This window comes from Adelges cooleyi, unplaced genomic scaffold (genome assembly GCF_023614345.1).
Source record: "Adelges cooleyi isolate 19-005CV unplaced genomic scaffold, UGA_ACOO_1.1 ACOO_flye_CR_arks_rails_tigmint_CR_PRNA_447, whole genome shotgun sequence".
NCBI lineage: Eukaryota > Metazoa > Arthropoda > Insecta > Hemiptera > Adelgidae > Adelges > Adelges cooleyi.
In genome coordinates this window covers 142,403-214,491 of record NW_026096130.1, presented here as the reverse complement: position 1 = coordinate 214,491, position 72,089 = coordinate 142,403, and the positions used below count along the sequence as shown (strand labels likewise).

The window sequence follows — 72,089 nt, the reverse complement described above, 5'->3', positions numbered from 1 at the left end:
AGGAAGGCCAAGGCAAAAATGGCTGAATACAGTACTGAAGGATCTACGAACCATAGATGACACGAAACGAGTGGAAGTTGAAAGAGACAGGGAACGATGGAGAGGTGTGTTAAAGTTTCAAGTTTAGAGCAGGAGGAAAGGTGCAGTGTAGTATTATTTTTATCTGCGCGCATTTCCCAACCGCACTTCTTCTCCCGTCCTAACTTTTAAACTCTTAAAACTTTAAAAATAATTATCCAAAAATGGTTATCAACCAGTCAACATTATTAGTGAAATATCCTTAATTTAAAAAGTGTAAAAATATATACGTTACCATTTAAGTTTCAAAAGTTGCTGTCAAAAAAACTAGTTTGGGAGGGGGAAAGAAACGTAATAATTTGTGGAAAATATCTCAATTTTCCACATTATATAAAAACACTATGAAAATAAATAATTCAATAATTATAAAAACTCAAGTGAAATATTGACTGGCTCATGTTAAAAAAAACACCCTGTATAAGGTCTCTTTGCATAGCCCGTGAAATGTTATTTAAACTAGCGCTTAAGTACATAAAAAATAGAACGTCGTAAGTAAACTCTACTACGGCAAACGAAAATATCGAGAAAAATATGTTATTGTGCGTTGGTTTTTCCGTAGAGAAATAAAATACAGAACATAACTCAGTACTGCAAAAACCATGACTGCCTAGTGATATCCCTGTAACTAGTTTTGCGATATAATACCGGTAATACAAAATTATATTTCAAGTTTAAACGAGGTCATGTCTTTTTCTGGGCCATTAGTATTGCTAATTGTAGTAACAGCGGGATTTTGGCAATACGGCAATTCGTGTAAACGTCAAAAATATGCCGAGACATACACGGACGGGCACTATAGAAAATTACTCAAAGTAGAAACGGGATACTATCACGAACTCTTAGTACAAGGATATGAAGAACTGAAGAAAACGTCAACACAGGCGGCGATTGATGAGATTTATAAACATCTCCTGTGCAGCTATGTGCACAATTGTAGACATTACATGAATTTGATCAGACCTCTATGGACCGACATCGGTGTAAATGCATTAAGAGGTGTTTTGATCAACTATGATGAATCCGTGTGGATTTTCGAAGACCATGTGGTCGACATGTTAAACGTCCTGTATAATTTCGGTAAAATCGATTTAGTTGATCATTTATGGCTCGTATACATGTACGCGAGCAATTTGAAGTCACTGTACAAATCCAGTATACTAAACAATGAAGAAAAACGATACCGTTTGTTGCGCGACCATGATACCGTTTACGGCAGACTTGGAACATTCATTCAGGGACATTGCATTATTCCAAATAATGATAACGTGTATGACGATCGTTACGTTGAATCTTGTTATCGTAGATCTCCGGACATCAAAGACACCGTGGCCAAACTCAATGGCATAATCCACGACAGAATCTCTAAGATAACTGAAACTATGACCATCGACGATTGTAAATTGCACTTTGCGTTTTATCGTTTGTTTTTGAAACCGGCAATTTACGATCTTCGTAAATTGAATCAATTATTGAAAGACTTTGCAGAAATCACTGACGACTCGGAACGACAAAGTACAACCCGTCTAATAGATGATACCTGCTCCAGAACTTTTTACGTCGAATCTGTTGAATCACTGACCAATGACATTGCTAAATGTCACGATATTTTCACGAACGTTATAAAATACGTTATGTTCTATATCTCGTGAAATACGTACGTGAAGTTGGTTATTACTTACCGGAATCTGTAAGCCAATTGAATGTGGAAGGCGAAAAATGGGACAAGCCAGAAACTGCCATCCGTTGGATAAAGAGGAACAACTCCAAGATATTAGGCTATTTCAATGAAATTATAGGGTTTTTTAATTTGAAACAAGACCAGGAGCTAGAATTTATTGCTAGACTCTTTGATACATCATCAGAACCCATGTTAGCCGATGTAGGAAAAAACAAAGAGCTTGAAAATACCGTTTTGGAACATCTAAACAAAATAAATTCGAGTAATTTTAAATTTGACCAAAATAATTTGTCTACTGGTAAGTTCAACAACACTTATTTTTCAAAGAGGTTTTCTGTGTTAGAACATAAAATTTCCTTTTGGGAAAAAGATTATTTTAGATTAAAACAGTCTCAGGAGCTTGAGAGTCAACTTAGTTTTGCTGTATTTATAAAAATGGTAAAACAGTCATTTAACGATTTTGATTTTCAAGTCATAGCTTCATTTAAACGTTTTTCTCAAGACCAACGTTTTATTTCAAGATAAAGTTATTAAATTTAAATTTATCTTAACTATATCAAAATTTTAAATTGTTTTTCAAATAGTGTAAGCGTTTTATACGGTTTATAATGCTATGTAATTTTGGTTTACATTTTTCAAAACAGTTTTCTTTTATCATAATGATGTAATTATTTTAATTTGTGACCTTGCATGTTTTATAGTCCCTTCTTTATTTTTGTGAAAAATGATCATAGTTTACCTAGTAACTTAACAATATTATGATAATCTTATCAAAACAATAAATGATGTCAAATAAATAAAGTGCTACAATTTCAACTGGTTATCGTTTCTAATACCTATTTATTCATCCTACCATTTTTACTAGTCACCTCTTAATATTATCAAGAAATTGTCCTCGATCAAATGAAAAAAAGAAAAACACAAATCGCATCAAAGCATGTGATTGTGATTTTGGATACTTTATGATACTTTGTATAAAAAAAACTTTGTGGTAATGTATAGTAAAAAATAAATTAACAGTATAATTTATTTTTAATAAAAAAACCTTAACCACAAAAAAAAATTGGTTTAACAACTACTTTTTACCAACAATTTTTATTTACTCCGTTTCTTTCTCTCGATTGTAATTTTACAATATAGGTAACTTGTTTTTCGTTGAGACATTGAGGAAATAAAATCTCAATTTTAAAAGATACTTTAAATATTAAATCCTGGTAAGACGTACTTTATCGATAAAAGTGTCATCACAATCAAAAAATATTTTGGTTCGCATTCGTTTCTCCGTAAAATTAGTAGAAGTTTATTTAAATTGTTCCTAACGAATTTAGAACAATATATTGTTTTTAGCTCCAATGCGGAGGTGAGAAGATACTGTATTCGTTGTAATCCATATGACGTAGTTAACAACACAAAGACAATATTTTCATTACCTGTTGAGACTGGAATCACATGTTAAATTGAAATAAAAAAGTACCTTAAAACTCAACGCGATATAAAACTTACAGATTTTCTTATTACTTTTGGCTCTTTTTAAAACAATCTCAAAACTGACAAGTACCACATTTATATATAATTATAATAATATAATTTAATATTTAATTACGTTTATATACTTTTGACATGATTGTTTTTTACCTAAATTCAAATTTTTTGGATTAAAATATATAAAATACAAGTACCTAATTATGAGGGCGTCGCGTCGCACAGGTGATTTTCAGTGGTAAAACATGTTTACGCCAACTGAAAATAACTCGCTTAATTTTGATTATAGAGAAAAGCGCCCATTATAAAATTAAAAGAAAACAATAATTCAGACAAGACGGTGCGTTTTTTTCATTATTCTAAGTATAACGCTCAATATGTAGTCTTGAAATAACGACTATTTTAACATTTTTAAATGACTGTAACTTTTCAAAAATTATTTTTTTTAAAAAACTCACCGTATCCCCCGGAATATTGCTTTCTTTTAATTTTATAACGGGTGCTTTTACTCTAAAATCAAAATTTCACAAAAGCTCAAAAATTCTAATTTTACAGTTATATTAGCACATTCAGTAAAACATTGGATGATGAATAAATAGGTGTTAGAAATGACAACTAGTTAAAATTGTAGGTAAATGCATATTATTTATTTGACATGATTTATTGTTTTGATAATATTATAATAAGAATGTTAGGCGTTTGGGAAAACTATAATGATTTTTCACAATTATTAAAAAGGTAGGTATTAACATGTTAGATCACAAAATAAAAATAATGGTATCGTTATGATAAAAAAATTTGGATTGAAAAATGTGAAACAGAATTTACTTAGCATGGTAACCCGTATTTATCGATTACATTATAATACAATTTAACATTTTAATATAATAAACGGAAATTAAATATTTAGACCTTGGTTTTTAGAATAACGATGGAATGAATCTATTACTTGAAAATCAATATCCTTAAAAAACCGTCTTACAAATCTCCTGAATGTAAAAAAACTTAATTGACTTTCAAATATCTCAACTGACATAACTAAACTAATATTATCTGTATCCCAATAGGTACCCTTATATTTTAACATACCAAACCTTTCTTTAAAATACTTTTCGGGGAACTTGCTAATAGAAAAGTTATCATTGCCGAGTTTTAAATAATTCGAATTTATTTTTAACAATTGTTCCAAAATGATATTTTCAAAAACTTTGTTTTTTTCTACATAGGCTAATTTGCGTGCTGACGATGAACTAAACAGTTCAGAAATCACTTTTAATTCATCATCTTTCTTCAAATTTAAAAACCATATAGTTTCAATAAAATAGCTATATATTATCCTATTGTACATCTTTATCCAAAAGATGGCGGAACCTTGCGTCGACCATTTTTGGTAGTTTTTAGCTTTCAGTATCGGCGGTTTATCTGTACTTGCAGATGGTAAGTAAATAGCAATTTGAAGTACGTGTTTCCATGAGTTGTATAACAAAACATATTTGATAACGTTTATGACAATATCGTAACATTTAGTAATGTCATTGGTCAGTGTCAAAAAAGATTCGACGTTATGACTTTTGGAGCAGGTATCTTTTATTAGACGGATTATACGTTTTTGTTCCAATTTGTTGGTGATTTCCGCAAAGTCTGTTAATAATTCATTCAATGCCGAGTCACGCGTTGCAGATTTCAAATACAGGTGATCAAATGAGAAATACGATATACAATCGTCGATTTTCATGCAATAAGTTAGTCGAGAGATTCTATTTTTAATTGTGGTCTTGAGTTTGCCCACAAAGTCTTTGATTACATTGTGGGATATTATTGGAATAGCACGAATTACTTCCATAGACTGAAAAAAATCAGAATCAATACATCGGTCGTTATACTTGTTATTATTACGACTGCAATTTAGTTCAGTGAATTGTACAAGTCTGGTGAAAACTGTTTCGTGATCGCGCAACAAACGGTTTCGTGTATCTTCGTTGTTTAATATACTACGCTCTATGTCTAATGATTTCAAATTGCTTGAATACATGTACACAAGCCACAATTGATCCACGGAATCGATCTTCCCGAAATTGTATAAAACGTTTAACATATCTACCACTTTATCTTCGAATGAAAACACGGAATCATTGTTGTCGTTAATAAGTTCGGTTAATGCATGCTTACCTTCTTCTGTCAACAGTGGTTCGATCAAATTCATATAATGAATACAATTGAACACATAACTGCACAGGAGATTCTTATAAACATCATCAATCGCTACCGCCACTGACCATGTTGAACTTTTCTTCATTATATGATAGCTGTTTCTCAATTGTTCGTGAGAGTATCCCGTGTCTATCAGGAGCAACTTTTTATAGTGACCATCCGTTTTTTTCTTTGCATACTTTTGACGTACACACGAATCGCCGTGTTTCAAAAAACCCACGATCAATACAAACAGCAACACCAAAAGCCAATACAACGACATGGCCTCGTTTAATCTGCGAAAAATTCAGTATTACCGGTATAATGTGTCAAAACTAATTAAGTGGAAGACACACAGCATTAGTGGTTTTTGCAGTATTAAATTCTATACGTTCGGCAAAAATTTTATTTTATTTTTTTAGCTCTACGAAAAAAACATACTCACAAAAATATACTGTTTTTCAATATTTGTTTGTTGTTGTTGAGTTTTCTTACAGTATAATGCTTTAATGTGGTTCAGATAAAATATTTTATAGGCTGTGCAAAGAAACTAATGTACAACAGTCAACAACATGTTTTTCCGATGATCGTTTCGCTTTTAGCAACACAGGATTTAATAATACCTTCTTTAATTTGAATTGAGAACATTTTAGCCTACAATATCATGCACAAAATATATTTTACTAAACATATGTCTTATGGTGTTCATTTTTTACAATAGGAACAATAATTGAACCCAGTATTATTTATATTGAAAGATAAGAGCAGATCAGCAGAACGATCTATAAAAAAAGTTTTCCAGCCGAGTCTGCAACCACGAAAGAGCATTTTCATGTCTCGTTGAAGTACCAAATAAATTTAGAGTAGTGGTGGAATTATAGATGATGATATAGTATATTATATTAAGAAACAGTAACGAGCTAGTATATTAAAACAGCTGCACTTTTCTTAGACACTTGCTTATACATTCAACACTATTAAACACAAAAAAATCTATAGTAGGTCTTTATTCATAGTTGGTAATTTATTAGTTAACCATTTTAGAAAAATACAATCAATAAACTGTGCAGGTTATTTTAAACCTTATTTACACGTAAAATCACGTATTAGGTTTCAACTTTAAAATCAATAACAACTTTTATTATTAACAATCACAACCATTTAATGAGCTACAATTAGAGAAAATGTTAAAAAAAAACGATCACAGTATGTAAGCATGGATATACTCGACGACTTCTTCTTCCATGGCTTAATAAATACAATTTAGGCCCTTTGACGCAACTACGGCGCCTCACTAAGCTTCTCTGTCGTTAGCTAGTTCTTCGCCGTTTATTATTCCTATAATTTGCAGGTTCTTTATTACTATATCCACCCTTCTTTGTCTTGGACGTCCTAGTGGCCTCTTTCTATTCAGGATCCATTTTATTTTAGCTCTCCAAATAATATGCCCTACCATGCTAATACGCTTAAGTTTCCAAAAGCTCCAGATTGGTTCGTCGTTCTGAAGAGCAAGTTGATGGTTTCTTTTTGGTTGGCCAAATATCTTTCGAAAAACATTCCTCACAAATATAGCTATTATTTTGTAATCTGCTTTTGTGGTTTCACTATATATGTTTTGTTTTTAGCGATATTAATATTGAATAGAAATCAGGTTTTAGGGCGAAGTAATATCGGTTGGCTGTATTATTTTTATTGAACTTATATAAAACTCTATAGAACTTTCTTTACTCGCTTTCTTAACCTCTTAACAGCCTTAACACTTTCAAGTTAAATATTAAATCTTATAATAATATCCGATGTTGTCATCAGACTTAACGAAACAGAACTAAACGAAACTATAAAATGTTTTTTTTTTATATTATTTGTTTTGATTTTCGGGAAAAACAATGTGATATCAGCTTTAACAACACAACGTATAGGTCAGTTTCCAAATAATAATGGAAAATTGTTTTTTTTTCATATATAGCGCCGGTTTACAACAATTCATAAGAACACCATACCGAAATGTATACTCTCAAGGGTATTCTTAAAAAGTGTTCAAAATAGTCCACCATTGGGACCAGACTGTAATTAATTTATAAATGGTCAAAGGATTAAAAATCCAACCGTTTTTGTATAAATTGTTTTTCCATACCTAATTTCAGTTGGACGACCCACCACCGCCATCATCGAATACCAAAAAAGCTAAATAACGACACTGCTACATCTTTCGAAATGGCTTTATCACAAAAAAAAATTCGGCTTATCGTTTCACAAGAACGAGAAAAAAGACGAACAAAAGGATAAAAAAATAGACAAGCAAGAAGATAACCAGGCAGACGCCTAAGATGACCAACCAAGATGATCCGAAAATACCACAGGTACTAACAAAATAATTACAGACTACTGTCTAGACACACGTATTTTATTTAAAAATATAATGAAACATGCACGTATTTAGAAATATATCTAGGAAAAAACTCGAATCCTAATATATGTATATATTTATCACGGACGACTACGCCAAGAGTATATATATTTTTTTTCAAACGGTATTAAATCGTACTGATAAAAATCTCTCAAAAACGTAACGAAAATGTGTTATATTATGCTATAGGGGGGGTTCGTAAGTCTCATATAACAATATGATCAATTTGTATAAATATAAATTTGTTATTATCCAGTTTGTGTATATAAAGAAATGTCATATATTTGATGGTATCAGAGATCTTCTCTGCTAGCATAAATTTTAAGTGACAGAATGCTAATTATAGTTGATAAACTTAAATCATAATGTTACCGACAATATAAATTAACTATACAGTTTTTTTTATAAAATATGTAAAATTATGATAAATTAACTAGAATGTATATATTTTTTTGATATTATGTTTATTATTGGCACAAATGGTCATTAGCAAAAACCGTAATCGTAGAGACCGGTTAAGGACTAAATAAAAAAAATTACTTCTTGATTTTATAGTTTAGTTTTGTTATGAAAAAAAAAATAGAATACAAAGAATATATTATAATCAAATATTGTGAGAAAAAATCTTAAATATATAATTATCATAAAAAAAATTACATTATACATATTTACTAACATAATTAAGGTTTTAGGGGTCAGCATCAATGGAGGGGGCGAGTGGTTTAGATTGAGAGTTTGGTTAGGTATTTTTAAAACTATTAGGTATTTTGGTTACAAATACAATTTAAATGTTTTGCCTTGTAAGAATATGATTTTTTCCGCTGGACCCGTTTTTCCCGTGTATTTATTTTGGTTTTCGTGGCTGATTCTTTGCCAATAATAATTTTGTCTTAGTTGGCTTAATCCTATTATTGCCATTAGTATAAAATGGTTCAAAAATCGGTTATAACACGCCATTTTTCAGTTAAAATAAATAAATAACTTTATAATTTTTATAGAAAAATGAAATAAATAAATTTTTTATTTTTTTGAAGGATTAAATAATGTTGCAAAAATATTAGGTTAAGTAGGCACTTCAGATAATTACTTCGCCGTTTATTTTTTTTTTGGGGGGGGCGTTAGTGCTTTCCGTGTCCTATAAGCACTATTAGAAAGATTTGTAATTTGTTAAATCATTATATTAGCAGCGTGCGACAAATAATACATAAAAATGGCCGATCATAATATTCGAGTTCCAAGGACGCTGTAAAATTCGATGGTTAGTTCGTTTCCAGGGAGATACTGTTTGGTTGGTCGGATGTCAGCATGTTCTATGGATTTTAATAATACATTCTTACAAAAGTTGTATTTTGTTCGATTCCTAAAATTAATGATGTTTAGTTTTAATTTTGTAAAAAAAAAAAAAACAGCTACGAAGCAAATCTGTCACCGACCAATACATTTCTTACTAAGTGAAAGATATGGAAGCCATCGAGGTAATCATACACTCTTTGACTAATAGACTCAAATTATTTACTTTTTAAATACTTAGCGAAAATTAGTTTGGTTTCGTTCTTTTGTTACTGAAATATATGTTTTATGTTGAATACATGTCGAAAATTATTACTTTTTTGCTTTAAATACCGTAATTTAAAAACTTTCGATACGACCAAAGTCAAGAATTATCGAGTTCTCAAAATATACGAAATGATACTGGACCAGTTTTATGTAGCAAGTCTACATATTTGAAATGACGCGGACAAAAGTTATTGTAGTATTGTTGTTCTTTTGAAAAAATTCACACCACCCTTACACTTTATAATGTTAAAAAAATGTATCCTAAAATAATCATGTCTCTACTACAAAAAACCGGACAACGTAGTTTTCCAAATAATAGTCTCAACAATTTCAAATAGTTTGTCTAAGATGTTGTTAGGTAATATACTTATACAACAATTATTGTTTTTTTGTAATTATAATTTCTTGTTGCTATGTTTTTGCTCAATACATATAGTTTGTTACCTAAGTACATATTCGTTATAAAAGCGAATTGTTTATTTAGTTTGCTTCCTTACTTATATTAATGTTGTGTTTGATATTTTAGGAAAATTGTTATTTTTATTTCTCCGTTATTTTAGACATGCTATTTGCTTAAAAACGCGATCAATGTTATGCACTGGACTCTTGAAATAAACTAATTGAAACGGGATGTATTTGTTGAGCTAGCAATCTACCTCTACGAAGTGCAGATACAACCTGGGTTAAAACGATTGTGAGGTCAGATTTTTGATTTACTTTATATTGGGTTGTAGTTTAATGAAATCCTGATAGAGTGAATATAAAATAAATGACCGTATTATATCGTTATTAAATGACTTTAATGTACAAGTCCCCATTGGTAACATCCAGTTACTAAATACTAACGAACATAGTTTACACGCATATGTAACTCAACAGCATAACTCTAAAAACAATACCCAAAAATCACGTGATGACCAACACAGACACTAATGACCTCACTAAACAAATCTCCTTATTCCTAACAGATCTTAAATCCGTAATCAATCCTTTAATATCACTATTAACAACTGTAATAACAAAAATAAAACACACACTGATGTGCAATTTGTGAAAAGGGGTCGCAACAAGTCATGGTGACACCATCGGTCAGGCCAATTGGGGAGTCACTCACTCACTGTGTCCAAATTTCTTGCATTTCTTGCAAGAATATTGACTTTCCTGAAAATTAACAAACATTTTTTTCTTATCAACTTTCCAAGGTGTAATCAACTCTTGAAACTTAGGTGGTAACTTAAAAATATTTTATAAACTTTTGCTCAAAAGCTTGTTTGTTAAATACTTATTAAATTATAAATACAAAATAAAACAGCAAATAAACGCTGGCAGTACTTGGTCAGGCACGTTTAAAAGACATACCATCTGATGCGCGCTTATTAATTTACTTGAATTATGTTTTCACCTAAAAAAACAAGCGTTGTACACATCGGGTCGTTGCATGTGGCAAAACATGCGACCGTTGTACGCAAAAAAGCTAAAAATTCAACGTTAAGCACAATTGACTTTGACTCCTATTTCATATAGAAGTCAATGTGGATTTGAAGCTTCGCCACCCGATGCTATACTTACAACTATGGTCTACGGTCGTAAGTACCAGAAAAGCGTCAAGTTAGTCAATAGACATTGTATTATTATTATTAGATTGTTACAATTAGATAAATATAAAATAAAAAATATAGTGTTTTTTCAAACAACAGCTAAAAATTGTTTGAACAAGTACGTTATTGTCTAATTTACTTTAAAAGTTGAATTCATATTACTTTAAATAAACGAAAATAATAATTTAACTTTTAACAATTATTTTTTTGCTGTATTTATTTTCGATTACTTCAAACTTATCTCTAAACATTAAGATTATTCATATTGTATGCACGTCATTTATACATTTCCTTTTAAATATGTTTTTGATAGCACAGACAACTGGAACGTTTGGTTGAACATTTATTTTAAATTTAGTGTCAAACCCAATTGGAGTATTTAAGTTAATAGGTTAGTAGTAATAGGTTTTTACAATGCTCTTAAAAAGTTCTACTAATTCTTCGACATCTCGCGATTGTATAGTTTCAAAAGTCAAGATATGTTCATAGGCGGACTGCGTTTCCACAGTTGGTTCTATATCTGAATTTTCACATTTGTTCATTATATAATTATCTATAACTTGAGACACAAATGAACCATACATAGATATGATCCTCTCTTGTTTTCTGCATCCCATTTATAACCTTGAAGATTTTTTTTGGCACAATATGAATACCTACAAATTATTTTAGATTAATGTTGAAATATCAATAAATAATTTATATTTATTATATTTTTCTTAAACTGTAAGTATACATTAATATTGTTTAGATAAACTTGTTTTCTTAATAAGCAAAATATTATGGCGTAATTATGAATTTACCCAATCAGTTGTTTTTTAAATAATGCGCGTGTTAATTGACGTCAATAACAATATTACAATGTATATAGTTTTTGTTTTAGAATATTCTTTTGGTCTTACATAAAAGAGATATCGGAGGATATCTTACTCACTCACTTTTTCACATAATGTTCGTGTAAGCTAACTGTGTTTAACAAGTCTTTATTTATTACTGTACTGTATAGTCGTAGTGTAATACTACTTTATTATTATTACTATGGAACTTGTGTTAATTCTTATTTTGTCTAAATCCACTCAACACTCCAACAATTAATAAATAAAAAATATTAAAACAAATAACTTAAGCATAATAAAAAAGTAAATAATATTATAATGTAACATCCTTTGAGATATCTATTTTGCTTACCTGAAGGCAATACGATCGTACTAGATGGTATTGAAGTGAAATATAGTCCAAATATAACTACAAAGAATACTACAAAGAGTAAAATGATACATTGTGAATTCCTTGTATAACTATTTCCTTGAGGCCTTTGATGAGTTGTCTGAAAATTGTTCAGATCTAGGTTTCGCTAGATAGAAGATAAGCACACTGGAGTTCTCTGGAATAAAAAAAGTATTTGTGGTTAAATTTCAATTTTGTCTATTTAAAATTTTTTTATCTTTTTAAATACATAGTACATACCATATTGATCATATGGTATCCTAGAATGATTGTGCCTTCAATCGCGATCATATTGTTACATATCGTTAACGTTATTGTTTCAACAGAATGTAAAATTCAAAACTGAAACTATTAGAAGTTCGTTAAATACATTATCCAAGGTTATATTAGACGACATTGCAATAATTTTAATAACATTATACTCAATACTCTCCTCAGACATAGTTACAATTAAAGTAAAGATCTTAGGTAGAGAAGGTGAAAGATTTGGGAACCGAATAGTAAAAATACGAAAAACCTAACGTATTATAATATTTTGTCAATTTATTAATAAATTTAAAATGCATTATAAAACCGCAAAAAAAGCTGGTAGAACTTGGACAGGTATGTTGAAAGACATACCGTCCGTTGTGCGCTTACTAATTTGCTTGATTTATGTTTTCAACTATAAAAAACAAGCGTTGTACACCTCCGGTCGTTTATGTTGAAAAACATACAACCGTTGTAAAAACGCAACAAAAGCTACCAAACCGACATTAAGTAAAATTTTAAGAAAAAAGGTCGGATCAAGTTGAAATTTGTAAGAAATAATTTGTTGGTGTATTCTTATATGGCAATAGTCTCAATTTTAAACTATAGGTACCTATCCTATAATATCCTATAATATGCTGGCAGTAAAAATATTTTGACAATAGCGTTTCCTATAGTTATAATGTTAATTGCTACTGTTATTATTTTTTGTCTCGCCACGTCTTTCGCGAGTTTCATCTATTGGTTTCTCGAGTTTCTCTCGATCTGTACGACCGATTCTAGAAAGTGAATTGTGATGTTCGGCTGTTTAAGTTTTTGGTTGAGATTTTCCATGTGGTTTTAAAGTTGACAAATTTTCTCTTCCACTCTCTGATTTTTACTTTATAGTTCTTTAAGGCGGTTTTTCATATCAACCGCCTATAAATTTCCCATGACTAAATACAAAATCAAAGACACTTCATTTAAAATATGTATTCGATTATTATTATTATTATATCGACAATTATTGATTCCGTATAGTGCCAAAAACGTTTTGGATTTTTAATGGGTGCGGACGATATAAGAACTATAACACAATCTACATAAAATACATCGAATTAGTAATATTGGGAAAAATACTGCATAATAATATTATAACGTGTAAGAAAATAACAACTATACGCCGTTGTCTTCTGTACATCAAGTGGATTTTAACAAAAACTAAAAATACAAGTCGTGTATATACTTAAAAATATGCGAAAAACGCAAATTGCATGTAATTATGCCATCTTCTTAGGGGTGAAATTACAAAAATAAAAAATCATTCTAAACACTTCAACGATAGTAAAATACGAATTTAAAAAATAGGTATTTGTTGTAACTCAATATGTAAAATCTACAGAACTACTATGCAAGAAAAATAGGTCGAACATATAAAGACACAAACAACCAAACGAAATACGTTAAACAAAATCTGTTTTTCTTTACTAGTAAAAAAAGTGTACACCTACTCGTTTGTAAAGTGACGGTGCGCCGAAAAATACAAAAAAAAATTTTTTATATATGATTCGTAGATTATTTTAAAAACATGCCACCGACTTAAAAAAAAAAGTTGTTATCCGACCGCGAATGTTTATTATCGACTATGACCAAATCAAAACGTTTATAATATATGTAAGCAATCAAATACTTAAGGGGAACGGAAAATGGCTATTTATTAAGGGTCAGATGATAGGTGATTTTTGACAAAAATTGATCTAGTTGCTGTTTTAAATATGCCAACTAATTTTATGGAGAAAAAAAATTAAGTTTTTCTTACAAGTATATCTTATTTTTGCTTAATGAATCACCTACACACAGAAAAAAAATTAAGTTTTTCTTACAAGTATATATTATTGTACCTGTTTTATTTTATCAATAGTAGTTATCAATATCCATTAAGATTGGAATAAAATAAATAAAATAAAAAATCGAGATATAGTGAGTACCTTATGATTGTATTGGTGGGTTTACTATTTTATTGCATATTTATAGTCATAGGTAAAATATATTTGATAGCTAAATACATTTTTTGGAATATTTTATTAGACAAATTCGTTTGTTAAATCACAACGATAGACAAAGATAAACATTTTATTAAGTGTAATAATTAGTAAGTCTATTTATTTTCAGAATGTGACACGGATCTGGGATATTTCAGCTTTATCGGGCCGTGTAAAACCAATTAACTATTACATTATTGTGAACAATCTATCGCTTATTTAAAATTAGTTTACACATCAATATCCTAATTGACCCCCCCCCCCCCGCGGGGGATGCAAGAATTTTGGTTTTTTGTGTTTTTAGCTATGTGAAGATTACAGTCTTACGATTTTTGTATAATACATTATGTTTATATTTGTTTGTCGGTGTAGTTGAGTGGTTTATTTTACTGTATACTACTATGAAGTGTAACCAATGCCTTAAAAATATGTTATCGATTGTACGAATAAACAAACGTACAGCAGCATATTTTTCGATCATGAGGCCGCTTTTAACGATACAGGGTATCCCATCAGTATTTACTAACTGAAATATCATATTTACATGTTTACTATAATTTTATGATTACTATTATTCATTTTGTATATCGTCCAGCAAAGCAGTAGTATCAATACGAACAGAACACAAATCTGTTTGATTATGTAAAAAGGTCATTTGTGTAGAAGTTTAGATGACTTAGCCGTTCCATATTTCTAGACGAAATTTTGGGACTAAACAAATGTTAATAATAATTTAAAGTCCGGCATTATCTTTTCATCGAGAAAAATCAATATCATTAAAGTACAATTGAAATAATAATAAGCGAAATAATCGATTAACACTTTTTTATTGTTTTTCTTTAAGATTTTAACAGATAAAAAACCAATTATGAATATTTATCTTTAAATTGTTTTTAAAAGACTGAAACGTGTAGGCTAGAATTCAGGAAAAGTGCAGCAAGTGTTTTCATTTGTCGATTCGATCTGCTGATCCGCTCTTGACATTCAATATAAATAATATTAAGTTTTTTTCTGTGTGTAGGCGATTCATTAAGCAGAAATTATGTTAAAATACAAGAAATTGGTAAAATTATTGTAACCGAGGTAATTCATGCAATTAATGATATACAAATACATTTTTAAAATAATAGAGAAAATTAATTCAAGAAAAAAACTGAAGATGATGAAGTACTAAAACAAATAATGGAATATTGTAAAAAAGGGTGGCCAAAACTTAAGTGTGAGGAAGAGCTTAAGTACTACTGGAAATGAAGAAACGATTTGTACTTGAAAATGGCTTGATTTATTTTGGTACGATACTAGTTATGCCTAAGGTTATGAGGCAGTATGTAATTAAAAAGTTTCACAAACCTCATTTTGGCATCAGTAAAACAAAAGCCCGAGCAAAACAACTATTTTATTTTCCTGGTATTGATAGTGAAATTGAAAATTGTATTGGTTCATGTCCTGTTTCCTAAAATTTTAGATCTAGTAAAATAAAACAACCATTTGCAATTTAAAATCGCACCTTATACCAGATGTACCATTTTTTTAATTGCACTTGATATTGCTGAATTCAATAAAATAAAGTATAAACTATTTAGTTATTAAAGGTTATTATTCTAGATGGTTAGAGGTTTTAAAATTAAATTCTAAGACAAGTGAGTTAGTAATAATAATATTAAAAGAAGTTTTCAGTAGGTTTGGCATACCTAAAGAAGTTGTTGCTGATAACATGCCATTTGGAAGTTACACTTTATAAAAGTTTGCTAGTGAGTGGAATTTTGTAATTACTAAGGTCCGTTTCACACATACACGGTTCCTGTGACGGTTTACTTATGTAATGTATGTGTTATCAGTGACGTTTTTACACTAAGGGCACGTGGGGCACAAGCCCAGCCTGATGGGGGCTCCGAAATATAATTTACATCTTTACATTACAACGTATTGACGCGAGATTTTTCAACTAAATATTTGACAGTCAGCCTTAAATGTTAAGTTATAATTTTTAAATATAGTACATTATAGTTCCGTTTACTCAAAATTTAAATGTTTCAAAAACGGCGATCAGTCCTTATACAAGCAATGAACACGTTGATCGCTGTACAGACTACAGCAGCATCACTTTTTTGGAAGAGCTATCAGAAACTGTACATTTGAATCGCAAACAAAAATTTGTTATAGAAACATTACTTCCCACAATACATTGGATGCTCATATAAAGCAACGATCGAAATCATACAAAGAAGTTAACAAACGTTTTAGTTTTCTTTCTCAATTAAAAACAATCATGATCAGTTGAAAAAAAAAATGCAAAGAATTTTCAGAATTTTATCAGTGTAAATTTGGAATACTTAAAACAATATCTTATCTATGCCGGCGTCCGAACTGGACTTTGCACCCTAGGTAGAGAGTGGTGGTCAGCCGGTCAGTGCGCGGCGTCCTATTAGTCACATGTATCACGGGCCGTGTCAGAACAAATACACAACAACATATGTTTTGATTATGATGGCTCTTTTATCGATATAGGGTATCCCATAAGGTTTAATGACCGAAATGTAATATTCACAAACTCACTTTTTTATTATAATTTTAGGCTCGCTTATTCATCTTGTTATAAGACCAGTAACTCAGTTACTTGAATACAGACAGAACAGACATTTGATTAAGATTGGGTTAAACGTCATTCATTTAAAGGAGTTTACATGCATTCGTTGTATGTTTTGACACAATTTTGGGACGCAACATAACAAAACAAAAGTACATAATTTGAAGCCCAATATGCCCCATTTGATAATAAAATCATCAAATGTATTTTATCATTAAATTGATATAATACATTTTCTATACAATATTGTAGGCTTAAAGGTTTTCGGTCTAAATTCAAGAAATGTTATTAAATTCTGGCGGTACACCTGTATCGAAATAAGTGGAACAATCTTCGAAAAAAATATTGTTGTACATTTGTCACCACACTAACAGTAAAATATGTTTTAAACTAGTGCTAAAATACATTAAATAGCAGTATACTGTATTAAAACTCAACAGATACAAACAAGTATCGAAAATCGATATGTTGTGTTGTGGGTTCATTTTTTCGTACAACTAGAAACAAATTTTTCCTAAAAACAACAATTTTGAGCTGCAAACACCATAACTGCTACGTGATAGCCATTTTTGAGAGTTTTGTCATATTGCACGTGCAATGATAATTGTTTTGAAGCAATAAAGAGGTTATGTCGCTTTTTAAGCCATTGGTATTGCTGATTGTATTAACAGCGGATTTATGGCAATACGGCGACTTAAAGTGTGTCCGTCAAAAATATGCAAAAGAAAAAACGGATGTTTAATATAAAAAACTGCTCAAGATAGACACGGGATACTCTCAAAAATAATTATTAATAAAACGGTATGATGAACTGAAGAGAATTTCAACACGGATAGCGATTGATGAGGTTTGCGGACATCTCATGTGTAGTTATGTGTTCAATTGTAGTCATTACATGAACCTGATCAGACCGTTATTGACCGCAGAAGGTAATGACGGATTAAAGGAACTTATGAACGACAAAAAAGTGTTTCGTTTCGAACACCAAGTGGTCAGTATGTTAAACGTTATATAGTTTCGGTAAGATCGATTCTGTAGATCACTTTTGGCTTGTGTACATGTATTCGAGTAATTTATATTCAGTAACTAAAAACCATAATAATATACCAAATTAAGAAGATAAACGAATCCGTTTATTGCTCGAACACGATACCGTTTACGTCCGTCTGACACAATTCACTGAACGAAATTGCATTAAAGATAGTAATAACGTTTATAACGACCAATACAGTAACTCTGATTTTTCAAAATCTCTGAAAGAAATCGGTGACAATCCAATAATATCACAGGAGGCAATCGCATAGTCTATGGTCATGCTCAACACCACAATCTACAGTAGAATCTCTAAATTAACTCAAGATATGACCATCGACGATTGTAGATCGCACTTCACATTTGATCATCTGCGTTGGAAACCTGCAATGGACGACCTTGTTTTGAATACATTATTAATAGACTTTGCAGAAATCACCGACAAATCGGAACAAACTAGTACGCGCCGTCTCATAAAAGATACCTGCTCTAGAAGTCTTAACGTCGAATCGTTTGTGACACTGACCAATGACATTGCTGAGTGTCACGGTGTTTTCATGAACGTTATCAAATATGTTTTGTTATACAACTCGTGGAAACACGTACTTGAAGTTGCTATACATTTACCATCTGCGAGTACAGACAAACAACCGATACTGAAAGCTAAAGTACACGAAAAATGACGCCCGTGTCTCACAAACGAATTAAGAAGTATAACATGAAGATGTATAACTATTTTAATCAAATTATACGGTTTTTTGGTTTGAAAGAAGACGATGATTTAAAATGTATTGCTAAACTTTTTCATCCATCATTCGCCCACAAGTTAGCCGATGTAGATAAAAACAGAGAACTTGAAGATACCGTTATGGCACCACTAATAAAGCTAAATTCGAATTATTTTAAACTCGACAAAAATAACTATTCTATTAGCAAGTTCACCGAAAAGTATTTTGACGAAAAGTCTAGTATGCTGCATCAGATAAAATACAAGCGTTTCTTATGGGATAAAAATTATATTAGTTTAATTACGTCTGTTGCGGTATTAGGGAGTCAGTTAGGTTTTTTTTCATTTATTAGATTTGTAGAATGGTCATTAAAAGATATTGATTTTCAAGTATTAGGTTCGTTTAATAAATTTGCATGAAAAAAGGTCTATATTTAATTGCATAGTATATTTTTAGCTTTAAAATCTACGTTAAGTAGATCAAAATGTTTAATTGTGTTGCAAATAATTTAAGCGATACCTATCTACAGTTTATCATTATATTTTAATTCTAGTTAACATTTTACTATAAAGCGGTTTTAACATAATGATGTAATTGTTTTGGTATTGTTCTAAATTATTGTAAAAAATCATCGAAGTTTACCAATTAACTGTCTTATCTTAATACTATCACAAAAATAAATTATTTCAAATAAATAATGTGCTGTTTGCTATTATTTTACTTGGTTTTTATTTCTAACGACTATTGATACTAGAAAATAACAACTCTACCACTTTTACTTGGCTATGATTTTACAATAAAGGTGATTTTTTTTTCATAAATGTTTATATGTTATTAAATAAAAAATCTTAATTTTAAAAGATTTAAAATGTTAAATCCTGATGGAACCAATACCTTCTATCCATAAAATCGTCATCAAAATCGAAAAATATGTTGTTTTGCAATCGTTTCTTTATACACTCAGTAAAACATTATTTGAGTTATTTCTAACAATTGTATAAAAACATATTTTTTTTATGGTGCTAAGTGTTTTTACAGTCTAGGTACTACTGTTTCTTTTGCCATCTATTAAAATATTCATAAATAGATTCGTACGATTCAATGACTATTAGCTATTCACTGTAGAAAAAGAACACAGACTATTAAGATAATATTTTTATAATGAAGTCGCATCTGGTATCCTTGCTACTTTTCTAAACATATTCGTGGCAATTGAAACACTGTCAAAGGTCGTGACACTTGTACGTTACTTCAATTTTTACCATAGTGTGTAAGAGTAATGTAATACTAAACATTATTTCTGTGGGTTCTAAATCTACAAAAAAATTAGTTCTAGTCGAACCGACATGACTCACAATTCCTATTTGGATAACCCTTAGGAAAATTACACACAATTCATAATTGAAGTTCAACACTTTGTCACAAAATTTCGTTATTTTTCTAAAAATGTATAAAACAATTAAAAATTGGTTGCTATAAATGACAAAAGTCCAAATAGTAAATAACAATATATTATAATTTTAACAACTTTTATTGATTTGACCTAGTCACATTATTTAGTAACTAAACACACAATTTACAATTTAAATACATGAAGCAAAATTGTAACAGTAAAATGATTAAAGTATTACTATTTTGTAATAATATCCAAATTAAAGAGCCATTTGTGTTCCGCAAAGCGATCAAATGATCTGATTACATCAAAGTCGATACCACTAAAAACATTTTTTACTTCCCTATTAAATAAAAAGAGACTTAATTGACTCTCCAATAAAAAAAAAGTCTTCCAATGGTCGATATCTCCTAATCCACCAAACTTTGATAACTTCCTCCATAGCATTTTAAACCTTTTCTTGAAATATTTTCTGGTCAATTTAGCGGTAGAAAAGTTACTTTCGTCAAATTGAAAATGAATTGCATTAAAATCTTTCAGTGTAGCCAAAGTCTTAGTTTGAACTTCTTGGTTTTTTTCTACATCGGCTAACTTAGATGCAGATGATGACAATAGGAACAGTTCAGCAATGAATTTTAACTCTCTATCTATATTTAAATTAAAAAAACTGGCAATTTGTGTTAAATACTTGTATATCAGTCCGTTATACTTCTTTATCCATCTGATGGCAGAACATCGCGTCAACCATTTTTCGTATACTCTAGCTTTAATTATCGGTGGTATTTTTGGGTTAGTATTTGGTAAGAATATAGCAGTTATAAGTATGTGCTTCCACGAGGTGTATATCATTATATATTTAATAATATTCATTAAAACGCCGTGACATTTAGCAACGGCATTAGTTAGATTCTCAACAGATGCGACGATAGGATTTCTGGAACAGGCATTTTTGATTAGATGATATGTCCGATATTGTTCCGATTCATTGGTGATTCCTCCATAATCACTCATTAATTGACTTACAACACGGCGGTCATAGTAAGCCGGTTTCAAACGCAAATGGTCAAGTCTAAAGTATGATTTACAATCGTCAATGCTCATAAAATTAGTTATTCCAGAGATTCGTTTGTCGATTATGTTCATCAATTTGACCACAGAGTCTTTGATTACTGAATGCGATTTAAATTGGACAGCACGGATTTCTTCCAGAGAAGTAAAATAATAAGAATCAACGTATTGGTCGTTATACAAATTATTATTATCTTTAATATAGCAATTTAGTTCAGTGTGTTGTACAAGTCGTTCAGAAACTGATTTGTGATCCATCAATAAACGTATTCGAATAAACGGATGTATCATGCGTTTTATGCCCAGGGAGCTCAAACTCCTCAAATACATGTACACGAGCCATAAGTGATCCACGTATTTGATCTGACCAAAATTGTATAAAACGTTTAACATATCGACCACTTTTTCTTCGAAAAAAAACACGGTTCCTGCCGGTTTATAGGTAAATATTGTTAGTCTCTCTAATGCATTCTTACCTTTTGCGGTCATCAGCGATTTAATCAAATTCATGTAATGACTACAATTGAATAAATAACTACACAGAAGTTTTCCGTAAACATCATCAATCGCATTCACCACTGACCATGTTGAACCACTCTCTCGTTCAGCAAAGCTTTTTGACAGTTGTTCATGAGAGTATCCCGTATCTATTTCAAGCAATTTTTTAAAGTGATCTTCCGTTTTGTCATTGGCATATTTTTGTCGGGCGCACGAATCGCCGTTTTTCCAAAAACCCGCTGTTAGTATAATAAGCAGCAACAAAGGCCGAAAATTTAACATGGCCTCGATACAAAAGTAAATAATTGAAGTATAGTGTGATAAAACTTACTGGAAGTCACACAGCAGTTGTAGTTTTTGCAGTACTAAACTATGTAAATTAGGAAAAAATTGAATTTTTCTAGTTGTACGACAAAACCAACACACAAAAACATATTTTTTCGATATTTGTTTGCTAATGTTAAGTTTTCATACAGGGAACTGCTTTAATGTGTTTTAGCACTAGTTTTAATAATACTTTATGGGATGTTGTGCAAAGAAACCAATGTACAACACCATGTTTTTATCGAAGATCGTGTCGCTTCAATCGATACAGGGTATCCCGCCAGGATTTAATAATACCTTCTTGAATTTAGATCGAGAACATTTAAGCCTACAATATTATATACAAAATATATTTTATCAAACAAAATTATGGTTTTCAGTTTAAGAATAGGATTAATTAAACTTAATATTATTTATATTGAATGTCAAGAGCGGATCAGCAGATCGAATCGACAAATGAAAACACTTGCTGCACTTTTCCTGAATTCTAGCCTACACGTTTCAGTCTTTTAAAAACAATTTAAAGATAAATATTCATAATTGGTTTTTTATCTGTTAAAATCTTAAAGAAAAACAATAAAAAAGTGTTAATCGATTATTTCGCTTATTATTATTTCAATTGTACTTTAATGATATTGATTTTTCTCAATAAAAAGATAATGCTAGACTTTAAATTATTATCACTATTATTATTTGTTGTGCTTTAAAATTCGGTCTAGAAACATGGAACGGCTACGTCATTTTAACTCTGATACGAATGACCTTTCCTAAACAAACTAATATCTGTTCTGTTTGTATTGAAGTAACTGATTTTCTGGGCTCTATACAAGACGAATAAGTAATCATCAAATTATAATAAATAATATGTTAATAAGATATTTCAGTTATTGAAAACTGATGGGATACCCTGTATCGTTCAAAGCGGCATCATGATCGACAAATATGCTACTGTGCATTTTTTTATTCGTACAATCGATAACATATTATTAAAAGTATTCCAAAAGTATACTGTACAGTGGTATACAGTAAAAAAAACACTTAACTACACCGATAGGCAAATATAAAAAAAAATTATTGCTAATATTTTAGGATTTTTTTATAATTTCCACACAAAAGTTTTTTAAAGTTCAAATAAAAAATAAGATTTGAGTTCAGTAGTAGTAATTTGGGGCTTTACCGCCCATTTTATACAAATTATAGTTTAACCTTATACATTGTTTAGTATAGAAAATTATTTTGCAACGTTGAGTGTTTTACTAAATAAGAAGTGGAAGAAATAAATCATATATAAAAACATGTTTCAAATAAATGATAGTCATTTTAATTCAATTTAAACAGTATAATAATGGATGATTATAATAGTGAATGTGATGTTTTTTGTACATTAGACTATTTAGATTGTAAAACGCGTAACAAGACTTTTGATAAATGTAGTAATACACTACTTATTTCAAAGCGAGAACTTATGAGTGAAGCCGGTTTTATTTATATTGGTGATGGATCAAATGATGATGTCTCATGTTTTTATTGTCGTCAAGGTCTGAGATCTTGGGAGCCGAACGACGAACCTTGGATCGAGCATGCAAGATGGTCTCCAGATTGTGGTTATCTTCGGTTAGTGAAGGGTTCACCTCATTGATTTTAAAACCTATTAAATAAAAAAAAAGATGTTAATTTATTACAACATTCTTACATTTAAATTAACTCTTTAAGTACTAGTAAAACCATGAATTCACATTGTAGACGCAGTGGCGTAGTAGGTTAAGGCGTGACTTTCTAGGATAAATTTAATAGGATGTGGATTGATAGCACTCATGCTAGGCTAGGTAGGTTGAGGTTGAGTCATACTTTAATTCATTCCGTCACTGCGTCTACACTTTTTGCATTTTTTTTTTCCAATTTAAAAAATAAAATATAGCGGTAAGAAGAGGGGGGGGGGGCTAATATAGTTAATCAAATGTTTTTTCCAAGTGTTTAGTACATAGAGTTTCGTATAGTAGTACAGTCGATGTTAAAAGTATTATTCCAAGCACAATGCCTTGTATTAAATGTAGTCTACTAGAAGCTATTTATAATTTTATAATTAAATTAGACAAAATTGAACATTCAAATATAGAAAAATCTACATCTAAAACAAAACTTGAGGAATCTTTTGAAGAAGTTCTACACCAGACAAAAGAATTACAAAATGTAAAGAATCTAAAAATTGCACAACCCATTTGGTCAATTACACTGGAATAAGTAGAAGAGGGGGTATGTTTTATACTCAAGGTTTGTATATATATATACGTCATCTTTATGCTAAAGATATAAGTAGTTAATATAGAGTTAAGTTGTACGGACGTTTATGTGCATGCTAAAATTTTATTTAAACAAAATGGCAAATGTGTTATCTAAATCTACGTTCACCATTGACCCCAAAAGAACTATCTCGGTAGGTATTCTTTTAAATAAAAAATTATCTATTATTGTTTATTTAGATTATAAAAATAGTCAAGACCAGCTAATTCTTGATGAAAAACAGTGGCGTACTCTGATGGAATTTCAAATATTCAACAACATTGTGAACACAATTCAAAACAATGCAAAGCGAATACAATTAGGTTCAGATTTTAGTTGTACTACTAACCCTAAAACAGATTCAGTGATATTACGTAATAAAAATGAACGTATGAAATTGACGCGTATAAATTTGTTAACACTTCAGATGATTTCAAATTGTATTGAAGCACATATAACTGAACGCTTAAATAAGTTGGAGTTGTATCAAAAATCTTTTAACGATATATATTCAGCTATACTTAATGATGTTAATAATTTTTCAAGTGAATGTCGACGTATCGATTTCATAACGGCTTTTGTCGCAAACTATGATTTTCAAATGTTTGCAACGGATACAAATGCGCTATTCATCCATGAATTAAAAATTAATTATGATCAAATTATAAATTTGATTATGCAAGAACTTCTAGTAACTATAGTATAATTTCGAAAAGAAAAAAAAATATATGTATTGAGAGAGGGAAAACGTATACAAGCTAATTATTTAAAAAAATATTTCACTCGTTTTAGTTTAGAAATAACCGTCTTACAAGAAGGTATAATAATGCCTTCACATTTAGAATGCTGCTCCTGTCGAAAGTGTCGTTTGTTAAAATATATAATTATTGAAGCAACCAAAAATAGTGTTAAAATAATTAATCAAAACTTAGAAAATGATATTTCAGTATTAATTGTGAAAACGCCAGATGCTCGTCGATCCAAGCGCTTACAGAATAAAAAATTCAACAAAATCTGAGTGAACGAGGATTATTTTTAAAGTATTATTAATCTTATTAAATAATGTAATTGTATTGTGAATTTAAAAAAGTGTTTAATAAACATTCTATTAACTAATCAATTGTGTTATATATATATATATATTATATAATTACTCACATTTAAGTCTCATAGCGTAGAGTACACATGATAATAATTTCCAACAACTCTATCTGTTAACCTTTAAAAAAAAAAAAAAATATATTGAAATATTTTTTTTATTTTACTAATTTAAAATCAGCTTACAGTGATCTCTAACGTTCATGTTTTCAACAATAATAAATACCTCCCTAAAAAACCCTAAAAAAAAAAACAGTATAATATTAATTCAACAATAATTAAAAAAATTAAACTAACTTACATATTAATCCGAATCAGTTAGCCAAATGGTTTCAATAGCTGGCTGATTAAGACGCAGAAGTGGAGGTAACACGTCTGCATCCGATTCATAAGTAACATCTGTTGATGACCCTTTTTTTTTTTAAAAAAAAAAAAGAAGAAAATATTATTTTATTTCAAATAAAAAAAAAATTAACTTACATGAATCTGCTAGCGAAATTATTGATGGTTCTGATGTAGACCAATTTCCAATTCCATGTTCGTCATCTGTATCCGCTAAATAAAAAAAGTACGTTACTTATTTTGTAAAAAAAAAAAATGTTAATATTCATTTATTAACCCATCGTTGGTAAACCTATATTGAAGAACACGATTGCTAAACTTTTTCCATTATTATTAATTACTAGTTAAACTCAGAACATTGAATCATTCAAAGAAATATGTATCTTTTTACTCACTACTAATTGATAATATGTTTTTTTTTTTGTAATTACTATTATTAGAAAATAAAAAAAAATAAAAAAACTATAAGTTTATTTTTTAAAAAAATTGTATAGTACAAAAAAAACCTTAAAATGTGCTCTGTGTGAAACGATGGGTTAAATAAAAAAAAAAAACTTACATTCCAACCACAGTGTTGATTTACTATGAAAAGACTTCACGTCGCTACTCGAGCTCCAAGGAGAATATGAAGTCGACGAGAGCGACCGTTGACGTAGGGGTGATAATGAAAAAAAACTAGAACTTGAATTAACACTTACCGATCGACTTCGCGATGCGGTAGTATCAGTCTCAAGAGATGTGTAAGAACCTATCCGTCGCCGTTGTGTTCGGATTTTACGCGGTCGCCGCCGTCGTTTGCAACGCCTCACCGTTCTAGCAGACGATGGATAGGAATCGCTGTCCATTTTGAACTAACAGCTCTTACTCATACACTAAGTTTGATAGTAAAAAAAAAAAATCCCACTTACTTTTTAGTGAAACAGTTTCGCCTTGTAATAAATATAATCATTTGAGTCATAGCAACCATTACACAAAAAAATTACTACGATTCATTGAACAAGACACACCGCGTCAATGAAACCCTGTGGTTAGTTGTATTCTATACGCTGCGTGATCTGTGTTTATGCGGTTTATGTGGGTAATGTTTGAGTCTAGTTAACTTTCTTCACACGTGAATAAACATTAATATTATTATTATTATATACCTTTACTATACTACTGAAAAAAAAAACAATGATTTCTAATTTAAAATATTTTATTGTAATACTATATAATCTTATCTTAACAGTATATCGTTACGTTAAAATCATACAATATTATTATTATAATGAAATGTTCTCCACCATTATTATTATTGTTATACTGCTGAAAAAAAAAAAAACAATGATTTCTAATTTATATTATACCTCTGCTATACTACTGAAAAAAACAATGGTATATAAGTAAAAAAATATAACTCGTCTTAACAATATATCATTACGTTAATACCATACAATATTAATATTATTATTATGAAAAGAACCTCCACCATCATGTATTTAAAATAGTTGATATAGCTGTAATAATATCATTCCTTTGTCATTTTTACTGTGCGAGATTCATCTGATAAAAATTTTTCTCCCAATTCATCAAATAGATTTTTCAATAAATTGTTGATTTTAGAATTCGCCTTATTATTTGTAAGACCAATTTTAGCAGATCGGTTCACTTTTCGCCATCTATAAAAAAAATTAATTATGCTACGTTTTGGTACCAAAATAAAAAAAAAAATTCTCACCTCTCACTATAGGATAATCCTAATACATCATTTACTAAATATTCTTGTATAATTATATAAGACGTTGGACTCGGTGTTTTAATATTAATGACACATTTTTGATTATTGTCACGTAAAAGCAGCATCGATTCTTCATAGTTCGCTTCATCTAAAATAACTGCATCCTTTAACGCTTTTTGAAAAATTGTTGACTGAAAATACATAATTTTACTATTTAAAAAAAAAAAACAAAAAAAAGTATACAAATAAATAATACCGTTTTGTTGTTTTTTGACTGTTTTCTTATATTTTTGCTAACTACTTTGGGTTTCTTCACTTGTGGTGGATCAAACGAGCTTGATTCATCATTTCTCTGTGAGGTCTCCTAAAAAACATTTTTTATATCATTCATATTATTATTATTATTTAGTTAACTTACTGCGAAGAAGTCCTCGTCGGATGATTCCAGAATCGACATTTTGTTTGTAAAATAAATTCGAACTGTACTGTCACACAACTAATGTTAATATAACTCTGATGTTTATGTTTTTTCTCGTTTTATACCAATCTTGACAAATAAAAAATATCCCACTATAGTGCTAACGTTCAAATTTGCATGGTAAAAAATAACTTAAGCGAAAATATGTACGGAGTGGGATGATTCTGTTTTTTATAATACTATGTAGAGTGTCTTCGAAATAATAATATGAGAAAGATAATTAACCTTCTTTTATTCATTCCAGTTGTAACATTGTAACAATCATTGTACAATAGCTAAAAAAAAAAAAAAATTTATAAATACGATTCAGTGAACTAACCACAGACCACAGAAACCCTACGACTCGCTGCGTGTTACAATCCTTGAGGAACCTAACTGCTATAGACGTTTAACTATATTCTCCAAGCGAGGTCGATTTAATTTTTTTTTTTAATAACACTATAGAAGTGGTATATGTTGTGAATGTCTTTAAAATTATAATATGAGGAGGAGAATAACCTCCTTTCGACTGCATAAATACTGCCTAGTCGTGTGTTTTAAACATCAGTCTGTGATTGTCTTTTACCAGTGGAAACACCGTCTCCTGCTAGTGAAGTGTTTTCGACAGTACTATATCATTCTTAGCTATGTAAGTGTAATCATTTTTTACTTAAAGACATTTAATTTTGTACTCTTGTTGTGTAGTGCTCTTTAAAAATATATTTTTATTTAAGTCGCCGTCATTTATTTGATAGCAATGCTAATAAAAATATATATTTTAATTATGTCACCAACGGATGCATAAATTAAGCTATCAGTTCTAATTTTGTACTCTTGTTGTGTAGTGCTCTTTAAAAATATATTTTTTATTTAAGTCGCCGTCATTTATTTGATAGCAGTGCTAATAAAAATATATATTTTAATTATGTCACCAACGGATGCATAAATTAAGCTATCAGTTCTAATTTTGTACTCTTGTTGTGTAGTGCTCTTTAAAAATATATTTTTTATTTAAGTCGCCGTCATTTATTTGATAGCAGTGCTAATAAAAATATATATTTTAATTATGTCACCAACGGATGCATAAATTAAGCTATCAGTTCTAATTTTGTACTCTTGTTGTGTAGTGCTCTTTAAAAATATATTTTTTATTTAAGTCGCCGTCATTTATTTGATAGCAGTGCTAATAAAAATATATATTTTAATTATGTCACCAACGGATGCATAAATTAAGCTATCAGTTCTAATTTTGTACTCTTGTTGTGTAGTGCTCTTTAAAAATATATTTTTTATTTAAGTCGCCGTCATTTATTTGATAGCAGTGCTAATAAAAATATATATTTTAATTATGTCACCAACGGATACAAAAATAAGCTATCAGTTCTAATTTTGTACTCTTGTTGTGTAGTGCTCTTTAAAAATATGTTTTTTATTTAAGTCGCCGTCATTTATTTGATAGCAGTGCTAATAAAAATATATATTTTAATTATGTCACCAACGGATGTGTAAATTGAGCTATCAGTTCTAATTTTGTACTCTTGTTGTGTAGTGCTCTTTAAAAATATATTTTTTATTTAAGTCGCCGTCATTTATTTGATAGCAGTGCTAATAAAAATATATATTTTAATTATGTCACCAACGGATGCATAAATTAAGCTATCAGTTCTAATTTTCTACTCCAGTTGTGTAGTGCTCTTTAAAATCATATTTTTTTTTATTTAAGTCGCCGTCATTTATTTGATAGCAGTGCTAATAAAAAATATATATTTTAATTATGTCACCAACGGATGGAAAATATTGAGTGTCTTTTTAAAAAAAAAAATAGTATGAAGAATGAACATTATGATTCTTTTTTTTTTTTTTAGAATATCGTTACAGTCCTCATCACTCTCAAGGTCAACTCATCTAAAAACTGTTAAGGTATGGCTCAACAAACTTCCGTACTTTTATTAAATCCTAAGGAAAAAATAAAAATTATTAAAGCACTAGGTAAGCCTAGCAAACATGCTAGGAGAAGAAAGAATTATAAAAATAAAATAAAAAATAAATTAGACGATGAAATAATAAAAAAAATGTACGATATAATAAAAACAATAAAAGAAAATATTTAAATTTATGAATAATTTTGTTGTTGTTGTATTTGTATATGATTATGTGACTCTTGGTTTTATATTTCTAGTTTGAAAAAAAAAAAAAAACATGAAAATTACGAAAAACATTCGTTTGAGTTCAACTGGTGATGGTTTACAAGAAATAGGAAGATTTAGGTCCAGGTCGAAAACTTTCTTTTTAAAAAATAAGTTAAAGTTTCTAGACTTTATACTTTTTTTCAAATATGCTACTACATTTATTTTACCAAAAATTAAGGAAGCGTGTAAAAATAACTCAATTAAATTTAATCTTCACTTGGATTGTGTGTATGAAAATGTTTTAACTTTTGAGTTGCAAGATATTTCGTTTAAAACAAAAAACACATTCACAACATCAGGATCCGATTTTACAGTATTGTTGAATAATATATATGGTAAACTTTTGAAGGAAGAAAGTGAATTTATTGCTAAAGGCAGTGGTTGGTCTCTTCGAAATATTGATGGTATACAGCTACGCATAAATGTTGTAAATCCTTTAGAAGGTTCATCATACATTCCTCTACCACAAAAAATTCAGGGTAGAAGAGCTATAGTTAACATAAATAATAACGACGAAAAATGTTTTAAGTATGCAATATTGTCTAAGTTTGATAGGCGTAATAATAAAAGTAAATTCTCTAAAAAATATTTTGATTATTTAGAGACTAAAAATAAATTTGATTTCAAGTGTATCACATTCCCAACTTCGATTAAAGAAGTAAGAAAATTTGCAAAGATCAATAATGTTTCCATTAACATATATGGACTAGACAGTAAATCATTAATTTATCCAATACTAGTTTCCGATATTGAAAAACGAAACCATTTTGACTTACTTTTACTTAGCAACACTTCACGACAACATTATTGCTTTATATCCAATTTTTCAAGACTTATTAGGTCTCAAAGAACTAAACACAAAGAACAAATAAATATCTGCAAACGATGTTTTACTATTTTTAACAACACACCTTGTAAGAATAAATTATGGGGGTTTGAAGGACTACGAGAACATAAAAAATTCTGTTCTCAACATAAATTAAGCAGACCAGTTATGCTTGAAGATCATGATGATTCTGTAATCAAATTTACAAATTATATAGCTACTCAACGCGTACCAATAGTGATCTATGCAGATTTTGAATGTTTTTTAAAACCTCTTATGGAACAGTCAAATGAAAAACAGAAATCTATTAAAACTTTTCAACACAAACCGATGAGTTTTGGCTTTTATGTTAAAATTGATTACACAACCATTCCACCTGAATTAGTTAATGAATTTAAAATACCTAAAAAACCAGTTATTTACAGAGGTGAAAATGCTGCCAAAAAATTTATGGAAGCTCTTATAAAAGTCGGAGAAGAAGTAGATAAATTATATCAGACAAACATAGCAATGAATCCTTTAACTAGTGAAGAAACAAATCGATTTCAAAACGCTAGCAATTGTGAAATATGTAAGCGATCTTTTATCAATACCATAAAAGTTAGAGATCACTGTCATTTTACGGGTAAATTTAGAAATGTATTATGTTTGACCTGTAATTTCAAGTTGAAAAATGTAACTTTCATTCCAATTTATTTTCATAACTTAGCGTACGATAGTAATTTCATAGTACATCAATTAGGAATAAATAACAAACGAATTGATGTTATTCCTAATTCGAGTGAAAAATATATTTCATTTAGCAAAGAAATTTCCAAAACTATGAAAATAAAATTCATAGATACGTTTAGATTTATGTCAGAGCCTTTAAGTACGCTTGCTAATAATTTAGCCGAAGACAAATCTAGGTTTAAAGAGACATTACGATTTTTTTCAATAGATAAATTAGATTTAGTATGTCGTAAAGGTTGTTTCCCCTACGAATACGTGAATAACTGGGATAAACTTGAACAGACTTATTTACCATCCAAAAAACACTTTTACAACTCACTAAATGATGAAGAAATCAGTAACCAAGATTATAACCATGCGAAAACTGTTTGGAATACATTTAGAATAAAAACTTTAGGTGAATATTCTGATCACTATCTGTTGACTGATATTTTAATATTAGCCGATGTTTTCGAGTCATTTCGAAATCTTTGTATGAACACATTTCATCTTGATGCATCACATTATTTTACAGCTCCAGGATTCGCATTCCAAGCAATGTTGAAATTTACTAATGTTGAACTTGAAAGGCTAAAAGATTATGATATGCATCTCATGCTTGAAGCCGGTATTCGCGGAGGTATCTGTAACAGTGTTAAACGACACGTAAAAGCTAATATCCCTAATGTCGAGGGAATTAATTACAATCCTGATAAACCCACGTCTTGGCTTACATATTTTGACTGTGTAAACCTCTATGGGAAAGCTATGCTATCGGTTTTACCTTTTCGTAATTTCGAATGGTTAGAAGATTTATCATTAGATATTACAACAATACCAAACAATTCAAAGTATGGTTATATATTAGAAGTTGATGTTGATTACCCTGAGCATTTACACAATGATCATAACGATTTCCCATTTTTACCCGAATTTACATTCCCACCTAATTCAAAGGTGAAAAAATTGATGACTACTTTTAATCCTAAACGAAATTATGTTGTACATTATCGTTCACTGAAGCAAGCTATCGCAAACGGATTAGTTGTGACAAAAGTACATAGAATTGTTAAATTCGAGCAAAAGAAATGGATGGCACCCTACGTGAAACTTTGTACTGAAATGAGACGAAACGCAACAAATGAGTTTGAAAAAGCGTTTTGGAAACTCGCTATCAATTCTGTTTTTGGAAAATGTATGGAAAACGTGAGAAAACGTATGAATATGAAATTGGTGACAACTGATCGACAGGCACATCGTTTAATGATAAAACCTAGTTTTAAAGATCGTACAATTTATTCTAATAATCTAATGGCTATACACATGTTCAAGGAGAAACTTAAATTTGATAAACCCATATATGTAGGATTAGCTATTCTAGATATTTCCAAAACTGTTATGTATAATTTTCACTATAATGTAATGAAGCCTAAGTATGGTCGCAACATTAGATTATGCTACTCCGATACAGATTCCTTAATCTATGAAATTATTACAGACGATTTTATGACTGATCTCACAAATGATTTGTCACCATATTTCGATACATCAAATTTTCCCAAAGATCATCCATGTTTTTCAGAAAGGAGGAAGAATGTACCAGGTTACTTTAAAGATGAATTAAAAAGTTTGATTTTACTTGAATTTGTAACCTTGCGACCGAAACTGTATGCTTTTAATGTTGGAGGAAAGGAAACAAAGAAAGCAAAAGGAGTAAAAAAGTATGTGATTGAAAAAAATATGAAAATGGAACATTATATCAGCGTTTTAAAAGCATATTCTAGTCAAAACACTTTTAGTCAGAACAATACAATAACATATCAATCTATGAACACAATTCAATCAGAAAAACATCAAGTATATTCAAAAAAAATTTACAAACTCGCACTTAGTGCAAGCGATGACAAGCGAATAATATTGGAAAATGGGATAGATACAATAGCACATGGTCACTACAAATATTTATGAACATTATAAAATTTAAATATGTAAATAATTTTATATGTTAAAAAAATTATTTAAATAATTCTGTTATTTAGATGGCGCGATTCAACCGTTTCTTGGAAATTTTTCGAACATTTCGTTCACTCAATGTAACTGCAGCAATGCCTGGAGAATTAGCTCTTATTTTTATCTTTGAGACAGACGATGATTTTAATCAAACAATTGATGACGTTTCAGAAACAGATATCATACTATTTTATCATAATAGAGAGCTTGATGATGAAAAACTAAAAGAGATATTTCCATCGTTTGTACCAACGATAGATAATGGTGCCAAGTATGTGTATCCCATCGGTCATATACTTGATGGCAATGCACGTATTGTGCTACGCAAGTGGAGGAATGAACATGCAGGTGGTACATACTATGTTAGGAGAAGACCGGATTACGTAGTCATAAATGATATTTTGAAAATATTTCTACATCCATCCATTGAGCAATTCGATATGAATGCTGCAGTAACCATAAACGATAACGGTGAAGTTTTGTCTTTATTGGCATCAAATCCTACATTTAAACGTACTGTATGTGGTGGTCATAAAAAACTAAATATGTACCACTTTGAACGGATAGAGTCTACCATTTTTTCTAGACCGGTATTGGGTATTGTCAATTGCATCCATCATTCAACCACCAATAGAGATGAACGGGTACAAATGAAGTGTAGACTGGATAAAATCTTCCTCGCTGGCTCTGAAAGATCAGCATATAAACTACAAGATCCTAACTGGTTTAACATTTTATATTAGTCAACTAGACACATAAATCTTTAATTTTTAAATATATAACTAAGTTACTATTTTTAATAGTTTAATATAAAGAAATTGTATTTTTTTTTTTTTTTTTTTTAATAAAAATTATTTTACAATATTTTCTGTTTTCACCCATGAGTTATGAGATGAATCTAGTCCTAAATACTTTACATACATTTTTCCTTTTGATCTTTTCAAGACACGTTCTATAAGATATGTATCAGGGTAATTAGTCTTTTTAATTTCTTGCTCATAAAAACATCCTAAAATTAGCTCACCTTTCTCATCAGACAATTTGTAGGTTATAGGATTAGTATCTAAAATGTTGCTAATAGTAAAAACTTCTGTAGTCCAACTTGGCGTGTAAGATTTATTAAAAATGTGTTTATATTTTGATATTCTAACTTTTTCATTTAACTTAAATTTTGGTTTTTTCTCTAAACTTTTGCTAGAATAACTTTTATGTGTAACAGAATGAGGAGTTAATCTGGCTTCTTGTGGAGTACAACTAATTGTTCTGTGTCTACTATTATTATATCTGTTTACTAGTTTTGGTAATGCTTTTATCCAGTCCCAACTGCCTTGAGCTGTAAAATTTGTATAAATATAATTTTTTAAAGTTCTAATCACTCGTTCTACCATCCCCGCCTTGATACTACTATAAGTTGAATAATGTTTAATGTTATATTTTTTCATAATATTTTGAAATTTCTCATTATGAAATTCCAATCCAAAATCCGATTGAACAAATTTAGGCTGATGAGTTTTTAATATTTTCATCATCGCATCTTTTATAGTAATTGCTGATTTATTTTTTAAAGGTTCTAACCATACGTATTTAGTAAACGTATCAATAACAACTAAAATATATTTGAAACCACTATTTTTCCTCGAATGCGCCTGCATATCCATTAAATCAATTTGCCAAAGTTCATCCATGAACCTTGTAATAACTTTACGTCTTGGAAATATTTTTCTAGCTGGTCTATGTAATTCGTTGGCTATATCTCTTAAAGAAGTCATAATAGATTAATATGTAAACTAGTTGAAATAATTTTTTTTCTATCACCTTAATTTTTATTACATTATTTTACAGTTCATAATGATTTGCATCAATGATAGAAAATTTATAGAACAAACAATTTATAATTACAACTTAGAAAATATGTCATGTTGTGATTATTACGTTCCTTGGATTCCGGACCATTTGAATCATAATGAGAAAATCAAGCTGATTAAAGAATATTTTAAGGAAATGAAGTTAGAAGATAAGGATGATGTTGAAGAAGATGAAAAAATTGATTATTGGTGATATAAAAAAATGTAAAACATCTTCTATTTTTTAAACCATATATTAAAATATTATAGGTATAGAAAGGATTTACTGAATCAAAAAGAGGATGAAGAAGAAGAAGAAGAAGTACAAATAAGCTGGGAAGAGATAGATGAATGGGTAGATAGTATAATTAAAAAATATGACTTAATAATAATTAATTCTAAAAAAATACCATTTCTTTTTTTTAATTTAAATTTAAATTCGTTAAAAAAATACTTTTTAGAAGAAAGTATAAATAATTGTATAGAGGAGGAGTGGTAATATTTATATATATATATTTTTTTTTTTTTTAATTAAACAATAATTTTTTGTTCACGAAGTTCTTCAATTATTGATATTATTTCATTACTTACACCTGTATTCCCAGCCTCTTTAGAAGCCATTAAAAGAGCAAGCCTAGACACTAATTCATTTGGATTATCATAATAAATGATTTGTGTATTAGGTTGTACATTCTTATATAATATACCAGATCCTTCTTTTGACTTAAAATCATCTGACTTTTCTAAGTCAGTAGGTTTTTCAAATGTGATTGGATCTTTTGAATGAGCAGCTTCCGCTGCCTTTGAAGCTATAAAACTGACATCAAGTTTCGCTCTTTTTGTTGTCTTCAATTGTAACATTTTTTCAGTATAATATGGCTTAACAATAAAAGTCCATTTATAAGATTGGCTAGATTTAGGTCCTCCGTTAACATTTAAGTGAACCTCTGTAGCATCTAATATTTTGTAATACGATTTAAAATCCTGACGTGTAGTTAATTTAGGGTTTTTTTCACAAAGTAACGACCATAGACCTGGGGTCCAATCATAGTCTTTGTCTGCTACATAAATTTTATTGTTGGCAATGAATACTGGGAAATTACCAATTTTTAGTTGATTATCAATATTATCATAACGCATACCATAAGATGGATCATATGATCTTCTATTTGGAGGTAATTTCATAAAATTGTTGAATTCATATAATTGAGGATCAGCGTTTTCCTCATTTGTTGTAACAGATAATTCCTCATCAATAACATTATTCATTTTATTGTCATTAACTAGCATATTAAGTGGTTCTATAATCGGTTTAAATGTTTCGTTAAATGTATATTCAGAATCTAAAACACCGCGCTTTAACTCCATAATTTTCCGCTTAATATTATTTTTTGATTCTACCAAATTGTTAAGTAATATTTTGTTTTCTGACATTTTAGCAAACTAAAAAATATTTCAGTTTACACCAAGCTTATATAGACATCAAAACCACGTCTGTACCGACCATCATTAACATTTCTAGTTTTATCTATAACAAGAAAACCATATTTTTCATAGCCCCAACAATAAATACACATTTTTTGAAAATCTAGATAATCCATATCAGTTGAAATATGATCATTAAATATATGTCTTAGATTACGTTCGTCTTGTTTGAACACCACTAATAAATTACAGTTATCGCGTACCAATCGTTTTAAAACTTTAGAATAACTTTGAACTAAAAAGAAAACTGAATTAGCACCAAAATGTCTCCCCATACTAAAATAATCTTGAATGGGTATTTGAGTATCACACAGCACATCATCAAAAATAAAAATAGAATTTGGATTCGTTATTTGTGGTTTAACTACTTCTTCAGCTTCCGTAAAAATAAACAGCTTCACTCCTTCTAGACCATCAAAAATTTGTTTCAATAAAATATATTTTTCTTGGTTAAGCGTTTTTGTATACAAATAAACGTTTTCAAATTTTAAACCATTTATATGTGTAAGAAGATTAAACATTACATTTGTTTTACCAGAGCCACTAGATCCAACAATAATACATCGGATACTATCTGGTAGTAAAGGTCCATGTCTTGAGATTGCTTTATTAGAAATTTCTGTGTCTATATTTTTAATATTTAATTTACTATTCTGTTCTATAAAACGCATTTTTTTGTATATATAATAGTTGTGAACTAAGAAAAAATACTTAGTATATATAGGAAATGCCAAGAGTGCAAAAGTGTATAACCGGTAAAGGTCTCGTTAATACACTAATAAATAAACTTCCGTTCGAAGCACATTTACCAGGTTATAAATATTGTGGACCTGGAACAAAACTTGAAAAAAGATTGGCTAGAGGTGATAAACCTATAAATCTTCTTGATGAGGCTTGTCGTGACCACGATATAGCGTATTTAAAAAATAAAGACGTAACAAACCGTAATTTAGCTGATAAAAAATTAGAATTTCAAGCGTGGGATAGGGTGAAAGCAAAAGATAGTTCATTCGGGGAAAAAGCTGCAGCCTACACCGTTACTAACATTATGAAAGCTAAACGTAAAATTGGTATGGGTTGTTGCAAAGCTAAAAAAGGTGGTAAATTAGTTGGAGCAGTAAGAAAAAGAATATCTCGAAGAAAGTCTAAAAAAGTTAGAAAAATTAAGGTACCAAATCAAAGGGGTTCTGCTATACCTTTGATACCAATATTTGCAGGACTTTCAGCCCTCGGTAGTCTTGCGTCTGGTGCAGCAAATATCTATAAAGCTGTTAAAGATTCTAAAACTGGACAAACGAAAAAAATTGGTAAAGGCTTATATTTGAATGTTCGTAATGGTAAAGGTTTATACTTAGACAAATCAGGTTTAGGTGTGAAGAAAAGAAGAAATATTAAGAAAAAAAAAAACTAATTACTATGCTACCTAATAGACCTCTTTCCTCTCAAGACATTATAAAACATGTTGCACAATTAAAAATTCCACATTTCCGTGGTGTATTTTCACGTGACAGCTTACCAAAAACTATTTTTAAAAACGAATGTGCGGTTATTAACCTTGCTGGAATAAGTCAAAAAGGATCGCATTGGGTTGCTTACTTTAAAAAATATAACAACATATGGTATTTTGATAGCTTTGGTAATTTACCACCACCAATTGAACTCCAAAATCGTTTTAAAGGGTACAATATTTTATATAATTACTCAAAATATCAAAATTATAATACATTTATTTGTGGTCATTTATGTATTGATTTTTTACAATGTATGAATCAACAACAATAAGTTTATCAGGTAACACTACAGAGTTATCAACAAATTTTTTTCCATCACTAACTATAGCTGAGGACTCAGAAATAGCATTATTAAATCTTCAGACATATAATTCTTTTCCTAATATTAATGAAAGCAATAATAAATTGAGAATAATTATAAAGAACAATACAATATTAAATAAACGCGATGTTCCTGTAAGCAGTAGTTCTTCACTAGAATCAGATAAGAATGTTATTGATCATAATCCAAGACATTTATCTAAATATTTCACGGAATCATATACGAGTAATATTAATAAATCTTCCGATTTTTTCTCAAAAAGTAATGAACACATTCTGAGTGAACAAACGGATAAAGAAATCTTAAAGCTTGAAATAGAACCAGGGTGTTATGAACTAAGTCAAATAAATGAATATATTAAAAACATGATTAAAAAAACCCATCCAAATATTGTATTTAGCATATTTCCAAACATCAATACATTTAAATCATATGTTTACTGTTCTGAAACAATCGATTTCACTATTGATAATAGTTTAAGACATGTTTTAGGATTTGATGAAGTGGAATTAGAACCGAATAAATTACACGAATCTCAAAAAACTGTTAATATTAGTATGATTAATTCAATAAAAGTATTATGTAGTATTGCTCAAGGATCATTTGATGGTAACAAACCCTCACACTCAGTCTATGAGTTTTACCCTACAGCAGTACACGGATCAAAAATTGTTGAAGCACCTAGCAACTTAATATATTATCCATTGATAACAAATGAAATAAATAATATAACGGTAAAGTTAGTTGATCAGGATCAAAGACCACTAAAGAATTTAGGTGAAAAAATTACAACAGTTTTTCATATTAGACGGTACGGTTCATAAAATGGGGTTGAAATTTTTTAATTTCCAAAACAAAATATTAGATATAAAGGAACCGTCACATAAAAAATCTTCCATTCCCAAAACGAAATCTAACCGAGCAACAAGGAGAAAAACAAAAATAAATCTTACGTCAAAAAATAAAAATATTTTAAGACAACTTGGATTTGAATTAAAAAGTAATCGAAATGCCTGAAAATGATATTTTGGAAGTTGATATGGGTTATGTGTCAGATTCGAAAATAACTAATTTTGATTTTCACTCATATATTCCTTATACTAAAGCTTTTAATAATAATGATGAAATTAGGATATGTGTACAACAAACTGATGTATACCCATATTTACATGAAAGCTTTTTATACATCGAAGGCGACATTGAAGATAAAGATAAAGTAAAACTAGGTAATAATGGATTATCTTTTCTTTTTGAACAAGTTCGTTTAGAATTAAATGGTATCGAGATAGATAGTTCACGAATGTTAGGTATTACAAGTTCTATCAAAGGATATCTTTCAAGTACACCAGATAATTATTATTGTTATGAAAATGCTGGATGGACTTTCAAAAATAGTTCATCCATATCAGACACAAATGGTCATTTTACAGCATGTATACCACTAAAATACTGGTTAGGCTTTTTTGAGCATTATAGAAAAATTTTATTAAATTCACGAATAGAACTCATATTAACTAGATCAAATAGTGATTTAAATGCATTGATTAAAAAAAGTGATGATGCAACTACAGGTAGTGTGAATATTAAGAATATTGTTTGGAAAGTTCCTCATGTTAGTGTTGATGATAGCCAGCGTCTAAAGTTAATGAAAATAGTTGAAAAAGAAAAACATTTGTTTATACCATTTAGATCATTTGAAACATATACTTACCCTGAACTCGGAAACACGAAAAATGTACTATGGAATTTAAAAACATCAACGAAATTGGAAAAACCTCGTTATATCATTGTAGGCCTCCAAAAAAATCGTAACAATTCAATAACTGCAGACAAAAGCGAATTTGATCATTCTAAGTTGAAAAATATTAAAGTGTTTCTGAACTCAAATGTTTATCCTTATGATAATTTAAATTTAGATTTTACGCACAACGATTTTACATTATTATATAATATGTATACATCGTTTCAAGAATCATATTATGAAAATGGACTTCGAAATCCGATACTAAGTCCAAAATTGTTTTTATCAAATGCTCCAATTATTGTTTTAGATGTTAGTAAACAAAACGATTCTGAAATTTCTTCTACAATTGACTTACGTTTAGAAATAGAAGCTGATGATAATTTAACTGGTGTTAGTGCTTATTGTATGTTAATACACGACCGCATAGTTGAGTATTCGCCATTTACCCGAGAAGTGCGTAAACTCGTATAATATAGTTTTTTTTGTTTTGGTTTTAGTATATAAGAAGTCCTTGTCACTGTTAAGATCTCTATTTTTAAATTAATAATGGATTATTTTGGTCATCATATAAATCATTTCAATGATATCCGAGTTGGTAAATATTTAAATTCGAAATTAATTGATTTGGAAAATAGTATAAAAAATTCTATCTTAGAAACTCAGACTGGTTTAAAAGATAGTTTAGAAAAAAAACTAAATACACATAATGAATCAATAACTAATGTTTCAAAAAATACAATAGAAACAATAAAATCTGAATTAAATAACTCATTCAAAGAATGTATCACTAGTTTGGAAAATAAAATAAATATGACGTTAATGAATGATGAATTAGAAAAAAAATTAGAAAAAAGTTTAGACAAAAAAACGAATGATGCTATGATAAAATTAGTAAATGAAGCTAGGGTTAAATTAAATAAAGATTATTATGAATGAATGATTGTTTAAAACTTTAGATGCTTTTATTTTCTAAATTAACCGATAAAGCATACACGCCGATTAGAGGAAGTCAACATGCGGCTGGATACGATCTAAAAAGTGCATACCAATATATTGTAGTAGCACATGGAAAAGAATTGATTAAGACCGATCTACAAATTGTGGTACCACATGGTACATATGGACGAATTGCACCGAGATCAGGATTAGCATGGAAACATTTTATTGATGTTGGAGGTATGCTTATAAAATCTAATCACTAAATAAAATGTTATATATATATATTTTTTTTTTTAAATCCTAGCTGGAGTAATTGATCAAGATTACCGCGGAAACGTTGGTATTCTCCTATTCAATCATTCTGGTGTAGACTTTATCGTTCAACGTGGAGATCGAGTAGCACAACTAATATGTGAAAAAATTGTGTATCCAGAACTCAGGGAACTTCGGTCATTAGATGAAACTGATAGAGGAGAAAAAGGATTCGGTTCTTCAGGATAATTTTCATGTGTGTTAGGTAGAATATATGTAATTTAAAATTGATTTAGCTTTGAATAATAGAGACAAAAAAACCTTTATATAAGTTTATTTTATACTATACAGATTGATAAATCATAAAATATTATAATTATTATGATTAATAAAAGGTATTATACTATATAAAGAGATGTTGTTATTCATTTCTAGTTTAATTTACTACAATTTGTAAAAATGGGCGGTAAAGCCCCAAATTACTACTACTGAGTTCCGTTAGGTTAGTAAAATATAATAAAAAATAAAATATAATCGCCAAAAAATTACTTCTGCGAAAATAATTGTTGTCAAACTTTTGCCTTAACTCGGAGAAAATTAGCTTTAAAAGTTTACTAACTAGAAAAACCTAATTTTTTTCTCCTTAAAATTAGTCCGCATATTTCAAATAGCAACTAGATCAATTTTTGTCAAAAATCGCCTATTATATGCCTCTTAATAAAGAGCCATTTCCCTACATAGATTATAAACGTTTTGAATTATTTGGTCATAGTCGATAATAACTATTCGAGTTCGAATATCGATCAATTTTCTTTTTTAATTAGGTAACATATTTTCATAACGATGTGGGAATCATAATTCATTTTTTTTTTGTGTTTTTTTGGCACAATGTCACTACAACGAGTAGGTATATATTTTTGTACTAGTAAAGAAAAATAGTTTTTTTTAAAGTATTTTATTTGGTTGTTTGTGGTGAGTTTATATGTGTGAACTATTTTTTTGTGCGGATGTACTGTATACCTACATATTGAGTTACAGCGAATATCTATTTTGTACACTCGTATTTTACTATCGTTGAAGTGTTTAGAATGGTTCTATTTGTTATCTCATCCCTAAGAACATGACATAACTACATGCAATTAGCGTTTTACGCATAATTATAAGGATAGGCACCACTTGTATTGTTAGTTTTAGTTAAAATCCACTTGATGTACAGAAGCCAACGGTGTATAATTGTTATTTTCTTACACGTTATAATATTATTGTGCAGTATTTTTTACAATAATACTAACTCGATGTCGCATTGCAAAAAAAATATGAACCTAACCTAACCTTACACGACCTTATAAGTTATAGTTTTACCTACGTCATAATTATTTTTTTAATTTAATTCGCTGTGGCGCATATTTATCTACACAAATGACACAACACGATATTAAATTATGGTTTTTTTCATCGAAAATTATCTAGCAAGTTTTAAGACTTGAGCACTGAAAATTAGACTAGATCTTGCGTGAATTTATAACATTTAAAATGTTCTCAAAAATCTGTAGTCGAATATTTTTTGAAAGAAAAACCCCCCCAAAAAAAAGGGGAAAATTACACATTGACCAAAATGTATTTCTAGTTTGCTTTGATTAAATGGGATAGACAGTCAACTCATTTCTGAAAAATATAAATTTTGGATGAAGCCTTGGCCTCCTAGCCCGAACACGACACTAAATAGCGACACTAAATTGCGATACTAAAGTAGTGCGCATACTTTACACGTATAATAACATATAAGATGTCATCGAAGTAATACCGGGTCATCGTCGTCATGCATAACTACAAAAAAACGACTACAAAAGACTATACTAGCGCCATAAATCTTAAGGAGATTATGATGAGAAAAAAATAACCATTCAGGAGCCGGCAGACTAAAGCATGTTCCATATTTATAATTTTAGCCATTATAAGTAGACTGTAACTTTTTATTTTTTCATTAAACTAAGTTATTTAGTAAATCGCCGTTTTTATACTTTATATTAATAATAATAGAATAATTTTTTATTTACCTAATAAGGCTTCGACTTCAAAGGTTACTAGCCGAAAATGGAAGGGGGGGGGGTTATGAGTTAGATTTCGGATATAACCTTAAAGAAAGTTTAGAATACAGTAAGTACAATTAATATTAGGTTTTTTCATAATTTACTATATGTTGCTTACAAAAGGGCACTGAAGAGTGATGGCTAATTATTATGTAAAAGTAACTCAAAGTTTTACCCACAACTTTTAAACTCGAAACCAAACAAATTTTTTTCCAGTGAACAAATTGCTCATGTTGCACATCTATAATAGATCCGAAATTGTATATAAATGATACTTTAATGGGTCAAAGGTAGAAAAGAGCCTTCATTCTAGAACCAAAAAAAAAAATTTGATTGGAATTAAAATTGTCATTTTTTTCGGTCGGATCGAGTGCAAATTTATGGAACATTGATCTGGCATGTCTCTGTCCACACGTTACCTTAAACCCTAAATTTCGACTACCCTCTACCCCCCAGAGGAAAGGGATGGAAATTTTGTGTTTTTTTATTGAAATACGCATACGGTGTACAAGATTAATGGAACAAATAGCCAAAAAAAAGATCGCCACTGATGGTTTTCATTGGACGTCTTTCCACTAATCCACTAACATACTGCCACCTTACCCACTCGGCCACTCCTCCTCCTCCGGTAACATGCCATCCGTTAATACAAATTATTTGGTGACCCACAAAATAAACTTCAAATCGAATTATGACGTCTCAGTTATCTACAAGTTTTGTGCCATCGTGATGTCGATGACAATTAGAGAGTAAGTAGAGGGAGGGTTTGGATCTTTTCTATGTGCAATTATGTTGATACACCATTTATATTAAAAATGCTACAGTTTTAATAATTCAAAAACATATTCGAAACACGTACAATTTTGGCACATTTGCACATAAATGTTTCAGTACATTTTTTTTAACTGCTATCGGCAGATAAATATTTATAAATTAAATATAACATTTTACTCAGAAATACGTCGGTCTAACGACAAAAAATGTATAAAATTATGCATGTTCAAATGTCTTCTTTTTTTTTGGCACTTTTTAGTAATACTTTTTCGAAGGTTATGACTTCTAACAAATCATGAAAAGTTGAGAATTGTATCGAATCAGATAAACTATTTACATAAGATTTGCGCGCATAGATATTTAATTATTTTGCATCTACTGCCTTAAATAATCCTTAAGAATAATAGTAAATTTTAATAATAAAAAAAAAAACTCGCGCGAACGATTACAGACAAGGACTACGTGTATTAACTAGTATGTATAACTAAGACGAATATTCATAAAGCCAAAAGCCAGTACGATGAGCTCAGGACTTGAGTTAAATCGATCTGGCTGAATATGTTTACATCACTTTCAAACATACGTTTTGATGCGAATCTATAGAAATACAACTATAGATAATAGTATTGTAAGGACAATAAAGATTAATCTATTTAGTATTGTATTTTTACTGTTAGGGATGGTTTTTTTCTAAAAGAATTCGTTGATGGTAACCAGCGATATAATGCAAATATATTTAAAATACCTATTGACGGTTTACTCTCGCACATTGCAACCTACAATAAACTTACTACCGCCAAACTGAAATTTTCTCCTTTAATTTAGTTTTTCCTTAATAAAAAAATTTCACTAGAGATTTTTGATTAGGTTTTGAAACAACATTGGTTTGGACTATGCTTGATTTAGACTGCGATGGTTTATACTGTGTAGGATTCGTACTATTTACATTTTTGCATCAAATCGTTTGGTTGTTATGAAATCACATTTAGATTTAATAATTGCTCCGATCCAACTTTGCTAACTTCTTCGGTACTGATTTATTCTGTAATTGGTTTGGACTGTACTAGTTTAGACTGCGCTATTTTTATGATGTATCTATTTTCTGTTTTCCTATACAGTGCCTACTGATGATGTTCACCATGATCCGATATTCATCATTGATTCTTTGGTGGGTCATAGTCAACAAATTCGAATTAATTTACCCCCAAAAATGAAATACGACATGCTTTTATTTCTTTCGTATGTTTTACACTGATTTTAGGAAAACATGTTCTTAAAACAAATTTTTCCCTCTAATACAATAATCAAACCTGTCATCAATAGTTTATAGTTGCAAAAAAAAAACCTAACTTACGTTAATAGATTTTAAAACATTTAATGATTTTTGTATGCAATTTTAATAAATGCTGTTAGTCTACCATTTATTTTTTAAATATTTTTAATCAGAGCATACAAAGGTCATTGCATTTTAAAACGTTATAGACGGTAGGACACTTGTATACACGAAATATAATACACCACGGTTTTTTAACTCGAGACAATTTTCCGATAAATTTACATATTTATCAACGTGTAAAAATTCTAATAGACCGGTGTCCCACCTCCCTCACCCAATATACTCCGTTTGCACTATGCCTCGTCCAAACTATACTGGCTTTTATAATTTTGCTTTTGTTTTAAAACGTTTTAAACACGCCTTTTGCTATCAAGTGAATACAATATTGTATTTATGTCTAGTCACAAACGTTTTCAGTTTTAATTCGCGCATATTACAGTCATAAAACAAATATTTTACTAAAAGACCATACAACGTAAATTTGATGGAAAACCCTATCCCACAACAACTTCAAATCTAAATTTCACCAAACCTCCAAATATACCGCAGCATTTTTTTACTGTAGAAAAACAGTGTATTCTAGAAAGTTTATATTGAATAGTTATTTTGCATCGACAGTTTTACAACGAACCGTCTAGTTCGCATCGAAGCATTTGATTGTGATGAAATCACATTCAGATTTAATAGCTGCTTTAACCCAACTTTGCCAACTTCATCTGTACCGATTTAAACTGTACATATTTTGGCCTGTACTGATTTAGACTCAACTGGTTTATACTTAGCTGGATTCGTACACTTTGCAGAATCACATCGAAAATTTTAATTGTGATGAAACCACTTTCAGATTTTTTGTCTTTGGATATATTTTGTAATTAGTACATTGGTGAATGACTAATATGTAGGTAATTGTTTGAACAAGCACAGAAAACATTGCATTAAAATAGGTCTTCTTCTTATTTCAATAAATAACACTAAACGTGTTTCTTAAACGTTTCCAAGTAAGAGAGTAAATATAGATACAATTATTTAGATAAGCAAGGCGAATGATAAAACCATATACGAAGGGTAACCATCCAAAACGTTGTATTTCCAAAATTTAATAAATTGAGTTAGACATTAATTCGTATTGTAATCTAAACGAGGAATTCATTTTTGGCACTTTTATTATTCTGTTCAAATTTTATAGCGTAGAATCAAAGGATTTAAAAGTTGACGCTAATTCAAAACGTGGTATCGCCTATTTTTAATTTTTTCAAAATGTAATATTTCCATTTCGCGTCAAAACGTATTAATTCCTATGTTAGAAGTATACAAAAATCTTTTTAATGATGGTATTTCCAATTGTTTTTCACACAACGGGTAATTTTTGCTGTTGGTTCAAAATGTGCATTTTCTTTAGTATCAATATAAAATAATGTTATCTTCTACTACAAAACCTGCTATTTCCTTATTGTCTCCTTTTGTTTGGCAACCTTTAATGTTAAAGCAAATTATTAATTTAGTTGACTGAAATCTGTACATTTTTCAATGAGGTTCTATAAAATACACTTGCTGGTTATTTGTTAAAAAAAGCGTGTTCAAATTCAACTAACAGGTTGGTTACCTACTTGGTTATTCGTGATAACATTTTGAGCTGTATGATATCAACGTATACGATGTGTGATATTACAGTCAATATTTTCGTTTAAATTGTAAATATTTACATAAAAAAATATTACTTTATTACATATTATTAAATAAAATAAGTTAGTTCTTAATTAATTCTGCTTATCAATATTAAACTGCGCTATTTCCAATCTGTTTTTCAAAACGTACTATTACCGGAAATAGTACGTTTTGCGTCAAACTAAATGAAACCAAGTTTAAAAAATCAACCAGGTAAGTGTAAATAATGAAATGTTATTTAAAAAGTTGAATCCTTTCGCTATTTTACTTATTCTACTATTCTACTTATTTATATTGTGGTTGATACAGATAACTCGATTTTCTGAAAATTGTCATTTTTGGAAATACAACGTTTTGGATTGTTACCCTTCATACAAATTTTAAAAAGGTTTTAAATAATTATATAAAATGAAATAATAAAATTTTTCATGACTTGATGTCGACATTTTTAGGTGCTTTAAAATTGCAGCAATATGGATAAACACAATTAGGTAGAGCTCGTGAAGGCAAAAAGAGGACGGGGAGGTCACAAGTTTTTAGAAATATTATTACAACTAAAAGTGATTTTATCACTTTCAAGGAAGCGCTTCGATGTGGATGGTACAAGTAATTAATATCGATACAAATAATTTTAAAGGCAAAAATTCGTTTAAAACTGAACTAAAAGTGGTCTTGAAAAAGTTTGAATTTTATTTTAATTTAGGAGTAAAACGATAAAGACAATTCTCGATTAGGTGTAGTACTTTGAAGTGAGTAGCTGCTATTTCGGAAATCTAAAAAACCCAGGTGTTTGACCAATTCCATGAAAAAGTGTTTCAACAGTTTTATAATTGTCCACGGACAAATATTTAAGACGGTAGTGACTTTTAAATTGATGGGAAAATAACTAAATTAAGATTACTTTAGATCAATAATTTTTTTTTTATGCATTTTGATTTATCGAAAATATTAGAATAACAGGTTTTAGTAATACATTTGATAGTACACGTGTAATTTAATAAAGTGTTTGTTTTACAACGATTTATTATTTTGTTTTCTCCATCGATGAACAAAAATTAGTGTAAGAAAACGAATATAGCCAAATAACGACTGAAAACGCATAATAATTTTCTTAGGGGTATCAATAGAACCTTGATGGTAGACTTTTTAAACTTAAACGGTAACATAATATATACATATGAATGTGTTGAAACTTTCGTGGATTGAAATATCATGCGGATGAGTTTCAGATATATCAATGTCACTATTTTTAAGCCGACGTTTAGGACTCTTTGCAGAGTTCATCTTCAGGGCGATGATAGTCACGACTATTTATGCGTACCGACTAATTGATACCGTGTTATCTCGACCAATAGGGATCACCATATTGGCATTTGTGCCTGCGTTTTCCCAAAATAAACAGATGTCGACTATAAAATGAAAGACAAATCTGCAGTAAACTCCGGACATACTATCCAGTTTGACAAAGCAAAAATACTAGACAAAGAGACTAAATTCGGGAAAAGAATGTTCAAAAAGGCAATAGAAATTGAAAAGCCCCACTAAAATTTTAATGGAAAAGACGATTGGAAAATTAGTAACCCGTGGAAACCCATTATCCATCTAGAAAAAATAAAAATGCAATTTTCTCGATAATACACAACTTGGTACTCCAAACACCACAACTTTTGTGTGACTTCCTGTTAGCTAAGTTTGTCATATTGTACCAGTAACACTAAATTATTTAAAGTTTAAACGAGGTCATGTCGCTTTCTTGGCCATTGGGGTTTCTAATTGCATTAACAGTAGGGTTTTGGCAAAAAGGCGATTCGTGCGCCGACTACAATGAATTTTTTTTAATACAATACATTTTGTATATTTAAGCGTGTGTAGCTCACATGATCATCAAAAGCAGTATGTTATTTTCCATTATTTGCTAAAATATCTTTGATTGAAGTATACTGTACGACAACAAGTTTGGTACGTTGCTTTTTTTGGTACGACTAGAAAAATAAAATGCACAACTCAATACTGTAAAAAAGTCGACTACCGAGTGATTATAGAAAGTACATTATTGCTGGTTCCACGATATCTTCTAAATCGCTATTCCTGGTTTGAACATACTGTCCTCAGATTAGCATCGAAGCGTTTATTTATAAGTGATTTTATCACTTTCAGTTATAATAAAATCTGTAGACCTGTGACCTCTTTGTCCCCACTATGCCCCGACCCCACTGTACTGGCTTTTTAATATTTGCATTTAACAAAAAACAACTACCTTTAATTCTCTCAGACTTCTAGCACATGTCCATAGTCGCACTTTTTACCAATGTGTATAGAACGAACGATGGTTTTGAACGATGCGAGCAAATAAATCGCCACATTATAAAAAGTAATTTAGAACATTCTAAACACCGAAGAGTAAAAATAAAATAGAGAAAGGGATATTATAGCTTTGTTAAATCAATGCTTAGATCAATATAATACACTCATTTTATTTAATTCCGTCAGCAAAAACAAATAAAAGTTTTAGATAAGCGTAGTACGATTTATGTAATAGGTATGTGGAAAAATAACGTTTACAAAATCATTCGTAAATCAACTAAAATTTAATTATTTTATAATTTTAATTATAATAATTATTTATATATTTTTTAAAACTTTTGGTTTTTCGAGCCGGTGAAATTAATTTCCACCGCGTCGATTTTAATTATCATCCTCAGTTCCTTCGAGTTTATCAAAAATAAGTAAAAGTCCTGACTCAGGCACTCCTTGGTTTTCAGAAGGGGCCAAGAATACTGCTTGTGTTTTTGGAATACGTCTATATGTATAGGTTCTTAAAACACTTCGTTCAAATCTAGTTATAGCTGAAGCTAATTCAGGAGGCCAGTTAATTTGTTTACTGCTCTTAAGAAGATCTCCCAAGATAGTAGATGGACATCTACTATAAGCTAATCCGGCCCTTGCATTTTCCTTCAAAAATAATAACGGTTAAACACGTTTTTGAATGATGTATTTTGTACAAAAATTACTATTTGATTATTCCTAGGTGTTTTCGCCAATTTAGTCCAATCTATATAGCCCTGTTCTTTTAAGACTTCTAGCCATTGTGCAATTGTTTCATACGGTTGCGGTACTTCGGTCTAAAAATTATTATACGGTAATGAATTTAAAAAACAAATACTGACTAAGTGCGGACAGATAAAAAATATTTTACAGTCTGCATAATCTCTTAACGAGAATAAATTTATAAGTACTTATTCATAACAGAATTTATTTATTATACAAATAGTTTTGCATTTAATCGTTTAAAGTAAAGTATGTATCAATTTTAAAATAATATACAGGGTGTCCCACAAAAGATAAGACAAGTAAAATAACTTTTCTCCTAGTGAATATTTAAAAAAAAATTGTGTCCCACAAAAGACAAGACAAATAAAATAACTTTTCTCCTAGTGAATATTTAAAAAAAAATTGTTTCGAAAATTAATTTTTATTCATTTGGGCTATAAGCACCACGTTTTTTATTGCAATAAAGGAGATTGCATGCGGTCGACTTTTTCAGTCAATACACATCATTTTTATTCTATTACACAGACCGAACCAGTGATCATAAGTACTGGTAAAGTAAACTTCATGACGAATTCAAATCTGCTTTCAGATAAGATTACTTTTTGAATCACTGGTTCAGCTTGTGCGATGGAACAAAACATGTTTGTTATATTAACTAAAATGTTTTTTACTCACAGGCAAAATAATTTAAATTAAAAATAATACCATGAAGCTTATTCAAATTAATCGGTAAATTAATTGACATGATCGAAATTTATTAAAACCACTTTTATCTTAAATATTGCCTATTCAAAACTCCTTAAAAACCAACCGTATGTAATCCCCTTAATTAATTTACTTTTTTAAAAAATCCAAGATAGTATTAAATTAAAAATTTAGTAAAGTTAGGTATGTATTAATTTAAAACAATTACATTATTATCCACATCGCTAACCTCGTCCGTCTGTAACAAAAAAGAAGCAATTACAACAGCGGGGTTGGTGCATGAGGGAACGGATCATATATGGGTCAGAGGTTAACATGAATTATTACAACTGAAAGTGATATAATGCTGATGTTTTTAGACACTATGAGAATAATTTCAATTAAAGTGTAATTTTCTACTTTTATTGTTCTTCCTTGATAAATGAATAGTTTGAATACGAACTGCGTGATATGTTATAGCCTCATTCTAAAATTACCTTCAGTCTATTTTTTAGATCTAAGCCCTAAAACTTTATCTACAACGTAGGTGTAGTGATTTTAGTTTTTCGATAAGTTAATCTATGTGCCAACAAAAATGTTTTTTCTGTTTTTTACATAAGGCAACCAAACACATAAGGCCCTTATAGCACGCAGATATGTTTAACTCTAACCATCGCAAATAGGAGACACCGCCACTTCACCCCACCTCATTACACACCACACGAACCGTTGCCGCAACTTAGGCCAAACGCACACGGTACGCCGTTGACCTAGAAACCGGCAGATGTTACCGGCTACACAATAACCGTCGATAACTGAACAGCGACAAACAAACATTGCCACGGTACCGGAATAATCGTAAAATTTTTACACGTAAGAATCAAAGTCTAGTAGCGTTGGCGATCCCTTCGATATCGCGGTTAAGAACCAATTGTCCTCCCCCAGTCTAAAACAAAATAACTCTAGCAAACAGCCCAAAACATGTCCGTTTTAGTACTGATTTCGGAACTTTGCCATCGGAATTCCAAAATATATACATAACGTAACCCCAGACATTGCATTTTATGTCGGACCTGCCAAAACAGCACCTCCCCTCTAACTACCCCACCTCCCTAACACTTTAAAAAATTACCGGAGATTATGCTGCACGACTAGCAGTTCCGTCATTTTTACCGCTAAGATAGCTGACTCGGAGACTCGTTTCCATGCCACTATCTTATTGTTAGATACCGAATTACTCTGATGGGAATACGCCGCAGGTACAACTAACTACTTGCTGGAAGACGTAACCGACCCAGGACACCGATCATAACCGAATAACCCCATCCTAGCTACTCAGAATAATTTTCCCTATATTTCGTATTTAGATGAACAGTATCGATGACGGACGCGGCCGCAGTTAGAACTTTCATTGGCTGTAATTTCGAGAAAAATTGTCGGATCTAGTTGAAATTTACAAGGAATATTTATTTCGTATGCCCTCATACGTCATTAGTCTCAAATTTAAATTATACCCATTTTTCTTTCCCCTAGAGGGGTGGAAGTTTTTTTGTTTTTGAGGGTTTTTAGCCGTAATTTTAGGACCTTTAAGTTGAAAAATTATCAGTAGTTAGAATTAATATGTATCCATAACACATTAAACGAAGAAAAAATTCAGCATACAGTTTTTCTTTAATTGCCGGAAAATTGTGTTTTTGGCAGATTGCATATGTTTTAACAAAAACACCTAAAATCTTAAAAAAAATTTATCAAATCATTACAACAACTTTATATATATCTATGCAGAATGATACTATGAAGTTTTGATACTCAAGTACCACTTTTAGCTTTTAATTTAATTTTTTTTTTCCAGTTTTTTTGGCTGAGTAAAATTGAAAACTGATGTTAAATTTGTAATCACCGACCCTAAAAAAATATAATTTGACCACTTTTGAAGTTTTTTACACAAAAATCCAGAAAAATGTTTCAACTCCGATGCAGAGCTATGTGCAATATTCTATAGGCTTTGTGGAGTTATCATTTTTGAAGACTATAAAATATATTGTTATGAGTATAGACTATTCATTTAGGTAGCAAAAAAAAAATCTACCACGATAGGCGGGGTGCGGGATGACATAATATAAAATGCCACGCAGACTTACTATCTTTAGTGCGCGCGATCATTCATTTTTGCATTCCCGAAATCAGTATAAAAAGTACTATCTATTTAAAAATGTTGTACACTAAAGTATATTTACATCCGCAATTTAATTATATTTTAAAATTGCTGAGAAAATATGTATACTATGATAAAATTACTTTAATTTTTTATTCCAAGAATGCAAAACATTTTGTGGAGTTATGAAAAACATAAACTATACTTTGTACCTACTAAAAAAAAAAATTAAGAGACAATAATCGATTATATTTACCAATGTACCACCTGGTTCACAACATCCACCAGCGTCCACTAAAACGTTAAAACACGTCAACAAAAATACAATTTTCCAAATCATTTTTCGTTTATCTATTGTGAAATACCTGAACACTAAGAAACAACTAGACAATTAAAAATCAGGAACAGCACTGAACATTTGTTAGCATTAAGTATATATAACAGCTTGCATGTTTTTTTACTGTAGCCAACCATTCTAATAACATCTGTTCTGTTCTGTTAACATTGTGTTTCAGAAGTACGTGTATACAAACATGAATTATGAATTGCTACACGAAGGAATTGGTCCAGTATCAAAAAATGTACAGTGTATACAAATACAAATAAAGCCCACATCGTTGTAAAACCAATAGCATCGCTGCTCCGCTTCGAAGCTAAAATATATTTTGCTCATTTTGAATTATTGCGTATAAAAATCATTTATTGCTTGTGCTTTATGTTTCAGTACACAGCATGTAAACACATGCTTTCCTGTTTTTTTTACTGTAGCCAACCATTCTAACAACATCTGTTCTTACGATTCATTTTTAATGTAGCTAGAAAAATAACACTGTACAACATTGTATTTCAGATGTATACAAACATGATCTATGTATGAATAAATGAATAATATGTGTCGGGGGTTAAAGTTAAATCGAAGCGAAGCTGATAGGCTATTAGATTTACTATAATGCAGGTTTGTTTTTGTGTCTGTGTGCACTAACTTTTTTAACACATGACCAATTTCTTTAAGTAGTAACTATTTAAATCAAACATTTTATCCAGTTAGTACTTGAGGGGGAGGTTGGTATAAGTTAAATAAGTTCAAACTCGCCTTAACTAACCTTACCTCTACCCGTAAAATTTGGAAAAACCATACGAAATTTAAATTTTAAATTTTCACAAAGTGATTTTATCACTTTCAGTTGTAATAATTACTCTAAACATGTGACATTCCCGTCCCCATTATGCCCCTACCCCACTATGCTCCATCCACAGAATACCCCAACTTTACTGTACTGGCGATTTATTATTATTATTATACATCATGGTTTGTACTACTATTAACGGTTTTCATTTTTTAAATTATTTTTAAAAAAAATTCAAGATGAGAATAATTTACTGAGAATTTTGACTGGTCGATAACCAGTTTTGGATAATTTCTTGTTAAAAATTAAAACACCTTCTGTCCTACACTTCAAACTTAAATAACTTTAAAAGTAAAGAAATTGATATTTTAAACCCTTTACCATAAAATAATACACTCCCTACTATAATTACTTTAATAGCAAAACTAGTTGTCGACCAGCCAACGTGTACAGCAAATTATTCTTAATAAAACGACTTAAAATCTTAAATTGAATAAAATTATAGCAACAAAAAAAATAAAACATATTTTAAAAAGGTAAAACCGTTAAGAGTAATACAAAATATGGTGATTATTGCTCAAATGAGTATAAATTAATTTAAAAAAAAACTCAATATGAAATAACTTAAAGTTATTTCATTGGTCAGGTCCTTGTGGGACACACTGTATATTGGCCTTTTCCATTGTGTCTTACTTTAGGACTTGATAAAAAATGAAATAATTAGGTATATTTGATCAATTATAACATGATCTTATTTAATTTTATGTTGTTGAACATAAAATAATAATATTTAAAAAAATAAAATTATTATTTACTTCCATAATGTTATACAGTAGTTTGAAGAAAAAAATAAATGACAAAAATATTTGTACCGATTAGTACCTACTAAGTTTCCTTTTCTCCGTTTAATGATAACTGTACTCTATGAACAAAATTAAATTATGAACTCATAGTCAGTGTAGTATAGTTTTAACATTTTTAACTAGAGTAGTTACCATCAGACTTTTGTTAACAATAATTTTTCAATCATGCCCCAACTTCTATTATGAAATGTATGTGTCACACACTAAAATTAAACTCAATTTAAATTTCCAAAAACTTAAAACTTAAAAAATAAAAAAATATCTGGTAAATTTATTAGGGACTTTGTTGAATAGGGCCCACGCTTTTCTTTTTAGACAAAAAATAAAGATCTTTAACATTATTTTAAATAAATTCTAGTTAACTTTCGGTTGTTTTCAAATTAATTGACGTTTTAAAAAAAATTTGCTACTATTAATTGATAAATTGTTCCTGTGGTAAAATTATTTTTTACTTTTTAGTTCACTTTTTTATTATTTTTTAGAAAAGCATGTTTTTAAAAAAGTTTTATTTTCATTTATTTATTTAATTTTAAATTTTTATCTAATTTGTGCGTACAAACGATAATTGTGTTTCTTGTCTTCATTAAATTTATAGCAGTATGAAATTTGACGTTTTAATTAAAACAACTGCCTTAGGCAAACAAGTGTGCGTGTCTGTTATTTCGCGGATTAAACTTACACGCTACGTGGCACAAATCTATATAATATCGACATTTTGGTTTTTGTTCTATAACAAGCAGATCATATTCATTTTGTTAAGTAAAAATTTTGATGTCTACACTATTGAACATGGAAGAACATTTTGTCGTTAAGTTTTTAATTACATTAATCTTTATATGCATGAAACACGAGACGAGGAGTAATGGCGCACTCTCTGATGAACTAGCGAATCATGTCAACTATATTTGCAGTGAGGAACATTGGAATGAAATGCGGTTCGTGTCGCTCCGCTACGAACTGGGCTGGATAAGTAAGAATGTTATTACTAGCAAAACTAACACTTTCAGTCCAATCGGTAAATTGAAAATGTTTCCTTACATAATGGGATGCGGTTATGGAAATATATTGTATCACTTCCTCTGGTTAACACTTCATACAGGCGATGAGTGTGGAAGTATAAAACAAAAGTTCGTCGCCGACGATTGTTGGAGTATACTCAAAGCTAGTCTTAAAAATGCCGATCTAACAATATTAAAACTGTTGCGCACACTTGAGCTAATACATTCTTCTGATGAAAGTATAGTCCCAAGTCCTTATTACGCGATTCTTTCATCGATTCACCGTTTTCTCGAGACATATGGCCCTAGTAGCAATTTCAGTGGCGGGGAACCAAATGACACAAGACAATCCACGGGTCTTCCTATTTCCTTAGGGAACTTTTTGGACTTGAACTGTTCGCCAAAACTCCGTTCCTACGGCGATGTAATAGACAAATTAAAGGCTGAATACCCAGAGAGAAACACTATATGTAACCGATATGATTTCTATGTAAAAAGATTGGATGTGTACATAACATACATAAACAATCACTTCCTCCAGCTTGGTTTTCATTACAACGCGGAAACAAACAAAATGACTTATACTACTCCTTCTCCAAGTGACTTAGATCAGTAAGTTCTGTTACGAGAAAACTCAAATAAAATAACAATTAAAATATAAATACATTTTTTTTTTAATATAATCATTGTAATAAAATACATTAAATATGTTAACGTGTTATGCTATTATAACTCGTGAGGAATAATTCGGTCTAAACATATTTTTTTTTTTTGGCAATAGGTAAAATATATTATAAACATTTTTTCTTTATTTACTAGTTTAAATGTATTAAAAAAATGTAATAAAAATCGTAAGTGTGTTTATTGAAACTGTGTTTTTATTGATTTATAATCTCTATTTTAAGTGTAGTAATTAGATTTTAAGTATGCAAATCAAACTGATTTATAGTGGGACACCTACTCCTATTTTATACCGTACAACAAAATCATTGTTCCTCAGCGTTATAACAACTGTCAAATGCAAATAATGTGTGCGTGTCTGTTGGTTTTTTGCGCGGAATATTATCTACAACGAAGCACAAATTAAATAAATTCAGACATATTAATTTTTGTTATAGACTGGATAGGTAATATTCGTTTTGTAAATGAAAAAAATTGAGTCCACACGCAGACAATCAATTCTAGAAGCATCCACCTAAATAGCAACAATACAAATTAATCCCATTATTACATATTATTTTAATGCTTTTATCAACTCAATAAGTTACAATCTACAGATTTGAAACGTTTATTTGATGTAATTTTTGTCCTACTTAGATATGTAAAATATGAAATATGCAAATTATAATAATGAAAAAAATTACAATGTGTTTGTATTACTAAATAAATAGGTTTGTTTATTAAATGGTAACGACGGTAGCTAAAAAAAATGGTGCTATTGGCAATGGTGCTAGGTAGGCTACGATAAAGCACACAGTGTTCGGAATACGAAATTAGCTTGCCTTAAATAATACCTCTTAAAATTTAGTCTATAAGACAGTACAATACAACGTTTCTAGTACTTAATATTTAGGTTATAAACAATATTAATTTTTCAGGATTAACACATGATGTGGATAGGCCATGCATCATAAAGAAAATAATAGTGCGGGTATGTCACATACGTGTGGGGTGTGTCATAATTGAATTATTTTAATTTAAGCTGTTAAAATCACTTTCAAGTAAACGCTTCGACGCTAAACTGTAATGATAGGAAAACAAATGTCGATAATACCGTTGTAATCAATGTTCACAATGTGCATAAAAATGTATTTTTAGTATTAGGGTGGATACGATTTTTGTGTTTGGATATTATTGTACAGAAAAAAAACAAAAAAATATTTTAAGTCAGTCACAACATGTTGTTACGAATTGCAAAATAAAACACCATTAATACAATCAGCAAAACTAATGGACACATACAATATAAATGGTATAACTTGCTAACTGGGTGTCACACATCAGTTGTAGTTATTGCAGTACTACATTGTAAATTGAATAATTAGGAAAAATATTGTATTTTATTTTTCTAGTTGTACGAAAAAACGAATACATGATAGTAGCCTAAGAATAGGAATACTTGAACTTTAATTGTTAATATTAAAGGGTAATAGTGGATCAGCAGATGGAGTCTGCACACATGAAACTACTTGCTGCACTAATAATATTCATTTGACGCCCTTTAGACCCTTAAGATTTACAAAAAGACGTTCTAAAAAACTAGTTGAAAAGTCTCAAAAAATGAATTAAATAAATATTTTCTGTAGGATTAGGTACCAATTTATGGTTTTTTTTTATGAATTAGTGGTCGGTGTTGAATTTTTTATTTACTATAAACCGTTCTGTAGTGTACACTTAGAATACTTTAAACAATATCTTATCGATTGTACGAATAAACAAATGTAAAACCACATTTTTTTTATCATGATGGCGCTTTTATCGATACGGGGTATCCCATCAGGAATTAATAACTGAAATATCATATTCACATATTTGTTCTACTTGTATGGATTCTTTTAATTGTCTTATTGTAAGACCCAGCAGCTTAATTACTTGTTTATGGATAGAAAAGACGTCTGATTATGGTTGGATAAAAAGGTCATTCGTGTAACAAACAGAAAATTATAATTTGAGGCCCATCATATAAATATTTTTTTTTTTGACAAAATGAGTAAAATGTAGGTACTTATAAAATAATAACAATATAATATATAATATATATATATATTGAATATATATATATTTAATTTTATGATCAATTTGTGAGCATTCGACAAAACGTGTAAAATATTGTCAGTGCAATTTTAGGAAACGTATTTATTAAATATTCAGAAAAATCGAGTTTTTCCATTATATGACCCAACAGATCAGTTACAGAAATCTGTTTGGTAAGGTAAAACGGTCTTTCGCGTAGGAGTTCGTATGCAGTCGTTATATGTTTTTAGAAGTAATTCGGGGACGCCATATAACAAAAAAAAAAAAATAAATAAAAATAATTTGAAACCCAGCATTATTATTGTGGGCTAAGCATTAAAATTTAAGTACTAATAAAATATATCAACCATAGATTTAACAGATCAAAAATGATTTTCCAATTTATTGTTTTTCTCTGAATCGGTAACGGATAAAAATAAAACAATTATGAATAAATGTCTTTCAAGTGCTTATTGTTTAATAGTGATAAATGTGTGTGCGAGGGCTCAGAAGAAGTGCAGCGAGTTTTTACAAATATAGTTTCTATCTGCTGATTCTATTCGCTCTTACCATGTCATATAAATTATATAAAGTTCAGTTGTTCCTACTCTTAAACTGATTATAATGACTTAGTTTGATAAAATACATTTTGTTCAAAAATATTATAAAGTGTTTTCAATCTAAATTCAAAAGGTTATTTTAATTTCAGTCTTCAGATTAAACATCCTGTATTTGATAAAAGCGACCAGATCGTCGAAAAACATGTGTTTGTACATTGGTTTCTTTGCGTACAATTGTATTTAAACTAGTGCAAAAACACATTGAATAGCAGTATATTGTACAAAAACTTATGAACAAACAAATATTTAATAAACAATATGTTTTTGAGTGTCCGTTTTTTTGTACAGATAGCCAAATAAAATAAAATTGTATCCCCAATATACACAATTTAGTAAGTACTGCAAAAACCACAACTGTTGTGTGACTTCCAGTTTGCAAGTCTTATCATATTATACGTGAATTATTTGCTTGTAATTTGAGGCCATGTCAAATTTTCGGCCATTAGTTTTGCTATATGTGTTAACGGTATGTTTTTGGCATTATGTTTTTGGCGGTTCATGTATCCGTCAAAAATTTGCCGGGAAAAAAACAGAAAATCACTATATGAAATTACTTGACATAGACACGGGATATTCTCATGACGGATTGGGAAACAGCTATAATAAAATCAAGAGTAATTCAACACGGAACGTGGCGGTAGCGATTGATGATGTTTATGGAAAACTCCTGTGCAGTTACGTGTTCAACTGTGGTCATTATATGAATTTGATCAAACCTCTGTTAACCGCTGAAGGCAAGGATGCATTAGAGGAACTTAATACTGAGGAGGAACACGCCGTGTTTTTATTCGAAGACAATGTTGTAGATATGTTAAACGTTCTATACAATTTTGGTAAGATCGATTCTGTGGATTGCTTATGGCTCGTGTACATGTATTCGAGCAGTTTTAACGCGCTAGACAAAAACACTATTGTAAAGGTAGAAAGTGAACGAAACCGTTGGTTGTACGAGCACGAAACAGTTTACAACCGACTTACACAATTCACTAAACGTCATTGCTTTTTTAAAGATAATAATAACGTGTATAACGATCAATACGTTGATACTGTTTATTGTAAATCTCTGGAAAAAATGCGCGCTGATCCAATAATATCGCAAAATGTTATCAAAGACTCTGTAGTCAAGTTCAGGACTACAATTGACAATAGAATCTCTAAATTATCTAATTACATGAAAATCGATGATTGTAAATTTTATTTTAGATTTAACCATTTGCGATTGAAACCTGAAATTGAACAATCAGTTGTTTTCAGAAATTTATTGATAGAGTATGGTGAAATCACCAATGCGTCAGAACGACAACGTACATTCCGTCGAATAAGGGGACCTTGTTCTACAAATTTTGACATGAAATCTTATGACACACTGACGAACGACGTCGCTAATTGTCACGGGATTTTCTTGAATTTTATGAAATATATGATCATTTACACCACGTGGAAATACGTATTTGAAATTGCTATATACTTACCTTCTAAAAACCAAAAAAACAACGAAAAATGTTTAACTAAAGATTCTACCATCGCTGCGATGACAAGGTACAACGGTGTAATTTATGACAATTTTAGTAAAGTTGTCAAGTTTTTAAACTTAAAAATAGACGAAGAATTGAAATTTATTGCTGAACTGTTCAAAACTCCGTCATATGCATCTAAATTGGCCGATGTAGAAAGAAACAAAGAAGTTGGAAATGATATTTTGGCTATACTGAAAAATGTCAATTCAGTAAGTTTAAAATTTGACGAAAGTAACTTTTCTACCGCTGGATTTAACAAAAAATATTTTAAGAAAAGGTCTCGAATGTTATGGCGGAAGTTGTGGACGATTGGTGGAATGGGAGATAACGACTTTTGGAAAACGTTTTTTGTATTTGAGAATCAATTAAGTCTCTTTGTATTTAATTGGGAGGTAAAAAAAGTATTTAGTGGTATAGACTTTGAAGTAATCAGTTCATTTGATCGCTTTGCGGAACACAAGTGTCTCTATTAATTTACATACTATTACAAAATGGTATCATTTTAATAATTTTACTGTTATAATTTTGCTTTATATATTTAAATTGTAAAATTTAATGCTAATTTCAAATGTGTGTGCATCTACTGAATAATGTGACTAAATCAAATCAATAAAAGTTGTTAATATTATAATACATTGTTATTTACTATTTGGACTGATTGTCATTTATAGCAACCAATTATTGATTGTTTTTATGATTTTTTTTTTGAAACTGACGATAATTCGCGAAAAAGTGAATCAGTTTCATTAGAGAAGTCTAATCAATAGTTGTGAATATTGTTGTGACATTAATAGTAATAGTTGTGACAAGCGTTATCATTTATCCATTCGATCTACTAATCCGCTCTTATCCTTCAATATAAACTATATTAAGTTCAATTGTTTCTATTCTAAAACTGGATAAAATTGTTCGATAAAACATATCTTGTGCATAATATATTAGGCTAAAGTTTCTCAATCTAAATTCAAGAATGTATTGTTAAATCCTGGCGGGACACCCTGTTTCGATTGAAACGAAACGACCATCGAAAAACATGTTGTTTGTATTTTCGTTTCTTTGCACAGCCCATAAAATATTATTTAAACTATTGCTGAAACACATTAAATCAGTATACTGTAAGAAAACTCAACAACAAACAAATATCGTTTCTTCGTAGAAATAAAAAAAAAAAAAATTATTTTTACCGAACATAATATACAATTTAGTACTGCAAAAACCTTTATATAAGTGTAATTGGGAGATGCCATAATCGCTGATAGACAATATTTTGTAGAACCGATTTTTCATCCACAGTTTGTACTCGTTATGTCATACTTATTCCCACATAAAAAGTTACCATAGATAATAATGAAATAATATAGTATAAGTAATATTTTCGGTTGACTATTTTGAGAATATCCATGTTTAATAGCGAACATTAATAGATTTCTAATAATATACTTAAGTTTTTTGACAATTATTAGCATTTTCATGGTCGTTTTAAGAGGGGATATTTAATTTAGTTTAATATGTGTTGGCCTTACCCGATAGTATTAGATACCCGATAGTTTTGAACAAGTTAAATATTGTTTTTTAATCAGTTTTAGACAGTGTTGAAATTGTTTTAAAATAATAGAAGTACTTTGAGTAATTACTCCGTTTAACAAGGAAATCTCAAACAAAATTTCTGTAAAAAAAATGTACTTGTAAAATCAGTTTGTATTATATAATGTATTAGTACTAATTACTAATATACGCTTCGATGTTATTTATACGACTTTTATCAACTTTACATTTATTTTTATTGGGTGTACGTTATAAAATTGTTTTAAAAAAATGTTAACTGAAACTTATTGTGTTGAATTGTATACATAACTACTGTAGTAAGTACAGATAAGTATTAACTATTTATTTGGAACATAAATATATAATATTTTGCCACTTTAGTATCAACCGCAACTAAGTATAATATAATTAGGTAATAGCTATTAACGTTTTTTTTTATATTAATTAAATGTTTACATCAGAATTTGAACAACCAACATGAGTAAAATTTTTACAGTTTACTTTATCAATGTGTACAAAAAATAAATAAAAAGAGACAATAAAATTGTTTTTTTAAAATTCTGAATCAAAAACAAATATTGAATTTTCACCTATTATAGCAACAGAGATGTTTAAAGTTGAATCTTAGTCATATTAACAATTGCCTCATTATTGTGTTATGTACAAAAAGAAACTGTCAATTGGTAAACGCTATGGTTACACACGGTTACTCAAGTATTCTTGAGAATCCTTTAACTGACAATTATAGAGCTATTATTTATATTATTTAAATTTTAAAAGTAGGATGCCAAGTTGCATTAAAAGTTAATCATTTTAATGGTTTATTAAATATTAATGGACCAATCACAGGCAACTAAATTGTGTTTAAATGCCACTGAATATACATTGGTTCATTAAATCTTTACTGAACGTTTATGCAATCGCAGTCCGCCATAAATGTTTCATATGTTATCAATAATACATTTCTAAACAATAATTGAAGCAAAAATCTTACTTACTATAATATGAAGTGTATAATATACACCAACATTGATAAGACTTTTAAGAAACAAAAAAGAAATACCGTCATTATTAATTTGAAACGAATCTCTTACATTCTAGGGTCCTTTAAATACTCATGTTTTATTAGATTAGAGATTTTTATGCAACTTAACAGGTGAACAAAATTGACAGATGTATAAAAAATAATAATCATTAGTTGAACCTTTTTAATTCTGATCGTTTATAATAATTATAAGCATGCATTATGGATAAATCAATCCCTGTTTTTAGGCTACCTCAACACTTATTGAATAGTAAACGTATCATTACAATTATTGTTAGTGATCCAATATAATATACTAATATATTATCATACAGAGAATAAATATCATCGAGTGATATCATAATTTTTAATTTACAGTTACTTGTAATATTAAAATACTGAGAATAGTGAACAACAAAATTAATCATAACATTTCCATTTCCATCAGGCGTATAAAAAAACACAGAAAAGAGTGGAGAAATAATTAAAAAATAATATTTTCCTTATACGAATGAAACAACGAAAACGGTTGTCGGTAAATACAAAACGAATAGCGTACTATCACCATGGAAGAGACGAATAGCCGACTATTACGAAATTATTCTATGCGACATAAAATTTTAAATTTTTTTTCTAAAAACAATCAAGAAAATTTTTTTTAAACATTTTTTTCGCTATAAAAACAGCCAGCACAATACGATCAGCAATTAAGATGTATAAATATTAAATCTTTAGCTTTTGTACGAATAGCAAACAGTCATTTATATATCAACATACTTCTTATTTTTAGCTTTTTAATAAGACATTTAGTTTTTGAGATGATATGTTGTATAAATTTCTTAATATGCATAAAGCAATAAGTCAATACAATAAGGGTGGGGACTTGTTTTTCTGTTTTAATGTTTCATGTACCCGTCCATCTCACTTCTTGAATCGCTGTTATTGCCAGCTCATATCGGTCAACATCCGATAGGACTGTTGCCAAAGCTCCGGTCCTGTAGAGATATCACTCACTCCATTAATACTACCTACTTGATAGTAACCTACTTCATACCAACACATTTTCACTGTGTCTCTTTCCCTTGGTTGTAATTTTACAATAATGCTATGTTTTTCATAGTGGTATTGACGAAAACAAATTCTATTTTATAAGATATTTCATGTATTAAATTCTGGTAGAATACCCTGTATCAATGAAAGCGTCATCATAATAGAAGAATATGTTGTTATACATTAGATTTCTTTGCGTAGCACATACAATATTATGTTAGCTTATGCAAAAATACATTAAAGCAGTACACTGGTTTCCATAGAATTAGAAAAATAAAATACATTTTTTTCGAAAATTCACAACTCAGTCTTCAAAAACCATAACTGCTATTTGCCTTCTGTTAACTAGTTTTATCCTGGATTCAAATCAAAAAATACATGACTTTCGGAATCGCAACGAGCTAGTGTTTGTGATTTGGAACCCTCAATGATATTTTGTCTAGAAACAACTTAAAGAAATATTAGCGGAATTGTGTAGTGATTTATAAAATAAAAGGATTTCGGCCGAGTCTGCAACCACGAAAGAGCATTTTCATGTCTCGTTGAAAAAAACTTAAAAAATATTTGCGGTAAGGTATAGTAAAAAACAAAATTATAAAGAATTAAGAAGTATTAAGAATTAAAAAAACACTTAACTATATAAATAACCGCTTAAACCCCTACTCAATACCAACAAATTTCCAATCTGTCACTTTTCCTAGTTTGTAATTTTACACTAAAGGTGTTTTGTTTTTTGTAGTGGTATTGAAAAAAAAAAGTCTTAATTTTTAAACATATAAAAATATGAAATTCTTGTGAGACACTTTGTATTACTAAAAACGTCATCATAATCGAAAAGTATGTTGTTTTCATTCGTTTTAAATTAGTTAGAATGCACAATAGTATAATGTTTTTTTATTATTCTTCTTATCATTTTTAAGACGTGTCTTTACAGTATTGGTTCTATTATGAGTATTATTTTAAAATTCATAAACTGATACGCACGGTTCGATATCTATTAGTAGTTCACAGTAAAGAAATAACAAAGTAATTTTAAGGTAATATTCTTATATTGGAGTCGCATTTGGTATTTTTTCTCCTATTGGCATATACCGTCAAAATATGTTTTGATAAATTTAATGTTAGAAAAGTTACTATCGTTTTATTGGAAATTAATAGCATTCAACTTTTTTTTCTTTTTCTACATCGACCAATTTTGATGCAGATGACGGCGTGTCGAACAGTTCAGTAGTATTAAACAATTCTTCAACTTCTTTTAAATTATAAAAACTGACAATTTTACTGAAATCTTCATATTTTACCCTGTTGTACTTCTCTGTCCCACAGATGACAGAATCTTGCATAATGTTCATGAAAATCCTGTGACATTTAGCAACGTCATTAGTCAGTCTCTAAAAATAATCGAAATTAATTCCTCTCGATCAGGTTTAATTTAATAGACTGTACGTTAGGATGGCACAAAAAAAAAAGGTTTTTTTTTTGCCCACCAATAAAAATTATTCTTTACAGTAAATAAATAAGTGTATTAAAATTTTGGGTCATTCAGTAAAGTTTAACAGGTCCGCACAACGTGTTTTAATATAATTATTTTATCAATATTTGATCAATAACAATAATCGTGACCAATAGTCTATTTAAAGATAAAAGTTGAAAAATTTTTTTAAGTTTGTCGGTAGCTTGAACTCGTATGTATCCATAATAAATAAAACGAAGACAAAATACGGCACTACAGTTTTTCTTTAATTGCCGGAAAACTGTGTTTTTCGCAGATTTCATATATATTAACATATACACCTTTAACAACTTAAAATAGCATTATAGTGGGGGAAATCTTTTAATAATTGTCTCAAGACAATGATATCATACATTACAGGTATCAAACGGAAAATATTTAATGTAAAGTACGATGTACAATTGTACATCGTACATTGATTCTAATACTATCAATTGTCATTTCAATACATTTCAATGTGTCTTTGAGTTTTGCCACCGGGCCTTTGAATACCTCGTGCGATATTATTGGATTAGTGCGGATTTCTTCCGGAGATTGATAATGATTAGATTTATCGTATTGATAATTATGCATATTATTTTTATTTGAACAATTGCAATGTCGTTTAGCAATTCGTGCAAGTGAAGTCGGCCGTAAACGTTGACATGCTCGTCCAATATCCAGTTTTTGTCTAGCGACTTTAAGCTGATCGAATACATGTACACGAGCCATAAGTGATCCACAGAATCGATCATGCCGAAATTATATAGAACGTTTAACATGTCGACCCCATGATTAACATATCGATTACAGACTATGATTAGCTGTATTGAGTATGGCTATGGACGGATGTTCATAAAGCAAAAAATCAGTACATTTGATCGGGACTTTATTTGGACAGAGCTGATTGAATGTGATAAACGTTTCGACGTGAATCTGTCGAAAAACAACAATAAAAATCACTATAAAAGAAAAATTAATTTCTTGTTAAACTCTATAAGATATTGAGTGGTTTCACTATCCAATGATCACTCTGTATATCAACGATTACTATAATATGTTTACTTATGTGGAAATGAAATCGCACATCAAAATAATATCGTACAACTTGTTTTTTATTGTAAAATACATGTTCTTTCAAGTTAACGCAAGAAAAAAAAATGCTGTGTTCGGTAAGACACACTTATTTTTATTTTAGACAAGCTGTCCGGACCCGGCGTTGCCCGAGATTTAGTCTGCCAGGGCGGATGGTTTGCTCTGGCACACAATCGAAGAAATTGTTACATAAAAAGCGTTACACTGTTATCTGATAAGAGATATGTTGTATTCACAACGATCAAACTATAACTGAAAAAAAAAATCAATGTAATTTAACATGTCATATTTCCTATGAATTGATTAAGGCCAGATATTATGAAAACACTATCTAAAATATACGCCAGAAACTTGATATGCTTGATAGCCACTATTTCTTTATCTATAATTCCACCACTACTCTAAATTTTTCGGGTACTTCAACGAGACATGAAAATGCTCTTTCGTGGTTGCAAACTCGGCCAAAATACTTTTATTTTATAAATCACAACACAATTCCGCAAATATTTCTTCAAGTTGTTTCTAGACAAAATATCATTGAGGATTCCAAATCACAAACACTAACTCGTTGCGATTCCGATTGTCATGTAATTTTTAAATTGATCCAGGATAATTTCATGACACTGTTAATAGCTGATTTAGTAAAAGTAGGATGATGAATATCTAACAGCACTTTATTTATTTAACATCATTTTTTGTTTTGAGAGTATTAATATAACACTGTTTAGTTAATTGATAAACAATGATGATTTTCGCCATAAATAAGAATGGACGGTTAAACATGTAAGGTTTAACGAAATTAAAACAATCACATCATTATGATGACAAATACATTTCCTTTAACACTATTGACATTTAAACTGATGTTCAAAAGTACACATTACTTATTTGACATTATTTATTGTTTTGATAAACGATTAGGTTATCATATTGTACCGGGTGATTGGTTAACTATGGACCACTCAATATCTTAGAAGATATTAGACTTTTTTAATTTTTTTTTTTTGTACTATTATAGTTATTAGGTGGGACAAATTTAATGTATTTTTCAACATTTTAACACCATCCCTTATGCGTTAAAACCATATCAACTTTAGATTTTTAAATGGTAACCCCCAATTTTTTTTTGATGATCGTGTTTATTTTTTTTAAATTTAATTTTAGGCGTAAAAACTAGCTAAATCAGACAAGTACTTTTAAAGTTATAGCTTAGTACTACAATATTATAATATTAGCTTATATGAGATGCTTTTATAAGTTTTACAGCTAAAGAAAAAAATCGTTTATCGCCGGATCTCACGTTTCACAAAATAAGATTGATTAACGATACGGTTGTAGATTAAAGTTAATAGTTGACGGTCGTCGGTCACAATGAAAACGAACTAATAATAAATCTATAACAATATTATATGGGTAATGTCTTCTTATCTGTTTTTTCTGTAGTGTTCCTAGCGGAGCGGTGTACCTGTACGTATTGAATATTTTTTCTATTTCAACCATAGGTTACCGTGGTCTAATCACGGTCTTATATAGAGTATATACCGTCGTTCTACCAAAACGATTCGTTACTAGTGTAGATTAATACTAACACAGAACAAATTATTATAAAAATACGACTACTTGAAAACTAATAAAAAAGTTCATTATTCTAATTTTTCAATTATTATGGTTATTTAGCGTCTTGGTTTTTACTTTAAATATTTAGCGTCTTGGTCTTAATAAGTGTTACTTGTACTGGTGTCTTAACTAGTCAAATTATTAATTCTGTTAGTGAAAATATTTTTAAAAAAACTTTAATAAATAACATTCAATTTTTGTTTTTTTAGTATAATGTTGTATTACATACAGTTAATAGATAATATGTACAGAATATATACAGAAATAAACAAAAACTAAACTTAATATGTACAGAAACTATTTTAGCATTTGTCTGAACTGGTTATGATAGGTACTTAAGATGTCAAACAACATCTTATAAGGCATCTAGTGTGTTTCTTAAAATGTTTAGATAACAAAGGATTCCATAAGAAATACGTTCATCCAATACTTGTGCACTAAAATAAATTTTCATTTTTATAATTTAAAGTTGTAACGCGTCAATTTTAACTATTTCTAGTTCAGTATTTTTAATTATTAAAAGCTGTATTTATTTATTAACTCTTTATTATATTACACTTGATACGGGTGGCGGGTGCCTTGCCGTGTCGTGTGTTGAATAATAAAACGGATGCTTGATATCACGGTTGTTCTTTATTATTCAGAGGTTTTAGGTAATACAATAAGTAACGGTGAGGGCGGGACTCGCATAAGTTCGCCTCTCACGCTGGGTTAAACGGGCACTATGTACCTCACAATTATGGTACTATATTGTCCTACAGGGGATACAGATGTGTGGGGGATGTATTGGGATGACTAGAAGGAAAGTAGGGCAGCTTGAATAAGCGCCTACGGACTCTAGTCACCGGGAGGAGAGCGCAACTTTAATAAGTGACTCTGTGTTTTTAGGAAGAACGGCCTGCGATGTGGAACCGTCGGTGGAGCCGTGTGAACTGTCGGCACGTCTGCTGCGGGTGCCGCTCCTGTCGGTTCCGCTGCTGCTGAGTCTCGGTGGTTACTGCTGGTGTCGCTTGCTACTGCTGGTAGACGCTGGCGGTTGATAGTGTAGTTGTCGGCTTCCAAATTATCCAGTGTATAAGATACCCGGATGGTTGGAAGAAGACTGTGCTGATTGTGGGATTGCGGTCGGTATTTATGCTGTTTTCGTAAAAACCCCGCAATCCCATTGGCCGATGTTTTGTTAGTGGTTTTTCGGTAGTTGCGTTTACTATTCGGTACGGATCGTTGGTGGGTTTGAGAAAGGCCGTTTTAGATGTTGTGTTGCACCGTAACACACTACTATACTATACTAGTATATTACACTGTATATATTTCATAGTATTGACTATTCTTACTTATTTTAATGTGTTCATAATATGAACAGTAATAGTATGTTTTTTATTTAATAAATGATTGTTTTTTTCGTTGTACGAGGTATAAACAAAAATTTAGAGTGACAATGAAAAAGTACAATTTTTTTTGTTTTTGTATGGCTTTTTTAACAGTCATAAGCTTAAAATTCAATAATAATATTACTAACAAACATTTAAATACTATATTATGTTATGTTTATTATGATAATAGTAAAATAAAAAAACAAGTAACAAGATAAATAATACGCTTATAAGATACGAATAAACATTTTTATTTGCTAAATCATATTGAAAAACTAAGACTAAATAAAATTAACATATCTATAATTAACTTGTAAATAATAGAGGTACAACATATTGCTGTATATAGTGATGTATTTATAGGAAGTTACCTTGGACGGTAAGGTTTGTTTGATAATTTCCCACTAGAAGAAATCCATCTCCATTTACATATTTAAGTTAAAAAATATTTATAAGTATATTCATTCAATTTACTTTTTTACACTTAATCCAATAGGTAACATTTTTTTTTTTTCTATTTTGTGTTTTATAATTTTATTTACTTTATTACTTATAAAAACTTAATCGTAAACCACTAGAAAGTTGTCAATAAATTCTGTAATAGCTAATGCCAAAACTATGCCATCATGAAAATAATTTCAAGATTTGGATTAAGACAATAACATATTTTAGAAATATTAACATTCTCAGCAGCATTTTAGATTAAATTAATATTAAATAAAGAATTCATCATTAATAATTAATAAATAATTATAGATATGTTAAGTATATGTGTGTTTAAAAACTTTATGTCACTTTTAAAATGATAAAGTACTTTTAAATTATTTTATTGAATTACATTTTTAGCTGAATAACTAAATATATATAGTTGTCTAATATTTGATTTGAACTTGTGAATCCATCTTATTCTTCTTACTGACTTAATGGAAAACCGTTATCTGCAATAGTGTGCCACAGTCACTAAAAAATAATAATAATAAAAATAAATTGTTAGAGATGAATTCATAGAAATTAACTAAATTATTGCAAACTGATGATCTTATATATTTTACCTTAAAATAAAACACCTATAAATTTACTGAAAATTGAATACCACAACATTCGACAATGTATTGATGGAATTAGATTAGACTGATTGACTACAATAATATAAGACACCAAATTTGACGTTGGTAGTAGTGTAGTTGTAGACAATAACAAATATCAATTTAAGTTGAGATAGTCCATATTAATATTGAACATACTGAAACATATAATTAAAAAAATTAAATAAGTTCCTTAGATACTTAAATAATTATATGGTTAAGCAACAAATATCAGTATACACATATATTTTTTATAATTATACAAGTATGATAATTTTTAAGTTAAACGTTAATTTTTAAGTAACGCATTTTAATTAAACATATTAAGTATGATAAACATAAGTAATCCAA

At 29.6% G+C, this 72,089-nt stretch overlaps 4 protein-coding genes and 2 long non-coding RNA genes across 6 annotated transcripts; 3 read left to right on the top strand and 3 right to left on the bottom strand.

Moving 5' to 3' along the window:
* Positions 1–23,469: 23,469 nt before the first annotated feature.
* On the bottom strand, positions 23,470–26,936 carry LOC126842146 (uncharacterized). The gene is made up of 7 exons (XR_007686272.1): positions 26,746–26,936; positions 26,397–26,688; positions 25,976–26,050; positions 25,797–25,906; positions 25,682–25,735; positions 25,556–25,616; positions 23,470–23,765 (listed from the first exon to the last, which is right to left on the bottom strand). It is a non-coding gene; the product is annotated as an uncharacterized LOC126842146 (long non-coding RNA).
* LOC126842147 (uncharacterized) lies at positions 24,110–24,794 on the top strand. Its single transcript, XR_007686273.1, has 2 exons — positions 24,110–24,388; positions 24,598–24,794. It is a non-coding gene; the product is annotated as an uncharacterized LOC126842147 (long non-coding RNA).
* A 368-nt stretch (positions 26,937–27,304) lies between the features above and the next one.
* LOC126842164 (uncharacterized) lies at positions 27,305–28,196 on the bottom strand. The gene is made up of 4 exons (XM_050579052.1): positions 27,973–28,196; positions 27,811–27,918; positions 27,555–27,745; positions 27,305–27,495 (listed from the first exon to the last, which is right to left on the bottom strand). Exons 1-4 carry the CDS (start codon positions 28,009–28,011, stop codon positions 27,345–27,347), a joined length of 489 nt encoding a protein of 162 aa, XP_050435009.1. The 5' UTR covers positions 28,012–28,196; the 3' UTR covers positions 27,305–27,344.
* Positions 28,197–28,573: 377 nt separating this feature from the next.
* On the top strand, positions 28,574–42,104 carry LOC126842163 (deoxyuridine 5'-triphosphate nucleotidohydrolase, mitochondrial-like). Its single transcript, XM_050579051.1, has 4 exons — positions 28,574–28,660; positions 29,877–29,931; positions 41,610–41,829; positions 41,897–42,104. Exons 3-4 carry the CDS (start codon positions 41,610–41,612, stop codon positions 42,091–42,093), a joined length of 417 nt encoding a protein of 138 aa, XP_050435008.1. The 5' UTR covers positions 28,574–28,660; positions 29,877–29,931; the 3' UTR covers positions 42,094–42,104.
* On the top strand, positions 37,804–38,487 carry LOC126842154 (uncharacterized). The gene has a single exon (XM_050579042.1). The coding sequence runs from the start codon at positions 37,804–37,806 to the stop codon at positions 38,485–38,487; it is 684 nt and encodes a 227-aa protein (XP_050434999.1).
* An 8,285-nt stretch (positions 42,105–50,389) lies between the features above and the next one.
* On the bottom strand, positions 50,390–53,990 carry LOC126842165 (E3 ubiquitin-protein ligase NRDP1-like). Its single transcript, XM_050579053.1, has 4 exons — positions 53,856–53,990; positions 51,674–51,703; positions 50,721–50,831; positions 50,390–50,661 (listed from the first exon to the last, which is right to left on the bottom strand). The coding sequence occupies exons 1-4, from the start codon at positions 53,937–53,939 to the stop codon at positions 50,395–50,397; spliced, it is 492 nt and encodes a 163-aa protein (XP_050435010.1). The 5' UTR covers positions 53,940–53,990; the 3' UTR covers positions 50,390–50,394.
* Between the last annotated feature and the right edge of the window lie 18,099 nt (positions 53,991–72,089).

What these genes read in the sequence shown, in the direction of transcription:
- LOC126842163 (XM_050579051.1), top strand. Translation starts at nt 41,610, where the DNA reads ATGCTTTTATTTTCTAAATTAACCGATAAAGCATACACGCCGATTAGA. An exon ending in ACATTTTATTGATGTTGGAG is followed by an intron (nt 41,830 to 41,896) that starts GTATGCTTATAA and finishes TTTAAATCCTAG; the next exon opens with CTGGAGTAATTGATCAAGAT.
- LOC126842164 (XM_050579052.1), bottom strand. Translation starts at nt 28,011, where the DNA reads ATGTCGATTCTGGAATCATCCGACGAGGACTTCTTCGCA. An exon ending in CCGACGAGGACTTCTTCGCA is followed by an intron (nt 27,919 to 27,972) that starts GTAAGTTAACTA and finishes AATGTTTTTTAG; the next exon opens with GAGACCTCACAGAGAAATGA. An exon ending in AGTCAAAAAACAACAAAACG is followed by an intron (nt 27,746 to 27,810) that starts GTATTATTTATT and finishes ATGTATTTTCAG; the next exon opens with TCAACAATTTTTCAAAAAGC.
- LOC126842154 (XM_050579042.1), top strand. Translation starts at nt 37,804, where the DNA reads ATGCCAAGAGTGCAAAAGTGTATAACCGGTAAAGGTCTCGTTAATACA.
- LOC126842165 (XM_050579053.1), bottom strand. Translation starts at nt 53,939, where the DNA reads ATGATTTGGAAAATTGTATTTTTGTTGACGTGTTTTAACGTTTTAGTG. An exon ending in GTGAACCAGGTGGTACATTG is followed by an intron (nt 51,704 to 53,855) that starts GTAAATATAATC and finishes TTTTTGTTACAG; the next exon opens with ACGGACGAGGTTAGCGATGT. An exon ending in TTAGCGATGTGGATAATAAT is followed by an intron (nt 50,832 to 51,673) that starts GTAATTGTTTTA and finishes AATAATTTTTAG; the next exon opens with ACCGAAGTACCGCAACCGTA.